Source organism: Urocampus carinirostris, chromosome 19 (assembly GCF_059441175.1).
Source record: "Urocampus carinirostris isolate Australia breed hairy pipefish chromosome 19, RoL_Ucar_1.0, whole genome shotgun sequence".
Lineage (NCBI taxonomy): Eukaryota > Metazoa > Chordata > Actinopteri > Syngnathiformes > Syngnathidae > Urocampus > Urocampus carinirostris.
In genome coordinates, this window is record NC_142367.1 from 25,328,551 (window position 1) to 25,387,476 (window position 58,926).

General features: G+C 42.5%; 2 protein-coding genes and 1 pseudogene across 2 annotated transcripts; 1 reads left to right on the forward strand and 2 right to left on the reverse strand.

The window, feature by feature from the left end:
• The first annotated feature begins 11,147 nt into the window (after positions 1-11,147).
• Positions 11,148-31,282, forward strand: cep55l (centrosomal protein 55 like). The gene is made up of 11 exons (XM_088323134.1): positions 11,148-11,267; positions 14,050-14,254; positions 14,340-14,451; positions 18,221-18,372; positions 24,357-24,410; positions 24,480-24,752; positions 26,917-27,110; positions 27,174-27,297; positions 28,231-28,302; positions 29,137-29,262; positions 30,767-31,282. Exons 2-11 carry the CDS (start codon positions 14,066-14,068, stop codon positions 30,965-30,967), a joined length of 1,497 nt encoding a protein of 498 aa, XP_088179260.1. The 5' UTR covers positions 11,148-11,267; positions 14,050-14,065; the 3' UTR covers positions 30,968-31,282.
• LOC148347837 (U2 spliceosomal RNA) lies at positions 23,501-23,660 on the reverse strand (annotated as a pseudogene).
• A 3,008-nt stretch (positions 31,283-34,290) lies between the features above and the next one.
• rbp4 (retinol binding protein 4, plasma) lies at positions 34,291-47,913 on the reverse strand. Its single transcript, XM_088323845.1, has 6 exons — positions 47,781-47,913; positions 45,909-46,011; positions 45,713-45,849; positions 45,536-45,642; positions 39,903-40,115; positions 34,291-34,624 (listed from the first exon to the last, which is right to left on the reverse strand). The coding sequence occupies exons 2-6, from the start codon at positions 46,008-46,010 to the stop codon at positions 34,602-34,604; spliced, it is 582 nt and encodes a 193-aa protein (XP_088179971.1). The 5' UTR covers position 46,011; positions 47,781-47,913; the 3' UTR covers positions 34,291-34,601.
• Between the last annotated feature and the right edge of the window lie 11,013 nt (positions 47,914-58,926).

Sequence of the window (58,926 nt, forward strand, 5' to 3'; positions counted from 1 at the left end):
AGTGATGTGACTCACCTGTGCCCACAGGTTCTGATTACCCCCCTGTCACTATGTAAACCCAGTCCTATCAGTCCCCTGTTGTCAGTCCGTCTGCGAACCTCATTGTATACTAGAAAAGCCTTTTTCCACCCTGACTACCACCTGTCCCGTTTTTTCTCCCGTCTGTCTTCGGCTATGACCTGTTTTTATCCTGACCACATCTGCTCTCCCGTCTCGGCCTATGACCACTTTTTGTCCCCGACTACGTCTGCTCTCCCGTTCTGGCTTACGACTCGTTGCCGACCCCGACCGGTGCGTCTGCGAACCTCAGTGTATACTAGGCAAGCCTTTTCCGACCCTGACTCCCACCTGTCCCGTTTTTTCTCCCGTCGGTCTTCGGCTACGACCTATTTTTGATCCTGACCACATCTGCTCTCCCGTCCCGGGTTATGACCTCTTTTTGTCCCCAACTATGTCTGCTCTCCCGTCTCGGCTTATGACCGTTTTTTGTCTCCGACTACGTCTGCTCTCCCGTCCCGGCTTACGACCTCTTTTTGTCCCCGAATACGTCTCCTCTCCCCTTCTGGCTTACGACTCATTTCCGACCCCGACCAGTCCGTCTGCGAACCTCAGTGAACTCGAGGCAAGCCTTTTTTGACCCTGACTCCCACCTGTCCCATTTTTTCTCCCGTCTGTCTTCGGCTACGACCTGTTTTTGATTGACCACATCTGCTCTCCCGTCCCGGCTTATGACCTATTTTTGTCCCAGACTACGTCTGCTCTCCCGTCCCAGCTCACGACCTCTTTTTGTCCCCCGAATACCTCTACTCTCCCGTTCTGGCTTACAACTCGTTTCCGACCCCGACCAGTCCGTCTGCGAACCTCAGTGAACTCGAGGCAAGCCTTTTTTGACCCTGACTCCCACCTTTCCCATTTCTTCTCCCATCTGTCTTCGGCTACGACCTGTTTTTGATCCTGACCACATCTGCTCTCCCGTCCCGGCTTATGACCTCTTTTCGTCCCCGACTACGTCTGCTCTCCCGTCCTGGCTTACGACCTCTTTTTGTCCCCGAATACGTCTACTCTCCCGTTCTGGCTTACAACTCGTTTCCGACCAGTCTGTCTGGCAACCTCAGTGTATACTAGTCAAGCCTTTTTCGACTCTGACTCCCACCTGTCCCGTTTTTTTGCTCCTGTCTGTCCCCCGGCTTCGACCCGTTTTGATCCTGACCACGTTTACTCTCCTGTCCCGGCTTTCGACCTTTTCTTGTCCATGACCACGTCTCCTTTCCTGGCTTCCGACTCGCTTCCGACCACGTTTTTCGCTCTCCTGTCCCGGTTACTGACCCGTTTTTCCGTTCCCGACACTGCCATCGCTCGCCACGGAAGATCCACTTCCTCGCTCAGAGCGACCCGCTTCCCGCGTCCAGCAACCCCCAGATCGTGGGCGCAACCGTTTCTCTCTCTTCCAATAAAACTTGTAAGAAACGCAACGCAAGTGGGTCCTGTCACCGTTCTGGTCTTGACCCCAACTCCTTGTGCCAATCCGCCAGATTAAAATTGTCAGCGGGTGTTTAAAGGTCAGCAGAAAGCCAACTACCTGAAACGGGAACACAGCCAGGCTGACTGTGACAATGGTACCTGCCGGTCAGCATGTGTTCTCCTGCCAAGAGCCGGTTTTCGGTTTGGGTGCTGACGCATCTCACCGTGACACTGATCTACCAGCCAAGACAAGCCGTCCCCCCGAATCCCCCCCTCCTCCAGCTCTCGTTAGGAGGCACAGATTCTGCCAACTTTGGTGAATCACTAAGAACCAGATGGTGAGAGTAAAGGGTGGAAAACAATCCCTAGAATGTCATATCTTCTCGTCGGTTTCTCCCGTTTTACACGCTTCCTTTCTAAATTCCTCGACGCGTGACTCGTCGTGCTGTTGTTTCGCCGCCGTACCTTTAATCAGCTCCACGCGACGGAGCCTCGAGGGAAGCGTTTCGCTGTCCCCGTCTGACAGAAGTGACTACGCCGGCTCCGCCGGTTCGTCTGTTCGGTCGGATGAGTTTTCTGCTTTTTGCTGGTCAGGAAACTAATTGGAAGGTCGGAGACAGCTTTCTGTAATCGCTTTTGAGCCTGGTAATTGCCTGGAAGTTTGGCTAAAAGGGTGCGGAGGACATACAGAACAGTAAATTCGCACCGGATTATAAGCCACACCCACCACATTTGAAGAGGAAAACTGATTTTGTACTTACACAAGCCGCATCTGTATATAAGCCGCATGCGAAAAATGTAACACAAACACAAAATTAACCCAAACCCGACTTCAAGTCCCACGATTGAAACTAGATGTCCTTCATTAAAGTTCACAGTCCAAAAATCCCAGCTGGCAAAATGAACGTAAAATGATACCGGTACTTAAGGTTTGATGCAGACCTGCAGAGTCCGGGTCCCGTTGATAGTAATCCAAGGAAAAAAGTGTATATTTCCAAAGGTAAGGGTGGGAAAAATATATATCCACTATTGTCCTCCGCGTCTGTTCCTCACCTTTAGCCGCACCTGTATATAAGCCGCATGTGCCCACATTAAAAAATGTAACAAAAAACACAAAATGAACCCAAACCCGACTTCAAGTCCCGCGATTGAAACTAAATGTCCTTCATTAAATTACACCTCCCTGAAATCACAGCTGGCAAAATGAACGTAAAATTATACCGGTACTTAAGGTTTGATGCAGACCTGCAGAGTCCGGGTCCCTTTGAAAGTAATCCAAGGAAAAAAGTGTATATTTCCAAAGGTCAGGATGGGAAAATATATATATCCACTATTGTCCTCCGCGTCTGTTCCTCACCTTTAGCCGCACCTGTATATAAGCCGCATGTGCCCACATTCAAAAATGTAACAAAAAACACAAAATGAACCCAAACCCGACTTCAAGTCCCGCGATTGAAACTAAATGTCCTTCATTAAAGTACACCTCCCAGAAATCACAGCTGGCAAAATGAACGTAAAATTATACCGGTACTTAAGGTTTGATGCAGACCTGCAGAGTCCGGGTCCCTTTGAAAGTAATCCAAGAACAAAAGTGTATATTTCCAAAGGTAAGGGTGGGAAAAATATATATCCACTATTGTCCTCCGCGTCTGTTCCTCACCTTTAGCCGCACCTGTACATAAGCCGCATGCGCCCACATTAAAAAATGTAACACAAACACAAAATTAACTCAAACCCGACTTTAAGTCCCACGATTGAAACTAAATGTCCTTCATTAAAGTTCACAGTCCAAAAATCACAGCCGGCAAAATGAACGGAAAATGATACCGTCCTTGACACCGCCATCGTTCGTATGTTTCCATAGGTACCTTTACCCCACTTCCCGACACCCCGCGTTTGTTCCGCCCCTCCTTTTTCATTCGCCCGTGCAAAACATATCAGAATAAGTGTCTTAAATAAATACATTACAAAAATATACAGTTGCAAATACATATTATACATGGGTTACACATATTTACAAAGGAAGACAGTACACCCAGTGAGTTTTCAAAGCTTTAATAATAATAATATAACTTTCATCCCAAACGGTGCCTGTGACAGGGCAGTTAATGGTAGCAACACGCTAGCAACACGCTCGCAACACAGTAAAGGGGTCTGGAAAAAAAAACTTACCATACTTGTAAAAATCACGGTAAACCGTGCTCGATTGCTTTTAGCTTGAAAGCTGCGTCATGAGCCTTTCTTTTTGCATTTTGCATGATGATGGTATGTTTACGCTAATTTAATTTATGCACAAGCCAAGAAGTTGCAGTCTTCCTCGCCGCATATATTCCACCGGTCTAAATCTTACCTTTTGTACTCGAGCGCCGCTGGCGGCCGTTAGAAAAATGACATCAATTGGCCGCATCACTGAATAAGCCGCAGGATTGAAAGTTTGGGAAAAAGGTAGCGGCTTTTAGTCCGGAATTTACGGTATATATATTTGAGTATTACACGCATCCGTTGTCGGGACCAGAACGGAGACAGGACCCACTTGCGTACGTTTCTCTTCGTTATATTGGGAAAAAGGGAAAGGATAGTACACACGATCCGTAGATCGCTGGTGGCGGGGAGCAGGTTCCCCAGACACTGAAGTGGTATTTCCGTCGCGGTGTCGAGAGCGGGAAAAAAAAACAGATCGGTAGCCGGGACGGGGGAGAAAAATCGTAGTCGAGATCAGAAAAGGGGTCGGAGCCGGGAAACAGACGGGAATCAGAACAGGAGAGAGGGTCGAAAAGCTTGCCTAGCGTAAGCTGAGGTTTGCAAACGGACTGACCACCGGTGACAGAAAGACGGGGGTTTAAAAAGTGACAGGGAGCCAATCAGTGTCCGAGGCAGTTAGCCTCTGATTTATAGTCAGATACAGCAAAGAGTTGTTTCCTTTTTAACTTATTTGATGACTTTCTGTTTTCTCAATTCCTAACATTTGCCTCTGGTACTGTGAACAGAAACGGTGTGATAATGAGATAACTGTCACGATGACTAATTAATTTCACCTGCGCCCGCTCGTTCGGCGCCAGCTGCTGCTGGTTACCTGATTGGTTTCCCGTCCTACTAAAGCTCAGTCCTTTCACTCGCCTGTTGTCAGTCCGTCAGTGAACCTCTGTTTTCACAAGGCAAGCATTTTTAACTCTGACGCCCGTCTGTCCCGTTTTGTCACCCGTTTGCCACTCGTCCATTCCTGATTTCCCCGTTTGTCTCCTGCTACGACCCGTTTTTTGACCCCGACCACGTTTTGATCTCCCGTCCCGGCTAACGACCCGTTTTCTGACCCCGATCACATTCTGATCTCCTGTCCACGACCTGTTTAACTACGCTACGCTGTGAACTCCTGTTTTAGAACCTGTTTTCAGTGGGACGAAGAAATAAATGGAGTCGATTATACTCCTTAACATAATGCCCGGCTCGCTCTCTTCTTCTTAATCAGTCAGTGTTTGATAGGGACCGCATCTCATTTTATTGTGATTTGTTGGTTTTATTTCCTTTTTTCAGCACATGATAATGGGCCTCAAGAAATTTAGCGAGAAGGGGAAGGATAAGTGGAAAATATTGACATCAAGATTGCGTTGAAGAATGAAATTATTGTGAAATGTGTCGCGGTATTTGCCATTGGCGCTGTAAAGTTTTAACATTTCTTAAACTGAAATCTGACTCCGAAGACACTTCACGTGTCTTGTCCAAACCCTTACAGTTGGAGCATGCCCAAAAGTCGGAGAAATTATTGAGCCGAGCGCCGAATGTAGTCCACATATAATATTTATTTAGCCGAAACAAAGAGTTGAACAATTCGGAAATCCGGAAAAAAACAAAAACACCCGCACCAAAAAAGACTGTTACACCTTATAGTTGTAAGCAGGCTCTCTGGATAGATTAAGCTGCTTTTTTCATGCGTTCCACTACGAAGTCCTCTCAAGGAAATCCTCCCCCATAGATGGATGATAATGATTTGTCGGACAGATATAGCTTCTTCCATGCACTCTAATGAATAGAGCGTATGCAACTTATTCTTCATTTAATGAGGCCGCAAACCTGTTCCCCGCTCGTGTTTTTTCTCAGGCTGGAGAAAAAAAAAAACCTTACAACGGAATCGAGCGGCATCCCAAGTGTGAGCATCATCTCTCTTGCATGCATTATTATTTTCAGTTCGACATAAATGTGTAATTTCAGGCAAAGCCGGGTTTGGGCAGTCACGCAATACATAGAGAAAAATATGTCATTGTATTCTGTTACGAAATCGAATTGAAGATTACTTTGCAGGATTACAATTTTATCTCATAGCATTTTCATGTTGCACACTACAGGGGAGAATAGAGTTAGTTTTAACTATTTTTAGCCTTTTCTTCTTTCGCAATAACTTTGTTTACATTCACCTGTCACGGTAACCAATGGGGCCCCCCTTTTTGGCGCCAGCTGCGGCTTGTTGACTTATTGGCTTGCCTCCTATTTGAGCTCAGAGCTCTCACTCACCCTTTGTCAGTCTGTCAACGAACCTCTGCACCCGCAAGACGTGTGTTTTGACTCTGTCCGGTATCCTGCTTGTGTATCCTGTACGGTATCAATCCCGTCTATCTCGCCCTGATTCCAGTCTCCAGTGTTTGGTATCGTTCCCGTCTATCTTGTCCTGTTTGATATTGGACTCCAGTCTCCAGTGTTTGGTATCAATCCCATCTGTCTAGTCCTGTCTGATACCGTGTTACAATCTCCAGTATCTGGTATCGTTCCCATCTATCTCATCCTGTTTGATATCGGTCTCTAGTGTCTGGTAATGTTCCCGTCTATCTCGTCCTGTTTAATATCGGACTCCAGGTCCAGTGTCTGGTATCGACACCGTCTGTCTTGTCCTGTCTGATACCTCGCTACAATCTCCAGTATCGGGTATCGTTCCCGTCTATCTCATCCTGTTTGATATCGGTCTCCAGTCTCGAGTGTCTGGTATCGTTCCCGTCTATCTTGTCCTGTTTTATATCTGACTCCAGTCTCCACTGTTTGGTATCGATCCCGTCTGTCTTGTCCTGTCTGATACCTTGCTACAATCTCCAATATTGGGTATCGTTCCCATTGATCTCATCCTGTTTGATATCGGTCTCCAGTCTCTATTGTCTGGTATCGTCCCCGTCTATCTTGTCCTGTTTGATATCGTACTGCAGTCTCCAGTGTCTGGTATCGATCCCGTCTTTCTCGCCTTGTCTTATTCCTTGCTAGAATCTCCAGTATAGGGTATCGTTCCCGTCTATCTCATCCTGTTTGATATCGGTCTCCAGTCTCTAGTGTCTGGTATCATTCCCGTCTATCTCGTCCTGTTTGATATCGGACTCCAGTCTCCAGTGTCTGGTATCGATCCAGTCTGTCTCGCCTTGTCTGATACCTTGCTACGATCTCCAGTATCGGGTATAGTTCCCGTCTATTTCATCCTGTTTGATATTGGTCTCCAGTCTCTAGTGTCTGGTATTGTTCTCGTCTATCTCGTGCTGTTTGATATCGGACTCCAGTGTCTGGTATCGATCCCGTCTGTCTTGTCCTTTCTGATACCTTGCTTCAATAACCAGTATCGGGTATCGTTCCCATTTATCTCATCCTGTTTGATATCGGTCTCTAGTGTCTAGTATCGTTCCCGTCTATCTCGTCCTGTTTTATATCTGACTCCAGTCTCCAGTGTTTGGTATCGATCCCGTCTGTCTTGTCCTGTCTGATACCTTGCTACAATCTCCCGTGTCGGGTGTCGTCCCCGTCTATCTTGTCCTGTTTGATATCAAACTCCAGTCTCTAGTGTCTGCTATCGATCCCGTCTGTCTCGTCCTTTTTGATATTGGACTCCAGTCTCCAGTGTCTGGTATCGATCCCATCTTTCTCGCCTTTCCTGATTCCTTGCTACAGTCTCCAGTATCGGGTATAGTTCACATCTATCTCATCCTGTTTGATATCGGTCTCCAGTCTCTAGTGTCTGGTATCGATCCCGTCTGTCTCTTCCTCTTTGATATCGGACTCCAGTCTCCAGTGTTTGGTATCGATCCCGTCTGTCTTGTCCTGTCTGATACCTTGCTACAATATCCAGTATTGCGTATCGTTCCCGTCTATCTCATCCTGTTTGATATCGGTCTCTAGTGTCTAGTATCGTTCCCGTCTATCTCGTCCTGTTTTATATCTGACTCCTGTCTCCAGTGTTTGGTATCAATCCCATCTGTCTTGTCCTGTCTGATACCTTGCTACAATCTCCAGTATCGGGTATCGTTTCCATCTATCGCATCCTGTTTGATATCGGTCTCCTGTCCCGAGTGTCTGGTATCGTTCCCGTCTATCTCGTCCTGTTTTATATCTGACTCCAGTCTCCAGTGTTTGGTATCGATCCCGTCTGTCTTGTCCTGTCTGATACCTTGCTACAATCTCCAGTATTGGGTATCGTTCCCATCTATCTCATCCTGTTTGATATCGGTCTCCAGTCTCTATTGTCTGGTATCATCCCCGTCTATCTTGTCCTGTTTGATATCGGACTGCAGTCTCCAGTGTCTGGTATCGATCCCGTCTTTCTCGCCTTGTCTTATTCCTTGCTACAATCTCCAGTATCGGGTATCGTTCCCGTCTATCTCATCCTGTCTGATACCTTGCTACAATCTCCAGTATCTGGTATCGTTCCCATCTGTCTCATCCTGTTTGATATCGGTCTCCAGTCTCTAGTGTCTGGTAATGTTCCCGTCTATCACGTCCTGTTTGATATCGGTCTCCAGTCTCTAGTGTCGGGTATCGTCCCCATCTATCTCGTCCTGTTTGATATCAAACTCCAGTCTCCAGTGTCTGTTATCGATTCTGTCTCGTCCTGTCTGATATCTGTCTCCAATCCCCTGTATCTGATATCAATCCTGTTTGTCCTGTCCTGTCCGGTTTCAAACCCATCTGTCCGGGATCTGCTCGTATAACTGGTATCGATCTCGTCGACTTCTGGCTTCCTGTTCTTCCACGCCAGACTTCTGCCTTACTTCTTCTGGTTCTGACATCACCATGTCCATTCGCACCTCTCTCTCTCTCTGCCGTCTCCTTCATTCCACACGCACGCAGCAGCGCGCTCACTCTCAGGACCCCACCTCCACCTGTGGAGCTAACCAAGGTGCCTGACTGCATCATTATATCAAGATGACGGTTGCACTCCAGTTGGCAAAAATATACAGGGTTGGGTAGGGTTACTTTAACTTGATTACTTTCAATTACTTTTGGATTACTCCAATGCCAAATATGCTAATAAAAGACAAAAGACACTAAATAGGAATAAAATTACTAAATTTTGGGGAGTAATGGATAACATGGAACGGCAAAAATGATGTTGGCAAGCTCATCTCTCATCTCATTAGCTGCACCGCTTATCCTCAGTAGGGTCGCGGGGGTGCTGGAGCCCATCCCAGCAATCATCGGGCAGTGGGGAGGGGACACCCTGAACTGGTTGGCAAGCTGTTTGGATTTATTTTCATTTTGTTTCTGTCGCATTCTATGTTCGTTTTGCCGGAGATCAAAGAGATCAAAGCCAGGAGAGAAAGCTTACCACGTGTTGTGAGTCATGATTTGATTCCTATTTAGTTTCTTTTGTCTTTAATTAGCATATTTGGTATTGGAGTAATCCAAAAGGAATTGAAAGTAATCCAGTTAAAATAACCCTACCCAACCCTGAAAATATACAATATGAATACTCATAAATACAAAAATTTCATTTCAAAAATATCTTATGTAAAGTATTTACACCCGAAATACAAACCGGAATATTGCACTTTGAACTGGGATATTGCACTTCGAATTGTAACAAGCCAACATGACAACTGAAAGAAACTTCGTTTTTTAACACTAATATAATCCCCAAATTGGGCGGCACGGCGGCGCAGTGGTTAGCGCGTATGCGGCACAGTTCTGAGGTCGTAGGAACCTCCTGCGTGGGTTCAAATCCAGCTCCCGACCTTACTGTGTGGAGTTTGTATGTTCTCCCCGTGCTTGCATGGGTTTCCTCCGGGCGCTTCGGTTTCCTCCCACATTCCAAAGACATGCATTTCAGGTGAATTGGCTGGTCCAAATTGTCCCTAGGTGTGACTGAGCGAGTGAGTTGTCTGTCCCTGTGTGCCCTGCAATTGGCTGGCAACCAGTTCAGGGTGTCCCCCGTCCCCTGCCCACTGCCCGATGATTGCTGGGATGGGCTCCAGCACCCCCGCGACCCTACTGAGGATAAGCGGTGCAGCTGATGAGATGAGAAAATCCCCAAATTCTGCGATTGGCTGGCAACCAGTTCAGGGTGTCCCCTGCCCACTGCCCAATGATTGCTGGGATGGGCTCCAGCACCCCCGCGACCCTACTGAGGATAAGCGGTGAAGCTGATGAGATGATGATAATAAAATCCCCCAATTTTAAAAAAAACTGTTTTTAATGTCAGGGGGAACGATGATGTCAAGCTTGATTTGTACTAATATTATATATATATATATATATATATATATATATATATATATAATATTGTATATATATATAATATTGTATAAATGTAACCGCAGTGTACCCGTCCCACCAAAGATCCACATTCACGCTGGACCGGATGATGAGGTTTTTATTATAGTTGCTGCAAATAAATGAGTCACAACACAACACGTGGTAAGCTTCTCTGCTTGCTTTGATCTCGTTGGCAGCTCGTTGTTGACTGCCAAAAACATATCAAAGAGATTTCTTTTCAGTTTACATAAAATATACTTTAGAATATCATCCATCACAATACATTTTTACATCCATTTTAACAAGATACTTTGAAGAAGACATCGAATAGTGTTTTTTTTAACGTTAACAATGAATTCAACATATATTTCTTTAGTCTGAATTTTTACCAAGATCATCCTTTTTATATATATATGAGAAAATAGAAATAATAACAATAACGAGTATAAAAACGGGTAAGATTTACCTGCAAATGAATGAGTCACAACACAACACGTGGTAAGCTTCTCTGCTGGCTTTGATCTCTATAAGGGGAATTAGCATTTTAGCACAACATGCAACGTCCGGCAAAACTAACATAAAAGGCGACAGAAACAAAACGAAAATAAATCCAAACAGCTTGACAGCATCAATCACATTAGTGTCCATGTTGAGAGATTTGTCAGCTGTGGTTTTAATGTTTAAATTTAACTTTTTGCGGAGCACCAAAAGATGGTGTCTTACCGTTGGCAGCTCGTTGTAGACTGCCAAAAAACCCCACCTTCCTGTCGCAAAGTCTAAAGCCAAACCAAACCTTACCACATACCAGCAGGTGGCACTGTTGGACTCATCATTGCAGGACACTTATACAGAAACTATACAACATATTTCAGCAGGAATTTCAATAAAACAAAAGTTACTATTACACCCGTTACATAAATATCGTTACAGCCAGAAAAACCAGACCGTCAAGTCACACGCTCTCACTTGGGTGCGCTTCATTCGTTGCAAAACCCGCCGCGGTGGCGTTACCAACCAATCACATTTCACATTGCTAGTACTAAATTAGACGACGATTTTATTTTATATCGAAAACGTTCCTAGAAATATTTTATCTTAAAATTCAAAATCAAACAAAGTGATGTAATAATTTCAGCATCGCATCGAACGTACTAAGGGAGGTTCGATTTGGGGAAGCAAACGTACCCAAAATTCCGGACGTGACGTCACGGCGCCGTAATTCAAACTTAAGGAAGTCAGAATCAGTTGAAGGAGATTTAAACAAAGAAGCGGCGACTAATTCGAACCCCAACAAAATCCTCTTTTACCCCACCGTAAGTATATTTCTTCATTTATAATCTAAAAAAATGTTTAAAATGTATATTTAAACTGAGTCCTAACTTGTTATATCAAAACATTAGGTTGTTTGTCTTATCGGAAGTGTCTTGTGAATTATGTCAAATGGCTAAATGCATGTTGGCATGTATAATGGAAATTTGCTGTTTATTTATTGTATTTAAGTGCTTATTTTGTATTCAAACGACTGAGAAATAAACACAAACAACTTAGAAAATAAATAAAGTATACAAAGACGTGTGTTAGTGATATAAGTGACGTCACTGAGCCCATGTTTCGAATTGGTGTTCATTTCCTGATGCAGAGTAATACGTTATGTGTGCAATCTATTGAGATATACATTTTGTATTATCTAGCGCCCCCTAATGGTAAAACAAACCTTGTTAAATAATAATAATCGTTTGAGTTGTCCATAAAAAGTTCATCTCATTAGCTACACCGTTTATCCTCAGTAGGGTCGCGGGGGTGCTGGAGCCCATCCCAGCAATCATCGGGCAGTGGGCAGGGGACACCCTGAAATGGTTGCCAGCCAATCGCAGGGCACACGGGGACAGAAAACTCACTCGCTCATTCATACCTAGGGACAATTTGGACCGGCCAATTCACCTGAAATGCATGTTTTTGGAATGTGGGAGGAAACCGTAGTGCCAGGAGGAAACCCACGCAAGCACGGGGAGAACATACAAACTCCGCACAGGAAGTCTGGAGCTGGATTTGAACCCACGCAGGAGGTTCCCAAGACATGAACTGTGCCGCACGTGCGCTAACCACTGCGCCGCCATGCTGCCCCCCATAAAAAGTTGTTAATATATAGTTTTTTCTCAATTAAGTATGTGCAAACAATGCCCATATTTTTTCCCAACGCACCTATCTGGTTTTATCTTACTTTTAGCAGAGCGGTTCGGGGTGGCAAAACATGTAAGGTAGCACAGGGGTGGTGGGTTTCTTTGAATGTGGGGCTTTGTGCTCATACAGCGGTATATTGTTAGGGTAACATGAAAATGGTGAAAGTAAGAAAAGGCCTGTTAAGAGGAAAGCCCAAAAACCAACCCAAACCTTAAAAAAAAGATTGAAAAATGAAATAAAAAGAGTTTATTCAAGCGCGTCTAGGAAATGCACGCTCTTGCACGTGCAACATTAGGAGCTTGACAGGCTATAATGATGAGACACGCCAGAAAATTACTGTAGTTGTATTTTTGTAGATTTTCTTTGGTAATATGACTGCAGTTTTATTTCGTATTTACGACCTTGTTTTAAGCACTAAATTTGATATTTAGTTTTGTAGTAATTTTATGGTATGTTTTGAGTGTTTTTGTTGTCTTGTTTTTGATGTAGAATTAGGGGCAAAGAAGACAGTTAGCACCAAAAAAATGTTCATTCGTAATTTTTTTTTTTAACCAGTATATAGATTGTCATTAGGGCGACACAGCGGCTGGGTGGTTAGCGCGCAGCCCCGCGGTGCAGAAGTTTAGGGTTCAAGTCCAGACCTTTCACGTGTGGAGTTTGCATGTTCTCCTTGTGCCTGCAAGGATTTCCTCCCACATTCCAAAAACATGTATGTCAGGTTAAATAGCTAGTTTAAATTTTCCTTGGGTGGAATGAGCAAGTGAGTTCTCTGTCTCTGTGTGCCCAGTTCTGAGGTCACGAGATCGAACCTCCTGTGTGGAGTTTGCATGTTCTCCCTGTGCTTGCATGGGTTTCCTCCCATAGCCCAAAAAACATGCATGTCAGGTTAATTGGTCGGTCCAAATTGTCCCTAGGTGGGAATTAGCGAGTGAGTTGTGAGCAGGCAACCAGTTCAGGGTGTCCCCTGCTCATTGCCCAGAAATAGCTGGGATGGGCTCCAGCACCCCCGTGACCCTACTCAGGATAAACAGTGCAGATAATTGATGGACGGATGCATATATTGTCATTATATTTTGAGCATTTTTATGTTTAGTGCAGCAGCCCTAGTTTGACCGGCCCCTTGCGGACCGGTGACTAGTCAAGTCAGAATACTTGTGATCAAATAAAACACACTGTCCCTTTATACAAAGCCTCTCAATGATACTTATCTATGTAAAGTTGGCTGTTTTTGGTTGTGTATTTCTCAGACTTCCATGCTATGAAATTAACTTTTTTAACCTGTTTTTATATTGCTAATATAAAAACCATCAACACACACACACACACGTAGTCACGTTAAAAAGTCGAAAGTCTATTTCGATACGTTTTTCAGTCTAATTTTCATTGTAACGTAAATATCACACCCATGTGTGACTTCATTTCCTCTTTATGTGTGACATCAATAAACCACGTCTACTGACCGGATGTTTTGATGATCTGCATTTATATAGCGCTTTTCAAGTCAATGACTTCCCAAAGCGCTTTACAATGTGCTCCACATTTCCCAATAGCGGCCTTGCAGCCATGTAAGGCGCTAACCTGCTTATTGGGGGTATAAGGGGTTCAGTGTCTTACCCAAGGACACTTCGACACGGACGAGCCGGGATTCGAACTGGGATCCCTTGATCCCAAGACGAGCGCTCTACCTCCTGAGCTACTGCCGCCCTCAGTTTTCAGTTTAGCCTCAAGATGGCCGGTCAGGCTGAGCTGAGGCATCCACGGAGTAGATTTAAAACTCAATAAGTGTTTTTATCGGAATGATTCCGCCAGCAAAGAGTTTATATCTTTAATATCTCTCACATTTTTGGAAAGTAGAATTCAACGTCTGTTGCCTGTGTTAACCACACATCCTCCCCAACGGCTCATTTCTCATAGGTAAGCAAAAGCCACCATGACATCCAAAGGGGCCAAAGACAGCATCGTCGCCAAACTGGGCTTCAAATCCTCCAGCTCGGCCTCCAAAGCCGAGGCGGAAGTGGAGAAAATCAAGAAGGAGAACGCCCATCTCCGGAGAAAGATGGACGAGATGGCAAAACGTCACACGAGACCGCCCGACGCCGACAAAAGCAAGCTGCTGGAAGTGAGGACGTCCGAGCAACCGACGCAAATCACTCGGCGGCGTGACACGATCGAACGCTTCGATCTCCAATGTGCTTTCGTTGCAGAGGATCGTTTCGCTGGAGACACTTCGCGAGAGGAACAATCAGCAGCTGCTGGTCAAGGAGCACGAGTTGGAAACTGTGAGGCAGCAGCTGGCGGCGAAAGGGGGAGAGGAAAGTATCTTTGGATGCTTAGATCGAAGTGGATACTGTACTAGAGGTTTGCCGATTATTGGCACCAATTTTTGGCTATTTGACCGAAATTCGTACCTGCGGTTTGATTATTAAAGTCTCAGTTGCAGCCAATGTTCCCTCTAAGCTGCGTGTGCGCAATTGTGCACTACTCAGCTTTTCCGCGCACAAGAAAATCTAGCCAGCTCACAAAAATTAGGGCTCGAAATTGCTAATTAAGAAGCCAATTAAGTCAAAGTTACATGAAGATAAAAATACACGGGTTCCCCTGACGCTGTTTTCTGATTGCGGTATTTGGAAGTGGAAGTCGAACGAAGTTGAGTAAAGTCAGTAGAGTTTCTAGAGAACCGGCTTCTTCAGCTCGGCTCACTAAAAGGAACCTGCTCTTTCGGGTCCTAAATGGCTCTTCAGGTTGTTTTTGCTTCTTTCATCCCTATATGACCAAATATGATGTAAAATTATGCACAAAATGATTTAAAGGAAGGGGGAATAGAACGAAAAGAAAAATATACTAAAATGAAAAAGTAGTGAAAAGCTGAGGAAAAAAACGAAACAAAATGAAGAGAAAAAAAGGAAAAGGGAAAAAGGTAAATAGAGATCAAAAAGAAAAAAGTAGCAGCTAGGAAAAAATAAACAATGAGTTTTTTTTTTAGAGGAATTTAAAAAAATAGAAAAAAACAGGGAAAAAGAAGAAAGTTTGTCACATTCAAATAATTTCCAATTATACCAAGTCAATCTTGTTGCCAACATTGTACTTCCACTAAAAATGTGATCAAAAACAGTTGTGTATCGTGCAACCGACGAAATAAGCCCCCAAAAATGTTAGTATTAGGCAACAAAAGATACCAGGAAAAAAAAGAAATGTAAATCTTGTGAAAGAATTGTAAAAACAAATGACGTTTGTAGGCAATCGTACATGAGTCAATTCCTTCAAAAGTGAAAAATAATTTTGCATTGCCGGAAACTCAGCAAAATGTCACTTGATGTCAAGTTTTGAACATGTTTGATAATTAATTATCTTGCCACACTTGGGATTGCCGTTGCTCACTGTTGTTTCAAACGTTGCTCACCGACTTTGTGTGAACGTTCAGGCCCCTGGAAAATTACAGGGAACATTGGTTGCAGCCAAGACTCCCTTGCTCCAATTTTCCTTTTTATTGTGCATAGAAAAATAAATGAATCATTTCATCTTCGTTTCGAGTGAGTTAGCTGGGAATTGTTATATGAAAGCCTTAATTTAGCTGTTTTCTCAAAAACGACTGTTCTAAGGATTCATTTAAATAGAAAGACTTCATTTATTGCAATTCAAGACAGATCAAAATAATTCAGTTATGTTTACGCACATTAAATTATTATAAGTAAGTTAAGTTTCATTAAATATAGTGATTTTAACACGCCAATTAAGTCTACATTATTTAGAAAGTAATGATTTGCTAGATTGTCTTTGATATAATAAGTAGATTTTTTTGTGGAATGTGGATACTAACTAATAGAATACAATAGAATTAATGATAAGTATGTAGGCATCTGGTGAAGGTTGTGGGATGACGTTGTTGCACGAGGTTACAAGCTGATCAGGTGAGGGAGCCGGGGCAAACGACCTTCACGGTATATCTTAACTTTATTTGAGAACACTATAAAAGCCAATGTTGAACGTCTGGAACTTGTAACATATCCCAATTGCAATAAAGCGAGTTCCCTTTTCGCCATATCTCCTCTCTGCGTATATTTTGGGGCAACGCCCAACGGCGATCTCTCCAAAATATTCTCCTTGAAATAACTGCACAATTATTAATATTGAGTTGAAATTATATAGGGTAAAAAGTAACTTTTGGAACTCTTGAATCAGGAAATGACTACCTGGACCTGATCTTTAAGGGTATAGCATCTCTTGTTCGGCCATTCATTCTGGGGGGTTCGTTTGATTTTATTTTGGTCCGTTCCAAATGGAGCATTACATTCGGTTGTTTGTATCAGTGAATACTTGCGCTGGTGGCACTCTCCTAAAAGTACCATTAAACAGATTAAGTAGCATTTTATATCCACTTGTGATTTTCTTATATATTTCCTATAAATGTAGCCCTTGTCTCGGCGTACTTCAGTTTTGCGGCGTCTCAGTTTGAAAACTTGGAGGTACTATGTAGGAGAAGTGCATGATATGGATAGGGCAAGGAGAAAAAATCTTCAGTAGATAAACTAAAGTATGAGTAATGATGTAATTTTGCCCACTAACACAAATAGAGTAGGCTGCATACACAGTTGCTGCATGAGCTGAATAATAACATTTCTGCAGAGGGCTGTTCTTGGATAAGGTGTTTCATCCTTATTTTTTAAGTGTCTGATTTCATGTCACAAAGTTGGTATAGTCGTAAATGTGCGTTCGTATCGGAGCATTTTTGTGAGAGCAAAAATCCATTATTCTATTTCTACGACGAATACTGAATAACTGTCAGACATACAGCCCGCGGGCTGGGTTCCGGTTCGCTGAATGATTTATTCCGGCCCGTCGTAAATTTCTGAGTTTGTCAAGGAGAGAGGCAAGCCTATGTTATTTCTATCAAGGGTTACGATTTATTTATTTATTTATTTATTTTTAAATAAATGCAACCCAAAACTAACCAAATGCTCAGTCCTGTCTCTAAAGGATAGTATTGGTGTAAAATAACACATCCAGTCAGGTTTTGGACAAAAAAATGCAGTACTTTCTCGGCTTCAGGTGGGCCAGCCTATTATTTTGACCGAGTTGCAATGGCTGTAGCAAAGGACAGCAACAAACAATGCAGAAACATCATCAACATGAAATATAAGTCTATTACACCGCTCTCTAGTGGTAATTAAAATATTCACTGTGCTTGATGAAAATAAGGGCTAAATGAAAAGGGCGGAAAAAAAAATCTGTAAACACCAATTCATTGTTTATTTCTGTAAAGTAGGCTTAAACGTATTTACTCAAGGTGTGTCTAATGTTATTGTTATTGCCTAATCGCTGCTAAATTTCTTATTTTGTATTTTTTGCTCTTATTTCAAAGCCCCATCACAATTGAGGCAAGCATATTTCTATTCGGGCAGCACGGCGGCGCAGTGGTTAGCGTGTGTGTGGCACAGTTCTAGGGTCTTGGGAACCTCCTGTGTGGGTTCAAATCCAGCTACCGGACTTCCTGTGCGGAGTTTGTATGTTCTCCCCGTGCTTGTGTGGGTTTCCTCCGGGCACTCCGGTTTCCTCCCACATTCCAAAGACATGCATTTCAGGTGGATTGGCCGGTCCGAATTGTCCCTAGGTGTGAATGAGCGAGCGAGTTGTCTGTCCCTGTGTGCCCTGCGATTGGCTGGCAACCAGTTGTGGGTGTCCCCTGCCCACTGCCCGATGATTGCTTGGATGGGCTCCAGCCCCACCCGCGACCCTACTGAGGATAAGCGGTGCAGCTAATGAGATGAGATATTTCTATTTATAGCTCCCTCTTTAGTTTCTTTGTTTAGTGTTGAGTTGGTTCAGATGTAAATCTGCATTTACTAAACCGTTAAACTTAAAAAAATATGGTTAAACAGCTAACATCAAATTTCCAATGTTCGTAAATAATTTGTAGGGTCGGCTGAACGATAAAGCAAAGTACTGGAAAACAAAGCTGAATATTTGGCATTGACTTTATTTAATTTCTTGACCGATTTTGCCCACCCGAGAACATCAAACCTGGAGTTTAACGTGCCTGGTAGAACTGTACTTAAAAAATAACTTCACTGTACTCCGTTTCAGGTAGTTGCGGCGCTGCAATCCCAGCTCGCCCAGCAGCGCAAAGACGGCGAGCAGAAGGACCTCCACGTCCAGAATCTGATGGAGGAAACCGAAAACCTGAAAAAGCAGCTGACCACGGTTTCCGCTCGCTGCCAGTCCCTGGAGACGCAAGTGGCGGTATGCCCGTAACAACACTCGGGATCATTTCGGGGGTTATCTGCTCGTTTTTCCCAGGACGGTGCATTTCAATTAATTACATGAAGATTAGTCGAGATTAGAGCAAATTCAATTTCGATGACTAATCAGGCAGCGCTTCAGCAAGAGTAGAGTGAAAATCTTAATTAGGCTCTCTGTTGCAAGAAGATATATTTAAATAAAATGCGGATATTGTACTTAAAATAGATACTGTACTTTTTACGGCTCTGCTATTTTGTAAAGCCCTACATAGAGGTTCTAACAATTGTATATTAGCGAAGGATTTATCTATTTTCTTGTGTAAAACTCCTGGCCCGTGGGTCAATTGTGGCCCGCGAGAGGATGCTGAACAAAGCACTCGGAGAAAAATGAGAAATTATCACTTGCAGTTTTGAATATGTCCACTGGAGGTCGCCAGTTCCAAGAAACTAGCTGTTTTTGCAGACTAACATTAATCAACCAGAGAATTTTGAGAAAAACCCACCCTGATGTTATTTCACTCACAATACAAAAATATAACCAATTTAAAATTACCAAATTTTGTGCAGGCTTGGAATACATGGACCAGCAAAAATGATGTTGGCAAGCTGTTTGGATTTATTTTCATTTTGTTTCCGTCGCATTTTGTGTTCGTTTTGCCGGGGATCAAAGAGATCAAAGCCAGGAGAGAAAGCGTACCGCGTGTTGTGAGTCATCATTTGATTCATATTTAGTTTCTTTTGTCTTTTATGGGCATATTTGGTATTGGAGTAATCCAAAATGAATTGAAACTAATCCAGTTCAAGTAACCCTACCCAACTCTGAGATGTCAACACTTAATGAAAAAAGGGAGGGAGAAAAATGTAGAGAAGTAGAGTAAGAGAAAAAGAGAGTGAATGAAGAAACAAATATAGAAATAGAGGAGAGAGAAAAAAAGAGATACAGAGAAAAGAGAGAGACATGGGACAAGGGTAAAAAAACGAGCAGGAAGAAAAAGACACAGGGCAAAAGAGAGATACGAGAGAATGCAGGAGAAAAGAGGGAGTGAAAATGAAAAAGACGAAGAGATGAGCTTTGAGCACTCAGCTAAAGGGGGCGCTGTAGCTCTTTATACAAGCACCTCCACATCTGAGAATTTTGAGACATGAGTTTTTTGTTTTTTTAATTTAAGAAAAATCTTACTCACTTTACGAGGCACATCGGGGGGTCTTCATTGACTTGAAAAGCGCTATAGAAATGCAGACCCTTTACTTAAGTGCGCAGTTATAGCTCCCGCCGCTAAGTGGTGCTGTTTGACCTGCACTGACGTCGACATCATCTCCCCTTGCGGCCTTGAAAGTGTCAAAACAACATCCTTCCCGAAAGACGCAACCCAGCATGGGTCCCAGCAACACCCCGACACACTCTTGTCTCCACTTTGTTCTCTTTGTCACGTTTGAGTTATGTCGAGTTAAATATAGGCATAAAGTCTACGCTTTCTGACTCATGTCACCATGTTAAACAACACAACCACCCAGTGTGTGGGAAGCATAGAATATTAAAATGTTGTTACCGTTTTATGCCAGACAGATTTTATTTGCTCAAGTGTTTTCACTATATTGTGATGCACATTTGTAAGACGTTTTTAATTCAAGTCATTTTTATTTGTATAGCCCTTAATCACAAAGCGTCTCAAAGGGCTTCACAGGTTATTACACAGACTATTTTTCTCAGACTATTATGACACCATCCCCTGATCTGGAACCAACATGAGGGCAAGGAAAAACTCAAAAACCTCAACATGAGGAAAATGAAGAAACCTTGAGAAGGGCCCGCACATGTGGCATCCCCCTTTCAGGATGACCAGACAGCAAAGGATGTTGCAATCACAAATAATAGAGATATTGTCCAAGAAAAATATAGTTTAAAAAAAAAAGTCTAATTAAAATGGATAGTATAATGCATTGGGGGGGGTGTTCCGCCCTGGTTTATTCCTGGACGCTGGCTATTTCAGCTGAAAATGAAAATCTCCATTCTGATCCCTGTATTTGTCAGTGTAGCATGAGAAAGGTGAAAGTAAGAAAAGGGCTGTTTCTAGTGGAGTCCAAACCCCAAGAAAGATGAGAAACGAAGGGTTTATTCGAGCGGGTCTAAGAAATGCACGCACGTGCAACATGAACACACCGGCTGTGGCTGCAATGACGACACAAGCCAGACGATGAAGGCAGAGAGCAAAAAAAGTTCAAAATTCTGTACAGCTCCTTAAAGAAAATTATAAAATTATAATTATAAACGTTTTGTTTTTCCTAAAATTATATGGTCACTTGGGTAATCTTATGAGATTATGTTGGGTCTAAAACGACCACTGAAGTGTGGGAGAGCTAAAAAAAAATTGGCTTACTCCAGAAGGAAATTCAGGAAAAAACTTTTTTTTTTTTTAACAACTGCAGCTGGAGAAGAAGCGATAGAGGAACAGATAATTTACTCATTCTCGTCTCGCTGGCCACGCTCCTTCTGACTTTTCCCCAGCCTGCCTTTGTGTTTTATTGAAATAAAGTCATGGAAAAGTACTGGTTTGTTGAGACAAAGACAATGCCCACCCCAGCCCCCCCCCCCCCCCCCCACCCAGAAAAGTACCAACACCTTTAAACAAAGACAGGAAGGCTAGGAGACGGCCAAAAGGAACATCAAACTGATTAGAAATACACACCTTGAGTAAATACGTTTAAGCCCACTTTACAGAAATAAACAATGAATTGGGGTTTACAGATTTTTTTGGCCCTTTTCATTTAGCCCCTTATTTTCATCAAGCACAGTGAATATTTTAATTACCACTAGAGAGAGGGTCGTGGTGTAATAGACCTATATTTCATGTTGACGATGTCTGTGTATTGTACTCTTCAGCCTCCTTTTGTCTCGAGAGACTCCAAATTTTGAACAAATGACATAACTGAATTTGCAAACACATCCGAGGTTGTTGCTACGCTAACACAGCTAGCGCTAATGTAGCACAGACTAATATCCTAGGAATTTGTCACCTTCCCTGGATTACCCCTTGAACTAATCTGCCCCGACGACCCAGGAACCCCCCCCCACACCACCATCCTTCCTGGTCGAACGAAAGCTATTAGTTGGCTTAGCGTGCTTGCCCTTTTTTTAATCCATGCAGGAAAAAGTTGACAAGCTCTCCGGAAGGGTCTCACGCAGCCTTAGTGTCGTAAGCGCAAAGATGATCATTTAGATGCCGCCTGTGGTGGCAGTGTGTTTGTTTTTTATGTTTGTGTATTCTAAGGCAGAGGGTCAGATGATAAAGATGGTTATTTGGGTTTCTGGCTGATATCATTATCAGACACAGGCTGGAAATATCCATATTCGGGGATCAGATGGTCAGCAATGAAACTCCTGCTGTGACGGCTAGCGAAGGAAGTAGAAGTTTGGAATCCGCTAGAAGCAGCCCTTTTCTTACTTTCACCGTTTTCATGCTACACTGACAAATAGTTGTGTCTGTCATGTCAGCAAAGAGTATTTTCACATTCTTGTCGGTATTGGATTATTACCACTTAGGGCCTTAAAAGAGAGATTGACTCAGTGGGAACCTCGCGATGGAAAAGTTTATTATTATTTTTTTTTTCCAACAATGGAAATTAAAAAAAAAAACTTAATTCCATAAAATGATAAAAACTACAATGCAAAAATGGTTTTGTTCATTTCAAGTATTATATTTATTTTTATTCTTCCTTCAGAATTTTTTTTATGTTTCCTATTTTACTGTATGTTCACTTTGTATTCAAAAAAAATGTGATATTAGATATATTATTCATCCCCGTAGGTTCGTTTTATGTGGCCTGGCAGTAAAACAGCTTGTGCCTTTAATTCTATAATAAAATTAAAGAAATAGAATACAAAAATACTCAATATAACGTGTTCATATAGAGTATTTAAATAGGGCTAATGAAAATACACACTGTAATAAGAATAGGGTAATATGCAAATGTGGGGGTGGGTTTAAATGTGTGCTTTTACTCACCCGGGTGGAGTTAAAGAGCCTCATGGCATGAGGAAGAAATGATTATCATATTTCATTATAGAATATGAATATTTTCTTGAAAATAAGACCAAAATACTTAATGATAAATTCTTAAGTTTTATTACAAATGGTAGTAAAACCATCATTTCAAAACGTTTGGTTCTACTTGTGTTTAATTTATTAATTCTCATTTACTACATACAAAATTATTTTATCTTAGTTAAATAAAAAAGAAACTATGATCTTATTACTTAATTTTATATTTTTAAACTAAAGCAAAATACGAAAAATAAAAGACTGATACGAGAATATTACTGTAATATGCAATGCTATTTAATAAGAACAAATTTATAAAATACACGTAAACATACCAATGGAGCCATTGGTAGACAATCCCATGTTAACTAGTGTCCTTGAATTGCTATTCTTTAAAATATCTACACTATCTCAATTTATTTCAGCTTTTTAAGTGCATATTTTGTACTCTTTACATTTTGAAATTTAATTCAAGAAAAAAAACGACAAAAAAGTCTTTTAAGATTATCAACTATAATTAAATTGAGGATTTTACATATATTTCCTTCTCATTATTTTAACAATTGTTCTTCGTGAAAGTGAATTCATAATTTGGCCTGTTTTAAAATAGGACCTAATGGATTATGAGTAAAATGGAAGATTGCTCTGCACTTGGAATCTGTTTTTTCACTTGTTTTGTTATTGGAGTTTTTACAGTGCACGTGGAAAAAAAAAAATCTTTTTCTCAAAAACTACCGTAAATTCCGGCCTATAGAGCGCACCTGATTATACGCCGCACCCACCACATTTTAGGAGGTAAACCGATTTTGTACATACACAAGCCGCACCTGTATATAAGTCGCATGCGCCCACATTCAAACATGTAACACAAAATGAACCCAAACCCGACTTCAAGTCCCACGATTGAAACTAAATATGGGGGGGGGGGGGTTTAGGGGTTTTAAGGGTTATTTAGCTTGTTCATAAATCATTATCCATTATCCGTTATCGGTCAGTTCATAATACGCTACAAAGCCTAGGAGCCGGGACACTTACTCTCAGCCAAAAGGCCAAGCTAAGGTCCTAGCCCTCAAGCCTTGCCGCGATCATTGCGAATGCACCGTTCCCGGAGGTAATGCAATACCGGGCCGTTGCGTGGAGTGGACAGAGCAAGCTCCTATGCCATCTCCGAGTTGCAAAAATCAAAGATCATTCAAAAGCAAAGATAAGGTCCATATCCTTCATTAAAGTCCACAGTCCAAAAATCACAGCCGGCAAGATGAATGGAAAATGATACCGGTACTTAAGGTTTGATGCAGACCTGCAGAGTCCGGGTCCCGTTGAAAGTAATCCAAGGAAAAAAGTGTATATTTCCAAAGGTAAGGGTGGGAAAAATATATCAGATGAACACATTTACTGACGCAACTCCTTTTTCTTTAACCAACTTTTTACCCCCTCTTCTTTCCTTGTCTGTCCCTCACCTTTAGCGGTCCCCACTTAAACTCGGCACCCCGCGTTTGTTCCGCCCCTCATTTTTTGTTCACACGTGCAAAACATATCAGAATAAGTGTCTTAAAATAAATACAAATAAATACATTACAAAAATATACAGTTGCAAATACATATTATACATGGGTTACACATGTTTACAAAGAAAGACGGTACACCGAGAAAGTTTTCAAAGCTTTAATAATAATAATATAACTTTCACCCCAAACGGTGTCTGTGACAGGGCAGTTAATGGTAGCAACACTCGAGCACCGCTGGCGGCCGTTAGAAAAATTACATAAATTGGCCGCATCACTGAATAAGCCGCAGGGTTGAAAGTTAGGGAAAAAAAGTAGCGGCTTATAGTCTGGAATTTACAGTATATAACCTCATGAAAATAACCACATCAATGTGAGTCAGATCACTTCTTTTCAATGCAGCTTCGTACTGATTTTCCGTTTTGTCCTTGCCTGTTTAGAACGGTCAAGCATCTTCTGCAGATCTGGCCTCAGTTCAAGATCAGTTGCGAGATGTGAGTATCACCAATTTCTCACATGTTTTCCGAAGGAACGTTACTAGAACTCTGGAGTCTCTCCATCAGGCCCTGGAGAAGAATCAGCAGTGGCTCGTCTACGACCAGCAGCGAGAAGGTTTCGTCCAGTCGGTCGTCGCTCGTACGCAGGAGCTGGAGCAGCAGCTGAGCCAAGCCAAGCAGCAGGAATCCACTCCCAGCACCCCCAAAGAGGGCGAGGAGAAGGAAGCCCAGCTCAAGAGGAAATACGAGCAGTCCTTGTCGGATCTACACATGCAACTGGACCAGGGGAAGGATGAACTGGCAAGGGTGCAGGAGGATCTTCTTGCACAGAAGGAGAAGGTAAAGATTTTTTTTTGTAAAATATAATTCATGTCATTTTCAGAATGAACACTGTGTTTCTACCACTAGTGGCAGGAGCACTGTATCCCTTTTCTATTTTTAAGGTTGTTAAGGAGAAATGTTTTTGATATTTCTTTACAATGGATAAATAAGAATGTGAATACAACCAGCACAATTTAAATTTACTTAAAACGCAAAGTACATCAACATTTAAATGAAGCTCGTGAATTAAAGTGTGGACACTCCCGTTTTAGGGCGAGATTGATGAACTCACGTTATGATAAAAGCTAATCCCTTTACTTTATTATGCTCTGTATGCTCTCCTAATCACAAATTCATACTGTTGATTCATGTAAGAGCAGAGCTAAGAGCTAATACCTTGCTTCCCTTAAACAAGTTTACTACACCTTTTATACTACATTGGGACCTCGCTACTTCGCGGTTCCACGTTCGCTGGTTCAGAGCTTCGCGGGTCTAAAAAATAATAATTATAAAATAATGTAATTTAATAATTAACTAATTTTTTGTTTTAAGCATTTTTTAAGGTGTCGCTACTTCCCGGATTTTCACTTTTCGCGGGTGGTTTTGGTCCCCATTAACCGCAATAACCGAGGGATTACTGTATCTTTATCACACACATGCTGTTCTTATCTCTTAATCACAAACTCATACTGTTGATTCGTGTTATGATAAGAGCTAATTCAGCAGTCTCCACTTGACCTTACTTCCTTTGAACACGTTTACTACACCTTTTATACTATCTTTATCACACACATGCTGTTCTTACTCAGACTCTAAATACCCAAAAATCTCTTATCAGAGGTCTTGGTTCACAGGCACATCAGGACTCCGGAGTTGGCAAGGAGTTAGCTGCCGTTGCTTACTCCACTCTAACGCTAATCTACCTGCTTTAGAGGCCCCGCCCCTGGCCGTTTATCGTATCAAAAGGCGCGGGGTGGGTCTTGTCCAAGACAGAGAGGGGAGAGAGGGAAGGAGAGGCTCGGCTGTATCTAAACTTAAATTCTACTATCTACCTTGGTCATATCCCTCAAGAGGGGTGACCGACAGCAAGACAAACCTATACGCTAAAAAGAAAATAAAAGGGGGAAAAAAAAGCAAAAAAACAACACACAAACATTTTTGCACCATGGCCAAGCCAATTGCCCAAACACCCAAACAAGTTAGGCACCTAAGTTGGTCATGCTTTCGTCCCTCCAGATGAAACAGGACACCAGAAAGCGGCCATGTCACTCAGGTCAGGGTGACACAACACACTCTTCTGTTCAACAGCAGGGCCCGACAGCTTTCACTGGTTTACCCCTGCCGCATCATACGGGTGCCGAGCCCATCCTTGAGAACGCGTCCACAATCCCACTATCCTTTCACAACACCTCTCCACTCCTTCCTATCACCAACAATATATTTAGACTTCTTTCCTGCAGTGCACTCATAACACCAAAAACTTAAATAATTTTAAAAAATACCAATACCGATATCTGTCAAATTCCCAAATATCGGTGCAAATAGTCGTCCGACTTCCAGTTGGCAGGTATGCATCGTTAGTGTTGGTTGGATCAATAATAAAAACGATATTGACAGTTCAATACAATGATATATATAATACAACAATCTAATATTGTCTCATCTCATTAGCTGCACCGCTTATCCTTAGTAGGGTCGCGGTGGTGCTGGAGCCCATCCCAGCAATCATCGGGCAGTGGGCAGGGGACACCCTGAACTGGTTGCCAGCCAATCGCAGGGCACACAGGGACAGACAACTCACTCGCTCATTCACACCTAGGGACAATTTGGACCGGCCAATTCACCTGAAATGCATGTTTTTTGGAATGTGGGAGGAAACCGGAGTGCCCGGAGGAAACCCACGCAAGCACGGGGAGAACATACAAACTCCACAACGGAAGTCTGGAGCTGGATTTGAACCCACTCAGGCGGTTCCCAAGACACGAACTGTGCCGCACATGCGCTAACCACTGCGCCGCCGTGCTGCCAATCTAATATTGTATGAATTATTATTTTAATTGGACTTGAGAAAGTGCTTGAATTTGGCCATTACCTGTGAACCCTGTGTTTGGTTTCATTGCTCATTGCGTCCAAGAGGCTTCCGACCCAGTCTGTTTCATAGCGTCCTTCTGCTTCGACACAGGGTATCAAGAGTGAGGCGGAGCTCCAGCGTCAGATCGAACGTGGCAGCAGGCTGCAGGAGAACATGGCGGCGCTCCAGCGACGCTTCGACGACAAGTGCGACGAGCTGGCGTCCTTGCAGAGGAAGTACAAGGAGAAGGTCAAAGAGCTGGAGGAGGCCAAGTTGCAGGTCCGGACGGAGAGGCTCACCAACAGGTACTGCGGTCGAGGCCGATGCAATGGAAAGACTGGAATATCGACGCGCTTTGTCGCCCGCAGAAACGTAGCGTCCGAGGAGAGGCAGGTTTCTTCAGAGCGAGCAGACAGGATGACGGCAGAACTGGAGAGCATGCACACAAGACTAGAAGAGGAGAGGAAGAGATCTGCAGACCTACTACTTCAAGTAATGGACACCCCATCGATGCTTATACAGTGGAACCTCGGTTTTCGAACGCCTCTCAGTTCGAACAAAAATTTTCGAGAAGTTCTTGCTTCGCTGTTCGGTCAAAAAAATCGGAGTTCGAACGCCGGTAATGCGTGAGTGCGTACGCTAGGGTGCGATGCTGAGCGGCGTACGGGTGTAGATAGCTCTTTTCCTGACCGACTGTTATCGCGTGCGGACGTGCTTCGTTTTGCTTTCGCTTTTAATATAGGTGTACCAAGTGTTTTAGCCCCTAATTATGCCTCCGAAGAAAGTCAGTGCAATCGGCAAAGTTGCTACAGGTGAAAAAAAGAAAAGTAGTGCGTACAACTATTGCATTTAAGAAATGAATAATAGCCAAATATGAAGGTGTGCGAGCGCCTTCTGCTGACCACCACAAAGGTTAGGGTATACACGTTCATGTTAGCGTAATCTTTCGAACGGAAGATTACGATAACGCAAACGTACGATTAGCCTGGGTTAGCATTATGTTTACGTTGAAGATTCAGGGTGTTGGAACGGAGCCCAACTTTCAGGGTGTTGGAACGGAGCCCCCTTTCCAATGAACCGCTCACCACTTGTTGTGGAGACCCGGGTGCTAAATGACTTGTAAAGGACCTGATTTTTTTATTTTTACACGTTCATGTTAGCGTCATCTTTCGTACGGAAGATTACGATAACGCGAACATACGATTAGCCTGGGTTAGCTTTAGGTTTACGTTAAACATTCAAGGTAAACATTCAGGATGTTGAAACGGATTAAAACGTATCACATTATTTTTAATGGGGAAAATTATTTCGGTGATGGAACAAATCGGTTTTCGAACGGGGTTCTGGAACGGATTATGGTCTAGAACCGAGGTTCCACTGTAGACACATCTTCTGCAAACCTGAGCTTAAATACAAACTCTACAGGTCAATCTGCTGCAGAAGTCTCTTCTCAGCCAAAGTGAAGAACAGAGGAGGATAGCGGCGCTAGAGCAGCAGGTAACAATGCCAAAAGTGACTATGTGCTGGCACCTTCTGTACCTTTTCTTATGGTTCATCAATAGAATAGAATAGAATATACCTTTATTGTCATTGTTACGAAATGGGTTGAACATATTGTGACAATGAAATTGGACGTGGCACTCCAGGTTCACATTTAACAGTGAGGGTAAAAGAAAACAAAGAAGATAAAGGAACGAAAAAGATAAAGGTTATAATTTACACAATATTTACACAAGAATTGTGGGCATGTAGGAGGTAACATACAGTTTTGAGATCGTATTAGTGCTAAAATATTGTGCAACGTGAGCATAGGCATGAATACAAAGTGTTTAAGTACAGTAATCCCTTGTTTTCCTTGGGGGTGACGTTCCACAATTAACTCGTGATGAAAGAAAGCCATTAAAGATTGTGTCCGGAATTTGAAAATATACTTTCTGACGCCCTCTTCTGGCTGAAATCATCACTGCAGCCTCCATCAAGCTGCTTGTGTGGCGTGTGCAAGTACGTCCCTTCTTAGATGCGCTTGAATAATCTTTGGTTTTGGTTGGGATTTGGACTGTATTTCAAACAATCCTTTTCTGACTTTCACCAATCTCAACCTAGAATAAAAGAACTGCAAGCACGAGCTTGAAATCACTCTTTTATGGCTCGTTTTATGTGGTTTGACAGTAAAACATGGTTGGGTTTGGCTACGTTTTAAAGAGATGGTCAAAGACCGCAACAAACGCAATAGTTTTTCTGACAAACGCAATCTTTACAGAGAAACTTGAGCATTTCGGGTTGCTTTATTGTCCAGAATAAAAAGGCTTCTTGTCCGTTCCGTCCTAAAAGATTCAGCACTCCGCGAAAGACTTTGAAAACGAGAAAATGGACCGCCAGAGCGTGCAGCACCAGCTTTCCAAAGTCCTCAAGGAGCTCCGCAAAGCCCGTGATCAAATTGCCAAGTTGGAGTCGGCAGTAAGTATCATCCATCTCTTTCCAGCCACGAAATGTGAAAGTACAGTAGACCCCCTGGATACAGCGACCCCGCCTTGCAACGTTTTCACTTAATAGACTGCAAAAGTATGTTTTTTCCATCTCTTATTTTCACCGCGACACAGCATAACCAATGTATTTGTGCGTAGGTAGACTTATCTTTAAAATGCCTGTGTGCTATCGGTCGACGTCATTTAAAATGCTGTGCTATTGGTTTGCATCGCGAAATGCCATTATGCAATTGTTGTGGAATGTCTAATAATAATAATAATAATAATAATGATATGTATGTAGGCATCTGGTGAAGGGACGACCTTCACAAGATAACGTAACTTTATTTGAGAACACTATAAGAGCCAATGTTGAACTTCTGGAACTTTGAACGTGTTTTGAATGCAATAAAGAGTGTTCCCTTTTTGCCATATCTCCTCTCTGCGTATATTTTGGGGCGCCGCCCAACGACTTCTCCAAATTAAGTGGCGCCCAACGTGAGGCTCGAACGCACGACTCTGAGTTTAAGAGTCCCATGCTCTACCGACTGAGCTAACCGAGCCCCACGTTGAGTGGCACCTATTTCGGAGAGATCGTCGTTGGGCACCGCCCTGAAAAATACAGAGAGGAGATGTGGCAGAAAGGGAACTGGCTTCATTGCATTCGGGACACGTTCCAAGTTCCAGACGTTCAACATTGGCTTTCATAGTGTTCTCAAATATAGTTAAGACATCTCATAAAGGTCATCCGCACAGGCTTCATCAGCATATCAGCTTGTGACTATCAAGTTATGTAAAGAAGGCACACGAATCACTACTTTTAAATGATGGAGACGATTATAAAAAGAATAAGAAGGCGATTAAAGCGGAGGATCTTCTAAGGGCACGACAATCCTCGTAAGTGGAGGTTTTAAAATCAGCAAGTCACGTCTGACAAAGGTAAATGAAATTTCATTTTTTCATGTATATTTTTCATCTGGGTTACTGGGGGTTTGGAACGCATTAGCTATGCATTACCATTGGTTTCTATCCTCCGCTTAAATGTTAATTTTGCCTTTTCAAGGTTTAAAAATTGTTTTAGGACAAGTGCTTGTAGATGCTTGAATTGTTGCCAGGTTTATTGCCATTCTGACTACGTATTGGATATAAAAGAACAGAAAAACTGCTTAAAAATGACGCCAACATGCTGGTGGTTTCACCCTAGTATTGAGTTTCTTTCCTCGTGAATAACGGCATCCGGCATTGATTTGTATTTGGCGTTGACTTGTGAAGCGTCACTTCCCCCTTCGAGTCCTGCCTAGGCGAGAGATGCCGGGAGGCTTCCATTAACGATGGCTAGACAATGGCTGAATGGCCATTAAAATGTAAGAATTTCACAACAATTTCATTCCTGGATCCCCACATCAGAACATATGAATGTCGTATTCAGGGGGTCTACTGTATCCCTAGGGGCCTTGACATATTTTTGAAACCGGTTGTATCGATCGTACTTCCAGAAGCAGCCCATCAGCCGTTTCTCGGAACCCACTTCTTACAACAAACTGGATATGGGGCGGCTCCACACAGACGACCCCCGCTCGCCTACGTCGCCATCCAAAATGGACGAGAGCTTCCTGGAGTGCCCCCAATGCCGAGCGCACTACCCCACCAGCAGGCACAGGGAGCTCTTGGCCCACATCGACATCTGCTTGGCCTAACGCGTAATTTTTCTCGATTTGCGGACACTCTGAGAGAATCGAAGCACTTTGAAAATCAAGGAAAGCCTTTCTTTGGTTTTTCAAATGCCAAAGATTGATCGGGTTTCAAAAAATGTCCGTTTGGAGCTTTTTATATTTTGTTTTCGGGGATATATTTATTCATTAGGGTGTGTTTACTGTGAGTTACTTACCGTGTTTTCCGCGTATGATGTGCACCGTATTATAGGGTACACCGCCCCTAAGTCATTTGCCATATATTTTTTTAAACATAAGGTGTACTGCACAGTAAGGCTCATTAAAATTGGGACAACAGTCGTTACGCATCGCTGATTAAAAGAGCAAAACGGGAATCGAACCCGGATCATTGCATCGGGGGCGCCGCCACTTTACCACTAGATCACCGGTGGTACACGTGATGTCCGCAAATGCATTAGATCTCATTGTGACTCACAGTGCCAGAAACGCTGATTTGCATAGTGCATTCTGACCGTCCTTGGGCGTCACAAACCTTTCGGTTTAATAAGTAAAGGCACGTGAAAGGGCTTGTAGAGGACTTTATAGGAAGACAGTCTGTTTTCTGTTTCTGTCAATGAGACACTGGTGGAGAGAGTGTTTAACCTATCTGAATGCACTATGCAAATTGGGTGTTTATGTCTTTGCCCTTTCATATGTCATCGTTGTAGTCAAGAAAATGTAGTTGTTTTTAAGGGGAATTTTTTGCTGTTTTTAAGCTACCAGGGCCTTTCATTTGTCCAAGTAACACGCGATCATGTATGTGTTTTTGTATCATGAAGGGACAGTGTTTATTTTAACAGAAGTCATCACTCCAGTCTGCTGGCTGCCATCTTTTTTTGTCCAGCTAACATGCACTGCTGATTTTTTTTTTTTTTTTTTGAATGGATCCATTAATGTTTTCCCAAGCTGACCTTCGCTTGAGGTAGGGAGACATTGCAGTCTTCTCTCCCTCTTCATTTATTTTCTTCGATCTGCCCACTTGTCACTCTCGCTCGCTCACTCTCTTTGTCTCCCGCACTCTCGCTCGTGCTCTTTTTCTCTTTCTCTTTTTGTCTTTTTCTCTTCTTTTTCTATTTCGCTTTCTCTCTCGTTCTCTCTCGCTCTCTTGTTCTCTCTTGCGTTCTCTTTTTCTCTCTCTTTCTTTCTTTCTTGCTCTCTTTCTCTTTTCTTTTTCTTTCTCTCTCTTGTTCTCTTCTCTTTCCTTCTCTCCTTCTCTCTCTCTTGTTCACTCATTCTTTTTCTCTCTTTCTCTTTCTCTCTTTTTCTTTTTCTTTCTCTCTCGTTCTCCCGTTCTATGTCTCGTTCGCTCTCTCTCTTTCTTTCTCTCTCTTTTGTTCACTCATTCTTGTTCTCTTTCTCTCTTTTTCCTTTCTCTCTATTGTTCTCTTTCTCTCTTTTTCTTTCTTGTTCACTCACTTGTTCTCTCTTTCTTTCTCTCTCTCTCTGTTTACTTATTCTTGTTCTCTTTCTCTCTTTCTTTTCTCTCTTTTGTTCTCTTTTTCTCTTTCTTTCTCTCTCGTTCACTCATTCTCGTTCTCTTTCTCTCCTTGTTCTCTTTTTCTCTACCTCTCCACCTCGGCTTGTCACGTCTGCAGCCTCACCACGCCGCAACGAGATGGCTTTGAGTTAATTCCCTGTACTAAACTATTTAAAGCAGCGGATTAGTCCTCTCCATAGAGAGGAAGGTGTCTCTGTTCCCGTCCCGCCCTGGCCAATGTGACTTTTTAGTCCGTCGGGATTTCTTTTTAGGACCGGGGTCATCCCCACCCCGTCGTCTTTTAAGCCGTCTAATCGTGTTCTTTGACTGTACTGTACAAAAAGCGTAAATAAAGGTGTGACCATTTTATAAGATCTCTGTAAATTTTCTTCACAAAGCAGTGATTCTATTCAGGGCATTGTGATTTACTTGTTTTTGTCCTGCTTGTTACCACGGTGACCGACCGCCTACTCTATGTCCAATTACCGAGTAGCTGTTGCCGCTCCGGCTTTATTCACTGTAGCTAGGATGAAAGTTTCAAACCGAAACTTTAGGATCAGGTCCGAAGGCGAAAGCATGAATTTCTTATTTGCAACCCGGATAAATATTTCAGAGCGATGAAAAGTGAATGAGTCAATGTTGTTGCATATACTTCTATTTAAGGGACCTTGTGTTATTTAGCACTTCATTGAAAGAAAAACTATTGGTTTGAATAATGAGGAAAACATGCATGATATAATACAAATTTTTTTTTTAATACTTCTGAGGTCAAGAAATGTGTATCCTTCATAACATGAGGCTCACCCAGAGGGAGAGACATCATTGTCTGCCATCTTGCTGCGACAGGTATCCAAAAGCTTCTTCCTTTTTTCGTTTATTTTTTTTTTTTTTTTAACCTTCTGTTTTTCTTGCTTCTTTTTCACTCTTTTCTTTATTTTTTTCTTCTGGTTTTCTTGCCTTTTTCCTTTTTTTCTCCTTTTCTCTTTACTTTTTATTATTGTTCTTGTTTTTCTTGCATTTCTTTTTTCACTCTTTTCCTTATTTTTTTGTTTTTTTTCCTTCTGGTTTTCTTGCCTCTTTCCGTTTTATCTCCTTTTCTCTACTTTTTATCATTGTTCTTGTTTTTCTTGCTTGTCTTTTTTCACTCTTTTCCTTATTTTTTTCACTCTGGTTTTCTTGCATTTTTCCTCCTTTCCTTTTTTTTTATTCTTGTTTTTCTTGCTTTTCTTTTTTCACTCTTATTTTTTCTTTCCTTCCTCTGGTTTTCTTGCCTTTTTCCTTTTTCTCCTTTTCTCTTCAATTTTTATTTTTTTATTGTTCTTTTTATTCTTGATTTTTTTCTTTTTTAATTCTCCTTTTCTTTATAAAGATCTTTTGTTTTTTCCTTACACGATCCAATTTTTTTCTTTTCAAAAGGCTATGGGAAAAAATAAGAAAACCATTGTCACTCTGAGTCTCCATCATTTGTATTCTTCCCTGTGTTTTTTTAGCACTTACAGCGACATCTTGTGGTCAGACAATACACATCGCCCCCTTAAGAAATTCTACAGAGGTATTTTTTTGTTACGATGTTATTACCAGGTTGTTATCAGATGTAGGATCAAAAAGACTCAGTCATCTACGAAAACATCTACCTCGTGTGTTTTACATAAATCGGTCATTTTTTAAAGAATTTTACACAAATTGATCACGTATTTAAAGACTTACTGTGCGGATGATTTCCCATGTCAGTGAGAAACGAAATTCCCTAGAAAATCACAATCACTCTTAGAGCTACTCTCATGAGCTACTCGGGGGGGGGGTTTCTTAAGGAGGAGACCAAAGCAAAAAATGACAGTGTTTTGGTTTTATTTAATGTAATGTCGGCTCAGCATCACTTGACAAAATGAATGGTATATTATTTTATTTTTAGTACATCCATTTTCTGAATGCACGACAGAAAGACGGTGTCTTCAACGGGGCTGGTCTTGAAAGACGTTTGTGAACTTGAGGTTTCAGTAAATACTTGTGACGTTTTTTTTTTCCTAGTTCTCGAAATCAAAACCGGGCTGTCTTGCGTTTAAACAGGGGGAGCTGCGGTGCGGGGGTGCCAAAATCCCTCCGGTGGATGCTTCAACCAGAAATTCCCCGAGCGGGAAGAGATCAACTGCTGCTGTCGCAGAAGCCTGTGAAGAAGCAAAAGAGGTAAAATAAACGGGAGTTCTCAAACACGCTCCATCTTTAAACGGCACCCGGGGAGTCATGGAAGCGGAGGCTCTTTTTTTTTTTTTTTTAAACAGACTCTTTTGACTCCCGAACGGCTCTTTGGATCTTTTGGTTTTTTAATGTGAGATAGATAGAGACGAGAAAGAGACATGAAAGGGAGAGACGAGAGAGAGACATTAAAGGGAGAGACGAGAGAGAGACATTAAAGGGAGAGACGAGAGAGAGACATGAAAGGGAGAGACATGAAAGGGAGAGAGACTAGAGAGGGACATGAAAGGGAGAGAGACTAGAGAGGGACATGAAAAGGAGAGAGACTAGAGAGGGACATGAAAAGGAGAGAGACGAGAGAGGGAGACATGAAAGCGGGAGACGAGAGAGAGAGACATGAAAGCGGGAGACGAGAGAGAGAGAGACATGAAAGCGGGAGACGAGAGAGAGAGAGACATGAAAGCGGGAGACGAGAGAGAGAGAGACATGAAAGCGGGAGACGAGAGAGAGAGACATGAAAGCGGGAGACGAGAGAGAGAGACATGAAAGCGGGAGACGAGAGAGAGAGGCATGAAAGCGGGAGACGAGAGAGAGAGGCGTGGAAGCGGGAGACGAGAGAGAGAGGCGTGAAAGCGGGAGACGAGAGAGAGAGGCGTGAAAGCGGGAGACGAGAGAGAGAGGCGTGAAAGCGGGAGACGAGAGAGAGAGGCGTGAAAGCGGGAGACGAGAGAGAGAGAGGCGTGAAAGCGGGAGACGAGAGAGAGAGGCGTGGAAGCGGGAGACGAGAGAGAGAGAGGCGTGGAAGCGGGAGACGAGAGAGAGAGAGGCGTGGAAGCGGGAGACGAGAGAGAGAGAGGCGTGGAAGCGGGAGACGAGAGAGAGAGAGGCGTGGAAGCGGGAGACGAGAGAGAGGCGTGAAAGCGGGAGACGAGAGAGAGAGGCGTGAAAGCGGGAGACGAGAGAGAGAGGCGTGAAAGCGGGAGACGAGAGAGAGAGGCGTGAAAGAGAGAGACGAGAGAGAGAGGCGTGAAAGAGAGAGGCATGAAAGCGGGAGACGAGAGAGAGAGGCATGAAAGCGGGAGACGAGAGAGAGAGGCATGAAAGCGGGAGACGAGAGAGAGAGGCATGAAAGCGGGAGACGAGAGAGAGAGGCATGAAAGCGGGAGACGAGAGAGAGAGGCATGAAAGCGGGAGACGAGAGAGAGAGGCATGAAAGCGGGAGACGAGGGAGAGAGGCGTGAAAGCGGGAGACGAGGGAGAGAGGCGTGAAAGCGGGAGACGAGGGAGAGAGGCGTGAAAGCGGGAGACGAGGGAGAGAGGCGTGAAAGCGGGAGACGAGGGAGAGAGGCGTGAAAGCGGGAGACGAGGGAGAGAGGCGTGAAAGCGGGAGACGAGGGAGAGAGGCGTGAAAGCGGGAGACGAGAGAGAGAGGCATGAAAGCGAGGGACGAGAGAGAGAGGCATGAAAGCGAGGGACGAGAGAGAGAGGCATGAAAGCGAGGGACGAGAGAGAGAGGCATGAAAGCGAGGGACGAGAGAGAGAGGCATGAAAGCGAGGGACGAGAGAGAGAGGCATGAAAGCGAGGGACGAGAGAGAGAGGCATGAAAGCGAGGGACGAGAGAGAGAGACATGAAAGCGAGGGACGAGAGAGAGAGACATGAAAGCGAGGGACGAGAGAGAGAGACATGAAAGAGAGGGACGAGAGAGAGACATGAAAGCGGGGGACGAGAGAGAGAGACATGAAAGCGGGGGACGAGAGAGAGAGACATGAAAGCGGGGGACGAGAGAGAGAGACATGAAAGCGGGGGACGAGAGAGAGAGAGAGACATGAAAGCGGGGGACGAGAGAGAGAGAGAGACATGAAAGCGAGGGACGAGAGAGAGAGACATGAAAGCGAGGGACGAGAGAGAGAGACGTGAAAGCGAGGGACGAGAGAGAGAGACGTGAAAGCGAGAGACGAGAGAGAGACGTGAAAGAGAGAGACGAGAGAGAGACGTGAAAGCGGGAGACGAGGGAGAGAGAGAGACGTGAAAGCGGGAGACGAGAGAGAGAGAGACGTGAAAGCGGGAGACGAGGGAGAGAGAGAGACGTGAAAGCGGGAGACGAGGGAGAGAGAGAGACGTGAAAGACATGAGAAATAGAGAGAGAGAATGATTAGGGAAAGTTTACCGAATTTCAAGACTTTCAAATAGTTTGTACTAAGAGAACAACCGAATTGACAACTACTCATGATGACCTGTGTTGAGTGCCTTTGAGAGAAAAAGGAAAAGACGGATAGGATAGGAAGAGAGGGAAAAAGATCAAGAGACAGAAATAGAATGGGAGAATGGAGAGTAAAAAAAATAGAGGGAGTAAGGAACGGATGAGGTGAAAAAAGAGGACAAAGAGTGAGGTAGGAAACTAAGAAAAGAAGGAGTGAGATAAATTGAGCAAAGGAAAAAAAGAGGGAGGGGGAGAATGAAAGAGTTAAAGATCAAGATGAGGGAAGGAAAGAAATAGAAAAAGAGAGAAAACTACAGAGTTCATGGGTGAGAGAGAGAAAAAGAAAATTTTAGAGACAGCAAGAGAGAAAGAAAGAGAAAGTGAGGATGCAAACAGGAGTGAGAGAGAGAGTAGGAAAGTAGAAGAAAGAGACCACAGGAGACAGTCAGAAATAAAACTGAAAGAGAGCAAATGAGAGAGAGAATAAAAGAGAGCAAAAGAGAAAGCGAGAGTGTGAGAGAAAGACAAATTAAGGGACGGCGGAAGAGAAAGAGAGTAACTGAAAAGGAGAGAGAATAGAATAGCAAAGGAGGAAGAAAGAAAGAAAAAGCGTCAGAGAAAGATAAAAATAAAGGGACAGTGGAAGAGAAAGATAGTAACTGAAAGGGAGAGAGAGAATAAAAGAGCAAAGGAGGAAGAGATAAAGAAATAACAAGCGTGAAAGATAAAAATAAAGGGACAGCGGAAGAGAAAGATAGTAACTGAAAGGGAGAGAAAATAGAAGAGCAAAGGAGGAAGAGGAAGAGAAAGAAAAAGAGTGAGAGAAAGCTAAAAATAAAGGGACAGCGGAAGAGAAAGATAGTAACTGAAAGGGAGAGAGAATAGAAGAGCAAAGGAGGAAGAGAGAAAGAAAAAGAGTGAGAGTAAGAAAAAAAACAGACAGCAGAAGAGAGAGATAGTAACTGAAAGGGAGAGAGAACAAAAGAGCAAAGGGGAAGAGAGAAAAAGAAAGAGTGAAAGATAAAAATGAAGGGACAGCGGAAGAGAAAGATAATAACTGAAAGGGAGAGAGAGAATAAAAGAGCAAAGGAGGAAGAGAGAAAGAAAGAAAAATAGAGCGAGTCAGAGATTAAAATAAAGGGACAGTGGAAGAGAAAGATGGTAACAGAGAGGGAGAGATATAATAAAAGAGCAAAGGAGGAAGAGAGAAAGAAAGAAAAAGAGTGAAAGATAAAAATAAAGGGACAGCAGAAGAGAAAGATAGTAACTGAAAGGGAGAGAGGAGGGAGCGGGAGAAAAGAGCAAAGAAGGAAGAGAGAAAGAAAGAAAAAGAGCGTGAGAGAAAGACAAAAATTAAGGGACAGCGGAAGAGAAACATAGTAACTGAAAGGGAGAGAGAGAATAAAAGAGCAAAGGAGAAAGAAGAGTGAGAGAAATATAAAAATGTAGGGACAGCGGAAGATAAAGAGAGTAACTGAAAGGGAGAGAGAATAGAAGAGCAAAGGAGGAAGAGAGAGAGAAAGAAATAGAGCGAGTGAGAGAAAGATGAAAATAAAGGGACAGTGGAAGAGAAAGATAGTAACAGAGAGGGAGAGAGAAAGAAAGAACAAGAGAGAGTGAAATACAAAAATAAAGGGACAGCAGAAAAGAAAGATAGTAACTGAAAGGGAGAGAGGAGGGAGAGAGAGAATAAAAGAGTAAAGGAGGAAGAGAGAAATGAAAGAGTGAAAGATAAAAAATTAAGGGACAACGGAAGAGAAAGATAGTAACTGAAAGGGGGAGAGAGAATAAAAGAGCAAAGGAGGAAGAGAGAAAAAGAGAGAGTGAAAGACAAAAATTAAGGGACAGCGGAAGAGAAAGATAGTAACTGAAAGGGAGAGAGAGAATAAAAGGGCAAAGAAGAAAGAGAAAAAAAAGAGTGAGAAAGATAAAAATCAAGGGACAGCGGAAGAGAAAGATGGTAACTGAAAGGGAGAGAGAATAAAAGAGCAAAGGAGGAAGAGAGAAAGAAAGAAAAATAGAGCAAGTGGCAGAAAGATGAAAATAAAGGGACAGTGGAAGGGAAAGATAGTAACAGAGAGGGAGAGATATAATAAAAGAGCAAAGGAGGAAGAGAGAAAGAAAAAGAGAGAGTGAAAGACAAAAATTAAGGGACAGCGGAAGAGAAAGATAGTAACTGAAAGGGAGAGAGAGAATAAAAGAGCAAAGGAGAAAGAGAGAAAAAAAAAGAGTGAGAAAGATAAAAATTAAGGGACAGCGGAAGAGAAAGATGGTAACTGAAAGGGAGAGAGAATAAAAGAGCAAAGGAGGAAGAGAGAAAGAAAGAAAAATAGAGCAAGTGGCAGAAAGATGAAAATAAAGGGACAGTGGAAGGGAAAGATAGTAACAGAGAGGGAGAGATATAATAAAAGAGCAAAGGAGGAAGAGAGAAAGAAAAAGAGAGAGTGAAAGACAAAAATTAAGGGACAGCGGAAGAGAAAGATAGTAACTGAAAGGGAGAGAGAGAATAAAAGAGCAAAGGAGAAAGAGAGAAAAAAAAAGAGTGAGAAAGATAAAAATTAAGGGACAGCGGAAGAGAAAGATGGTAACTGAAAGGGAGAGAGAGAGAATGAAAGAGCAAAGGAGGAAGAGAGAAAGAAAGAAAAAGAGAGCGTGAGAGAAAGATGAAAATAAAGGGACAGTGGAAGAGAAAGAGAGTAACTGAAAGGGAGAGAGAGAATAAAAGAGCAAAGGAGGAAGAAAGAAAGATAAAAATAAAGGGACATCGGAAGAGAGAGTAACTGAAAGGGAGAGAGAGAATAAAAGAGCAAAGGAGGAATAAAGAAATAAAGAGTGAGAGAAAGATAAAAATAAAGGGACAGCGAAAGAGAGTAACTGAAAGGGAAAGAGAACGAGAGAGTGTTTCGAAGGGAGCGGGCAGGAGAGAAAAAAGTAACATTTTGAAGTTGGCGAGGAAGAGAGAGAAGGAAAGATGAGGAGAACAATAGAGAGAAAAAAAAGAATAAAGGAGAGCGTTTTGAAGGGAGCCAGGGAGTGACCCCCACTCACCATTGTGGGGGACCCGTCTGTATTTGCCCAGCAGGCAAAGATCTTGCTTCTTCTGGGTGACCACGCGTTGGTCTTCGGGCCTCAAGCCGGTGATGTGGCGCGAAAAGACGAAAGAGTAGCTGTCCAGGCAAGTACCGTCCGCGTCCAGCAGGCGGCACGAGTAATGGATGGCGTAGTTGTCGTAATCCGTGTCGATCACCCAGTGGTCGTCGTCTAAAAGTGCAGACCAATATTTGTATATATATTTACCAGCAAAAAGACTTTTTGATGATTGGATTTGGCTGCTTGGTCTTTGTTGGGGAGATGCAGTACCCCACCAAAGCAGACCACACGCAAACACATGTTTATTGATTTTTTTTCGGTATTTATTGACGGTGCCTTGACCGGGGTTGGGTAGGGTTACTTGAACTGGATTACTTTCAATTACTTTTGGATTACTCCAATACCAAATATGCTGATAAAAGACAAAAGAAACGAAATATGAATAAAATGACTACGTTTTGGAACACATGGAACGGCAAAAAATGATGTTGGCAAGCTGTTTGGATTGATTTTCTGTTTGTTTCTGTCGCATTTGATGTTCGTTTTGCCGGAGATCACAGGTGTCAAACAGGCGGCCCGCGGGCCAGATCGGGCCCGCTAAGGGATTGAATCCGGCCCGCGAGACAACACTCAGAGAAGCGCAGGAGAAAAACAAGCTGCAGGTTGAAATATGTCAACTTGATGTTGCCAAAGAAAGGTGCCTCAAACAAAGACACTGAACTCTCTCTCTCTTTTTTCACATTCTCTCTCTCTCTCTACACCTCTCTCTCTCTCTTTTTCACATTCTCTCTCTCTCTCTCTTTTTTTTCCACATTCTCTCTCTCTCTCTCCCTCTTTTTTCACATTCTCTCTCTCCCCCCTCCCTCTCCCTCTTTTCCACCCCTTTTCTCCCACTCTGTATTTGTCTCTTTCACTCTGTGTCCCTCTTTTTCTCTTCCTTTGTTGCTCTTTGTCTCTTTCTCTCTCTGTGTCTTTTAACCTCTTTTGCTCTAACTTCCTTTTCTCTTTTCTTCCTCTCTTCCTACCCTTCCTGCTTTCCTTTCTCTTTTCTCTCCTTCTGTCTTTCTATTTCTCTTTGGATTTCTTTCTTCCTTTCCCCCTCTCTCACGACTTCTCTTTTTATCTCTTTTGTTTCTCACACTCTCTCCCTCTCTCTTTCTCTTTTTTTGTCCCGCCCTCTCTCCTTTTCCCTCCCTCTTTCTCTTATTTCTTGATCTCTCTTTTTCTTTCTCTTTAATCTACTCGTCCGGCCCCCGACAGAATGTTTGATCTACCGAGTTCAAATGAGTTTGACACCCCTGTCGTAGATCAAAGAGATCAAAGCCAGGAGAGAAGGCTTACCACATGTTGTGAGTCATCATTTGATTCAAATTTAGTTTCTTTTGTCTTTTCTTAGCATATTTGGTATTGGAGTCATCCAAAAGTCATTGAAAGTAATCCAGTTAAAGTAATCCTACCCAACCTTGACACAGAAACTAGTTAAAGACACTCGTGGAGGGTTAAAGTCCAATTGTGCGCATTTTTTACGAAAATTGGTTCAGCTTTTTCGGCACCTGTAAGTCACAAACAAACGCACACTTAAAAGTATTATCCATACACCTAATTTATATAATTTATATATGTATATACTGTTGGTTTCCTTCTCGTTTGTTGACTCTGGGACTATGTTTATACGCCACCAGGCTGTACTTGCCCAAGACTCACCACAGGAACATTATTATTGTGTCATATTTTTTGAAGTATTTGATTAGGAAATTATTGAATAAACCATGGAAGGCCGTTCTAGATAATAAACAAAAACAAATTTCTTGAATCTTGACCTCGGTCTTAAAGAAAAGCTAACAATCCTAGTACTAGCTCGGCTTCTCCTAATCAAACATCTGAGTAGGTTAAGAGAAAATGTTTGGAAGTATTGGAATCAATGTTCCCTCTAATATGCGCGCGTGCGCACTGCTCGCCCATTCTCAGCGCACAAGAAAATCTAGCCAGCGCACAAAAATCAGGGCTCGAAATTGCTAATTAAGAAGCGACTTAAGTCAAAGTTACAGTGCATGAAGGTCAAAATACATAGACGTTGTGTCCTAAATGCGGTATTTTGAAGTCGAGTCGAAGTAGAACGAAGTTGAGTAAAGTTAGTAGAGTTTGTCAGGAACCGGCTTTTTCGGCTCGGCTCACTAAAGAAAACCGGCTCTTTCGGGTCCCAAACGGCTCTTCAAGGTTGTTTTTGCTTCTTTAATCCCTACACGACCAAATATTACGTAAAATTGTGCACAAAATGAAGGAAGGGGGGGAAATCGAACAAAAAAGAAAAAAATACCAAAATGAAAAAGTAGTGAAAAGCTGAGAAAAAAAAAATCAAAATTCCAGACTGGTAGGAGTGATAGCTGCATGAACAATGAATGAATGAATGAATGAATGAATGAAAACTTGATTTGGAACATTGAACTAAAAACATAATAGTTGGACATTGTTTTGATTTCGGGCAGCACGGCAGCGCAGTGGTTAGCGCTTGTGCGGCACAGTTCATGTCATGGGAACCTGTCGTGGGTTCAAATCCAGCTCCAGACTTCCTGTGCGGAGTTTGTATGTTCTCCCCGTGCGTGCGTGGGTTTCCTCCGGGCACTCCGGTTTCCTCCCACGTTCCAAAAACATGCATTTCAGGTGAATTGGCCGGTCCAGATTGTCCCTAGGTGTGAATGAGCAAATGAGTTGTCTGTCCCTGTGTGCCCTGCGATTGGCTGGCAACCCGTTCAGGGTGTCCCCTGCCCACTGCCCGGAGATGTTTTGATCTCGTCTTGTAAATTGTTCCAAAGTTTGACTCCGCACACAGACACACACATACTTTTCCTGGTGGTTCTCACCTTTGGGATTTTGAATTTACGACCGCTTCCTTCTTTCCGAATGAATAATTTTTGGATTTTTTTCTGCCACGCTGTTTTTGTTGACCTTGAAAAATTTGACTAAATCATCCAATTTTAATCATTTGGACTGCTGGAGTTATTGACGTGAAGATATAACCCAATGGTACGTTCCATTTTACGTCATGTGATTTGCTCTTTAGTATTTGTCTAGGTCCAAAAGTCATCTCTGATTGTCCGTTCCAACACTGACTGACTATTTTGGGCTTCTTCAGTTCAAACTAGGGTTCATCAACCTTTTGAAGCTGAGAGACCATTTTTTTTGGTGGTGATTAGCATAAAATGCTACAAGTTTGATATGTATTTCAGTGTTTTACCTCAGAAAAGTGATGGGTCCCGGGGACTGGCATGCTCCAAAATCTAGGGGTCCCAACAGAGATCCATGGCTCCCCAAAATTTAGTCTTATCCAGGTTGACATTGTAAATCGGCGACAAATATATAATAGAAATCTATATATTCATTCAGTTTTAATCATCACAGTTAATTGGTAAGACAAAACCGTTATCACTTCAGATTTTTCAGTTCATATATTCTCGGTGGTTTGCTGTCCCGCCACAGTTGTAATGCCTTCTCAAGGTACAATCCATTATCATCCTCCTATTAGCGTCACCAGGAATATAATTGAGTCCATTTTGGCAGAAAAGTCCTTTTCTTTGCTAGGAGTATTCTTTAGTTTATTTTCTTTTGTCGAGTCGTTGGCTTCAACACGCGTGTTTTCCTTGCCTCCGCGATCTTCCGAAGAATTTCTCCGCCGTTTTTTCGTGCCGGAATTATTGCCTATCACTTTCTGCATTATGTTTCCACTTATTACTGACACTGAAGAAATGACCAATTTTGTGTTGATTTTCACTTTCCCTGGACGAGAACCACCACAACAATGACGTCATCTCGAAGCAACGAGATCTCATTGGCCGAGATCGGCGTGCAGACGAAAATTCGAACCACGAGACCAAAACAACAATGGCGGATCTGCCTGACGAAAAGTTTGGAGTGCGGTAAATCTTTGTTAAAAAAAAGTAATCGGGTAATAATGACAATTTGGTGTCAAAAAAAGTTGCGTCCTGGGGACGCACGTTGATTTGATACTATGCGTCGCCAGCAAAAAGGATGCGTCTAGGACGCAGGGACGCGGGCAAACCAAAACACTGGTATTTCGAAACTGACATGCTGTTACAGTGTTATTATTATGGTATTAGCAGGTTCTAGTTATTAGAACTAAAATTCTATAAGCTTAGAAACAAGTGATGTACCGCCCTTCTTCGGTGCAAGCTTCGTTTCCCTCTCGTTTGTTGACTCTGGGACTATGTTTACAGAGTCCGCCATGACACTCAATGAGCTCACACGGTGGGTGCGGCATAGTGTGCTGCTATCAAACTTTGAATCGTGTTTATTGGCTTGTGCTATTATGAAAACTTGCCTTTGATTGGTCGGCGCCTTTAGATTTCGAACATTAACAATTGGGGTTGGCCAAATCTCCATCACTTAAGAACCTGAAAACCTTGATGAGCAGGTAGTTGCCTTGTATGGCTGACCCTGCTATCGGTGTGTGTGTGAATGGGTGAGTGTGAAGCGCTTTGGAGATCCTCAGTGACCGGTAAAGTGCTATATAAATGCAGTCCATTTACCATTTAGCATCTTGATTATCCTCAAAGTGTTTGTAGGCTGACTCCCTATTGATGTATGAGTGTATGTGTGAATGGGTAATTGTGAAGCTCATTGTGAAGCGCTTTGGGAGGTCTTTTTTGACGTGAAAAGCGCTGTAGAAATGCAGAACATTTAACTTCATTAAATTGTAAACCAAATTTCCTGGAAAATCACTGGTCAGCTGTTTTCAGGACCAGTCCTCGGGATACTCTGGGTTTCGTTGGTGACACCCGGTTTAAAACCGTCCGAGCAATCATGCAATTAGTTTATTTGATGACATTTATGTCCAATCATCCATCCATTATCTGCACCACTTATCCTCAGTAGGGTCGCGGGGGTGCTGGAGCCCATCCCAGCTATCTTGGGGCAGTGGGCAGGGGACACCCTGAACCGGTCGCCAGCCAGTCGCAGGGCACACAGGGACAGACAACTCGCTCGCTCATTCACACCTAGGGACATTTACTCACTCGCTTTATTCACACCTAGGGACATTTACTCACTCGCTCATTCACACCCAGGGACATTTACTCACTCGCTCATTCACACCCAGGGACATTTACTCACTCGCTCATTCACAACTAGGGACATTTACTCGCTCGCTCATTCACACCGAGGGACATTTACTCGCTCGCTCATTCACACCGAGGGACATTTACTCGCTCGCTCATTCACACCGAGGGACATTTACTTGCTTGCTCATTCTCACCCAGGGACATTTACTCGCTCGCTCGTTCACACCCAGGGACATTTACTCACTCGCTCATTCACACCTAGGGACAATTTGGACCGGCTAATTCACCTAACGTGCATGTTTTTGGAATGTGGGGACAAACCGGAGAGCCTGGAGGAAACCCACGCAAGCACGGGGAGAACATGCAAACTCCGCACAGGAGGTTTGATCTCACGACCTCAGAATTCTGCCGCACACTCGCTAACCACTGTGCCACCGTGCTGACATTTATATCAGTCTTTGTTTCTCAAGACGAGGTTTAAAGAACCATCAGGGATAACAGAAATCGGTAACTCACTTCCAGTCTGGAGGTAGGCCGCCACTCCCCAATACTTCATCCTGAACTTAGCAGGTTGTCCGGTTTCCTCAAAGGTGGCGAGCATGTCGGCGCACATCTCCCAGTTGCTGGAATCCAGACAGAAACCTTAGACGGAGACACGGCAACACAGCTCGGGGGCTAAAAGGCGGAATTTACTTGAGGATGATGACCCTGCCCTTGGCCGTGGCGGTCATGGTCCCGTCCTCCGCCACTATGAACTGAGCCACGATATTGTCCAGGAGGAACAGACCTTCCGGGTCTTTCTTGGCCACGGCGTACCACGTCCCTGCGTACTACGTAGGGAGACCGGACGTCGGTCTGGGTTCTAGAACCCCGAGTGAGGACTACTTACCCTGTTCCTGTCGAAATTCTGCACCACCTGAAAGTTGGCCACTTGACAGTCCTGCGCCCAAGCCAGGGCCAGGAAACCCAAAGACACCAGGTACAGCAGCATTCTGTCCAAGGGATCACCGGTTAACTTTGTGACATTTCAATCAAAGAGCGCTAATACTAAAGATCAGGGTTGGGTAGGGTTACTTGAACTGGATTACTTTCAATTACTTTTGGATTACTCCAATACCAAATATGCTTATAAAAAGTTGCCATGGCGCCCAATTGGCCCCACCCATGTGTTGTGCCCAAAAAAAAAAGTAACCCTACCCAACCCTGAGATATAAGTGAACAGGGTTGGGTAGGGTTACTTTAACTGGATTACTTTCAATGACTTGGATGACTCCAATACCAAATATGCTAATAAAAGACAAAAGAAACTAAATATGAATAAAATGACTCAATTTTGTGCAGGCTTTGGGAGTAACGGAATACATGGAACGGCAAAAAGATGTTTGAATTTATTTTCATTTTGTTTCTGTCTCATTTTATGTTCGTTTTGACGGAGAACAAAGAGAGGCCAGGAGAGAAAGCTTACCACGTGTTGTGAGTCATCATTTGATTCATATTCAGTTTCTTTTGTCTCTTATTAGCATATTTGGTATTGGAGTCATCCAAAAGTCATTGAAAGTAATCCAGTGAAAGTAATCCTACCCAACCCTGATAATAATAACTGCTAAGAGTTCATTTTGCATTGATTCTAATCAGGGTTCGTATGGGTACTTGAAATCCTGGAAAAATTTGGTCGTTTAATGTGTTTTCACGGATTAAAAATGGCTTGAATTTGGGACAAAGTGCTTGTAAACGCTTGAAATTGTTGCCATGTTTCCCGGTAGTCTGACTTAATAGACCACGCATTGAATAAATATGTGTATTTGTTGCTGTATTATGCATCATGTATGGACATTTATTTTGGGTTATGCAAAAATGAAGGTAGCGTTTCCAAGTGGTATATTGTAATAGAAGAACTTCCTTCTATTTTCATTTTGTTTCTGTTGCATTTTATGTTCGTTTTGCCAGAGATCAAAGCCAGGAGAGAAAGCTTACCACGTGTTGTGAGTCATCATTTGATTTATATTTAGTTTCTTTTGTCTCTTATTAGCATATTTGGTATTGGAGTCATCCAAAAGTCATTGAAAGTAATCCAGTTCAAGTAACCCTACCCAACCCTGTATATCTTGTAATAGTTGAAATATAAGTGAACAGGGTTGGGTAGGGTTACTTTAACTGGATTACTTTCAATGACTTTTGGATTACTCCAATACCAAATATGCTGATAAAAGACAAAATAAACTAAATATGAATAAAATGAATCAATTTTGTGCAGGCTTGGTGAGTAACCGAACACATGAACGGCAAAAATGATGTTGGCAAGCTGTTTGGATTTTGTTTGTCGCATTTTATGTTGGTTTTGCCGCAGATCAAAGAGATCAAAGCCAGGAGAGAAAGCTTACCGCGTGTTGTGAGTCATCATTTGATTCATATTTAGTTTCTTTTGTCTTTTAGGCGGCAGTAGCTCAGGAGGTAGAGCGCTCGTCTTGGGATCAAGGGATCCCAGTTCGAATCCCGGCTCGTCCGTGTTACATGTCGAAGTGTCCTTGGGTAAGACACTGAACCCCTAATACCCCCAATAAGCAGGTTTAGCGCCTTACATGGCTGCAAGGCCGCTATTGGGAAATGTGGAGCATGTTGTAAAGCGCTATATAAATGCAGATCGTTTCATCTTATTAGCATATTTGGTATTGGAGTAATCCAAAAGTCATTGAAAGTAATCCAGTTCAAGTAACTCTACCCAACCCTGGTAAAGACCAGAACACCCGGATCGATACCTTACCTTGTTAGCAAACAGTCAGCTCCCGCGAAGGTGGAGCGGCCGGGGGGCTTTTTATACCGGAGGCTGCAGTTGCGTAATGACTCCCGGAGACCCGGACCTCCCCTACGCAGTGCGCCCGGAACGCCGGCCTCCCATTGGACCAAGATTTACATAACCGCAGGCCTCGGCTTTCTGCGTGTTCAGCCAAAAATGTGTTTTTCATGGAGTGGAAAGACCCGACGGCAGCTCCAAGACGTAACATGTAAAGAGATTCCACGCAATATTTTATCCCGCAAAACAAGCTGTCCTGGGAAGATTTTGAGGACAGATCCTGGCAATGTTCCCTCTAATTTTCCTTACGGGTCTGAGCGTTCACACAAAGTCGGTGAGCAACGCTTGAAACAACAGTGAGCAACCGTAATCCCAAGTGTGGCAAGATAATTCATTATCAAACATGTCCAAAACTTGACATTTTGCTGAGTTTCCGGCAATGCAAAATTATTTTTCTCTTTTGAATGAATTGACTCATGTACTATTGCCTACAAACGTCGTTTGTTCTTACAATTTTTTCACAAGATATCCATTTCTTTTTATTTCCTGATATATTTTGTGGCATAATATTAACATTTTTGGGGGCTTATTGAGTCGGTTGGAAGATACAGAACTGTACTTCATCACATTTTTAGTGGAAGTACAATGTTGGCAACAAGATTCACTTGATAGAATTGGAACTGATTTGAATGCAACACAAACTTTTTCTTTGTTTTTCCATGTTTTTTTCTACTTCTTTAAAAATTCCTTTAAAAAAAATCTCATTGTGTTCATTTTTTTCCCAGCTGTTACTTTTTTCTTTTTGTTCTCTATTTACTTTTTTCCTACATTTCTTTCTTTTCTTTTTTTCTGGCTTTTTTCTAAATTTTTCCTTCTTTTTTTTCCTCTTCCTTTTGTTTCTTTTTTTTCTCAGGTTTTCACTCCTTTTTCATTTTTGTATTTTTTTCTTTGTTGTTCTATTACCCCCTTCCTTTAAGTTATTTTGTGCATAATTTTACTTAATATTTGGTCATGTTGGGATGAAAGAAGCAAAAGCAACCCGAAGAGCCGTTTAGGACCCGAAAGAGCCGGTTCCTTTTAGTGAGCCGAGCCGAAGAAGCCGGTTCTCGACAAACTCTTCTAACTTTCCTCAACTTCGTTCCAGTTCGACTCGACTTCAAAATACCGCATTTAGGACGCAACGTCGGGGGAACCCGTGTATTTTTACCTTCATGCACTGTAACTTTGACTTAATTCGCTTAATTCGGGGCGGCAGTAGCTCAGGAGGTAGAGCGCTCGTTTTGGGATCAAGGGATCCCAGTTCGAATCCCGGCTCGTCCGTGTTACATGTCGAAGTGTCCTTGGGTAAGACACTGAACCCCTAATACCCCCAATAAGCAGGTTAGCGCCTTACATGGCTGCAAGGCCGCTATTGGGAAATGTGGAGCACATTGTAAAGCGCTTTGGGAAGTCATTGACTTGAAAAGCGCTAAATAAATGCAGATCATTTTTCATATTTGGTCGTGTAGGGATTAAAGAAGAAAAAACAACCCGAAGAGCCGTTTAGGACCCGAAAGAGCCGGTTCCTTTTAGTGAGCCGAGCCGAAGAAGCCGGTTCTCGACAAACTCTTCTAACTTTACTCAACTTCATTCCAGTTCGACTCGACTTCAAAATACCGCATTTAGGACACAACGTCAGGGGAACCCGTGTATTTTGACCTTCATGCACTGTAACTTTAACTTAATTCACTTCTTAACTAATTTTGAGCCCTGTTTTTTGTGCGTTGGCTCGATTTTCTTGTGCGCTGAGAATGGGCGAGCAGTGCGCAGCTTAGAGGGAACACTGGATTTAGGTTTTGATTGACTCAACTCACCCTGGCGACTTTGTCGACTTGATTAGATTAAAGCCATGTTTGCGTACTTGACGGCGTGTCGAAGTCCGCTTCACCTGAAGTATTTGTGAGGGAAAATAGTTGCTCAAGTCACAAAATCAAAGCGAGCTGCAGAATGGACGGGACAATGTCCAAAAAATTCATGAAAACGTTTTATATATATATACAAATAGTGAATACCGTAATTTCATTAGTACAGGGGTTTCAAACCTGTTATATGCTTTTCTAAAATAAGAACTATCTTTTGCTTTTGCTAACTTATTGAATTGTCCGGTCATTTATATCAACGTTGTGTAGCATTGTGTGGAACGAGATTGGACATGGCAAACTTGAGCGTAAAAAAAAAAAAAACAACGTGGTGCTTTGAAAACTGGCCTCAATTAAAATAAAAATGCAATGAAAAAGACTACTGGCAAGGCCGTTCGAGTATTTCAGCCTAAAATGAACTGCACTCGTGCGGCCGCGATCCATTATCCGCAATCACATATTGCTGCGAGCTGGTACGTAAACGGTCTGCATTTCTATTTTTTCAAGTCAATGAAGACCTCCCAAAGCGCTTAACAATGTGCTTCACACTTACCCATTCACACACACACACTCATACACCAACAGAGAGTCAGCCTCCAAACGTTTTGAGGATAATCAAGATGCTAAATGGTAAATGGTCTGCATTTCTTTAGCGCTTTTCAAGTCAATGAAGAGCTCCCAAAGCGCTTTACAATGTGCTTCGCACTTACCCATTCACACACACACACACACACCAATAGGGAGTCAGCCTACAAACGTTTTGAGGATAATCAAGATGCTAAATGGTAAATAGTCTGCATTTCCATAGCGCTTTTCAAGTCAATGTAGAGCTCCCAAAGCGCTTTACAATGTGCTTCACACTTACCCATTCACACACACACTCATATACCGATAGGGAGTCAGGCTCCAAACGTTTTGAGGATAATCAAGATGCTAAATGGTAAATGGTCTGCATTTCTTTAGCGCTTTTCAAGTCAATGAAGAGCTCCAAAAGCGCTTTACAATGTGCTTCACACTTACACATTCACACACACACTCATATACCGATAGGGAGTCAGGCTCCAAACGTTTTGAGGATAATCAAGATGCTAAATGGTAAATGTTCTGCATTTCCATAGCGCTTTTCAAGTCAATGTAGAGCTCCCAAAGCGCTTTACAATGTGCTTCACACTTACCCATCCACATACACATTCACACACCACTAGGGAGTCAGCCGTGCAAGACGCCTGCCTGCTCATTGGGGGCATTAGGCATTCAGTGTCTTGCCCAAGGACACTTGGATATATAACACGAAGGAGCCGGGAATCAAACCTGCGATCTCTTGATCCCAAGACGAGCGCTATACCTCCTGAGCTAATGCCCCACCGTCTAAAGGAAATGCATGGTTGTGATCCATTATCCCCGGTCGAATAATGCAAAGAGTAAGGGTTAGCAGGAGGCATTGCTTTTTTCAGTTCTCTCAGCTAAATCTTGCTATTGTGGCCCATCTAAAATGAACTGCACTGTTTAGGCTCCGATCATGATCTTTTCTTAAAGCAGGGCCCGAAGGAGGAAGTTTTTTTTGTTTATTTCCCGTTCTTTCTGCCTAAAATCCACAGCACCCATGCAACCACAATCTATTATCCCCAAACCCACATTGCTGTGAGCTTAGCCTGGCAGAAGATACTTTAACCCGAGGTGTGGCGTTCTAACCCGCCTAAAATGAAATGGCCGCAATCCATTATCCCTTATTTGTATGTTCTTTCAGTTTATTCACGCATTTCATTTAGTTTCTTATGTTTCCTTCCCCCAAAATGAGTTTTGATTATTTTATTTTTTACATGAAGATAAACAATTACCTTTTGAATGACTAACTAAGCAGCACGGCGGGGCAGTGGTCAGCGCGTGTGCGGCACAGTTCTGAAGTCATGAGATCGAACCTCCTGTGTGGAGTTTGCATGTTCTCCCCGTGCTTGCGTGATTTTCCTCCGGGCACTCCGGTTTCCTCCCACATTCCAAAAACATGCATGTCATGTTGACAGGGTTGGGTAGGGTTACTTAAACTGGATTACTTTCAATGACTTTTGGATTACTCCGATACCAAATTTGCTAATAAAAGACAAAAGAAACTAAATATGAATCAAATTAATGTTTCGTTTGCAACTTCGCGCTACAGTTATTGCTGGTTGACTGTTTCGCCAATTTTTAATTGAATTGTCTTTTTGTCATTGATATCAACTTATTGTGTATTGTGTTCTGAGCAGACAGCAGACAGAAAATGCCATCGCGAAGGCAGGTTAGAGAGGACTTTGTCAAGACCAGAACGGAGATGGGACCCACTTGTGTTATGTTTCTCTCAGTTTTATTGGAAGCAGAGTTGGGTAGGGTTACTTTAACTTGATTACTTTCAATGACTTTTGGATTACTCCAATACCAAATATGCTAATAAAAGACAAAAGAAACTGAATAGGAATCAAATGACTCCAATTTGTGCAGGCTTGGGGATTAACAGAAAACATGGAACGGCAAAAATGATGTCGGCAAGCTGTTTGGATTTATTTTCATTTTGTTTGTATTTTATGTTTGTTTTGCCGGAGATCAAAGCCAGGACAGGAAGCTTACCACGTGTTGTGAGTCATCATTTGACACCTTGAAAAGGGACTGCACACAAGATAATCCCCCTACCAAGATTTTTTCCATAAAAAAGTTTGAAAAACACATTGTGGCTATCCTAAAACAAAATGCACTGTTTTGGCCACAATCCATTATCCTCAATCGACTATTGCTGAAAGCGCCGCCTTCTCCTCTTTAAATTCCTCGCACGAACGCATCCTCGTTTAATTGGGTGTTTTGCAACCTGTTTTCTGACTGTTAAATAAGAACACGGCGGATTAAAAAAAAAAAAAAAAACATCTGGATTCTGCATCACCCGAGGGCGCTCTGCCTAGTTCCTCCAAAACGAATGTCTTCTGGAAGGAGTCCAAAAGCAAAGCTCTACATTTCACAATCGTGAGCCGCGGCCGAGGGAGTGATATACAGTATACTTCGTCGGGGGGGGGATCTTATGCAATCCCGTCTATCCACTCGGCCGTAAATCCTTTAGCCTGGTTAATCGTGCTTTGCGTCGGCGAGTAGCGCTCGTCGACAAAAAAAAACTCTAAAAATGAATAATGGAATCAATGTTCCCTGTAATTTTCCACGGCCCTGAGCGTTCACACAAAGTCGGTGAGCAACGCTTGAAACCACAGTGAGCAACGGCGATCCCAAGTGTGGCATCTAAATCATTATCAAATTTTGCTGAGTTACTGGCAATGCAAAATTATTTTTTGGTTTTGAATGAATTGTCTCATGTACTATTGCCTACAAACGTCATTTTATTTAAGACAATTCTTTCACAAAATATCCATTTCTTTTTATTTCCTGATATATTTTGTCGCATAATATTAACATTTTTGAGTCGCTTGTGAGATACAGAACTGTACTTAATTACATTTTTTAGTGGAAGTACAATGTTGGCAAAAGACTGACTCGGTATAATGGGAAATTATTTGAATGCGACACAAACTTTTTTTCTTACGTGTTTTTTTATACTTTTTAAAAAAAAAATTCAGAGTTGTTACTTTTTTCCTTTTGTTCTCTACTTACTTTTTTCCTACATTTCTTTCCTTTCTTCTTTTCTGTTTTTTTTCTAAAGTTTTCCTTCTTTTTTTCTCTTCCTTTTGTTTCTTTTTTTTCCTCAGCTTTATACTACTTTTTCATTTTGGTATATTTTTTCTATTTTGTTCTATTCCCCCCTTCCTTTAAGTCATTTTGTGCATATTTTACATTATATTTGGTCATATAGGGATGGAAGAAGCAAAAACAACCCGAAGAGCCGTTTAGGACCCGAAAGAGCCGGTTCCTTTTAGTGAGCCGAGCCGAAGAAGCCGGTTCTCAACAAACTCTACTAACTTTACTCAACTTGGTTCTACTTTGACTCGACTGCAAAATACCGCATTTAGGACACAACGTCAGGGGAAACCGTGTATTTTGACCTTCATGCACTGTAACTTTAACTTAATTCGCTTTAATATTTGGTCGTGTAGGGATGCAAGAAGCAAAAACAACCCGAAGAGCCGTTTAGGACCCGAAAGAGCCGGTTCCTTTTAGTGAGCCAAGCTGAAGAAGCCGGTTCCTGACAAACTCTTCTAACTTTACTCAACTTCGCTCCAGTTGTAAGACACAGAACTGTACTTCATCACATTTTTAGTGGAAGTACAATGTTGGCAACAAGATTGACTCGGTATCATTGGAAATGATTTGAATGCAACACAAACTTTTTCTTCTTTTTTCAGTGTTTTTTTTCTACTTTTTGTTTTTAAATTGCTTTAAAAAAAATCTCATTGTGTTTATTTTTTCCGAGCTGTCACTTTTTTTTTGTTCTCTATTTACTTTTTTCCTACATTTCTTTCTTTTCTTTTTTTCTGGCCTTTTTCTAAATGTTTCCTTCTTTTTTTTCTCTTCCTTTTGTTTCTTTATTTCTCAGCTTTTCACTACTTTTTCATTTTGGTATTTTTTTCTTTTTTGTTCTATTCCCCCTTCTTTTAAGTCATTTTGTGCACAATTTTACATCATATTTGGTTGTGTTTGTACTTAATCGCATTTTTAGTGGAAGTACAATCTTGGCAACAAGATTCACTTGACATAATTGGAAATTATTTGAATGCAACACAAACTTTTTCTTCTTTTTTTCTACTTTTTTTTAAAAATTCCTTTAAAAAAAATCTCATTGTGTTTATTTTTTCCGAGCTGTTACTTTTTTCTTTTTATTCTCTATTTACTTTTTTCCTGCATTTCTTTCTTTTCTTTCTGGCTTTTTTCTAAATTTTTTCCTTCTTTTTTTCTCTTCCTTTTGTTTCTTTTTTTCCCTCAGCTTTTCACTACTTTTTCATTTTGGTATTTTTTTTCTTTTTTGTTCTATTCCCCCTTTCTTTAAATCATTTTGTGCATCATTTTACATAATTTTTGGTCATGTTGGGGGCGGCAGTAGCTCAGGAGGCTCGTCTTGGGATCAAGGGATCCCAGTTCGACTCCCGGCTCGTCCGTGTTACATGTCGAAATGTCCTTGGGTAAGACACTGAACCCCTATGCCCCCAATAAGCAGGTTAGCGCCTTACATGGCTGCAAGGCCGCTATTGGGAAATGTGAAGCACATTGTAAAGCGCTTTGGGAAGTCATTGACTTGAAAAGCGCTATAGAAATGCAGATCATTTCATTTCATAAAGAATCAAAAACAACCTGAAGAGCCGGTTCCTTTTAGTGAGCCGAGCCGAAGAAGCCGGTTCTCGACAAACTCTACTAACTTTACTCAACTTCCTTCAACTTCGACTCGACTTCAAAATACCGCATTTAGGACGCAACGTCGGGGGAACCAGTGTGTTTTTACCTTCATGCACTGTAACTTTGACTTAAGTCCTTTCTTAATGAGTAATTTTGAGCCCTGATTTTTGTGCGCTGGCTAGATTTTCTTGTGCTCTAAAATGTGCGAGCATTGCGCACGCGCGCAGCTTAGAGGGAACACTGAATGGAACCCTTCGTTTAGCGCGACTCAGGGGATCAGAATCCCTCTCAAGATGCGAAAATCCGCGAAGCGGCCCCCCTCTACCAAATTTTGCAGCCCCCACTTGTACGTAATACTCTACCGGGGAAGATGGATCTCAGCCGCAAGCTGCTGTTCATTTTAGGAGGAAAGAACGGCCACATATGACACTTTCAGCAATAGTCGATTGAGGATAATGGATTGTGGCCAAAACAGTGCATTTTGTTTTAGGATAGCCACAATGTGTTTTTCAAACTTTTTTATGGAAAAAATCTTGGTAGGGGGATTATCTTGTCTGCAGTCCCTTTTCAAGGTGTCTTAATTTCCTCATGCTGAGGTTTTGAGTTTTTCCTTTCCCTCATGTAGGTCTTAGATCAGGGGATGGTGTCATAATAGTCTGTAGTTTGCAATAATCTGTGGTCTGTGACGCCCTTTGAGATTGTCCTTTCTCAAGGTTTCTTCATTTTCCTCATGTTGAGGTTTTTGAGTTTTTCCTTGCCCTCATGTAGGTCTTAGATCAGGGGATGGTGTCATAATAGTCTCTAGTCTGTACAGCCCTTTGAGACTTCTTGACTTGACTTGACAATGTCATGCTCTCAGCAATATTTGACCTAAGGATAATGGATCGTGGCCAAAACCGTGTATTTTTTCTTAGGTGGGGTAGTGCGACATGCCAGTACTATCTGCTGGTCCCCGCTTGTGGAAATATGGGACTGGCGAGAATGGATTCCAGCTGCTTGAGTGCAGTTCATTTCAGGCAGAAAATAAATCTAGAGAGAAAAAGAAAGTGAAAAAAGAGAAAGATAAAAAGAATAAGAGAAGTGAAACGACAAAGAAAAAGAGTCAGCGGGAGAAAACGAGACGAAATTAGGCAAGAGAGAGAGAGAGGTGGAAAAAGGGAAAGAGGGTGAGAAAGAAAGAGAATTAAAGTGTAAATTAGAGAGAGAAAATAGTGAAAGAGCAAGATGGAGTAAAAGAAAGAGTGAGAGAGAAAAAGAGAGAGAATTACATAAAAAAGAAGTGAGTCAGAGAGAGAATGGAGAAATACTACCACAATTGTTTTGCAAGTGTTCACTGGCTTGGGTGACATCCGCTGGAAATATTTCAAACTACAGCTCATTTTCCTCTTGCGCTTCTCTCACTGTTGTCTTTTGGGCCGGATTTACACCATTGCCGGGCCGGATCTGGCCCGCGGGCCGCCTTTTTGGCACCTGTCCCCCTAGTCCTATTAATTGTCCCATTTCAACTCAGGAGGGCCCACACTGATGACTCCATTACTGAGACGATTTTTTTCTCAATTGTTGATTTCTGACTGAAACGAAGTCTGCCTAGCAACAAGTCACAACACGACCTTGAACCCGTCGAATTCTTTAACATGACCTTCAGCAATTCATTTAAAAATGTCTTCCCTTGCAGTTGTTTTTACAAGCAAGAGAGATTGTCTTTCTGTGATCGTCTCAAAAATAAACACAGAAGCCTTGGAAAACATTTTTATTGATAGTTTGAAACCATTCTTTTGTAGACAGGTGTCAAAGAGGCGGCCCGCGGGACAGATGAGGCCCGCTAAGGGATCGAATCCGGCCAGCGAGACAACACTCGGAGAAGCGCAAGAGAAAAACAAGCTGCAGGTTGAAATAGGTCCACTTGATGTTGCCAAAGACAGGTGCCTCGAACAAAGACACTGTATTTGTATTTTTTTTCTCTCTCTCTCTCTCTCTGTCTCTGTCTGTCTCTCTCTGTCTCTCTATCTCTGTCTGTCTCTGTCTCTCTGCCTGTCTGTCTCTTTCACTCTGTCTCTTTCACTCTGTCTCTCTCTGTCTCTTTCACTCTGTCTCTCACTCTCTGTGTCTCCTTTTCTCTTCCTTTGTTGCTCTTTGTCTCTTTCTCTCTTCCTACCCTTTGCGCTTTCTTTTCTCTCCTTCTGTCTTTCTATTTCTCTTTGGATTTTTTTCTTCCTCTCCCTTTCTCTTGCCCCTTTCTCACGACTTTTTATCTCTTTTGTTTCTCACACTCTCCCCCCCCCCCTCTCTCTCTCTTTTCCACCCCTTTTCTCCCACTCTCTGTCTCTGTCTCTTTCACTCTCGGTGTCTCTTTTTCTCTTCCTTTGTTGCTCTTTGTCTCTTTCTCTATGTGTCTTTTAACCTCTTTTGCTCTAACTTCCTTTTTTCCTTTTTTCTCTTTCTCTCTTCCTACCCTTTGCGCTTTCTTTTCTCTTTTCTCTCCTTCCGTCTTTCTATTTCTCTTTTTGGATTTCTTTCTTCCTCTCCCTTTCTTTTCCCCCTCTCTCATGACTTTTATCTCTTTTGTTTCTCACACTCTCCCCCTCTCTCTTCTTTGTCCCGCCCTCTCTCCTTTTCCCTCCCTCTTTCTCTTATTTCTTTATCTCTCTTTTTCTTTCTCTTTAATCTACTCGTCCGGCCCCCGACAGACTGTTTGTTCTATCGTGTGGCCCCCCAGTTCAAATGAGTTTGACACCCCTGCCATAAACTGTAACGATATTTCCAGTCCCTGCTGAAAAAAAGCAATTCCCTAGCATGATGCTGCCACCACCATGTTTGACAGTAGGCACAGTGTTTACAGGGTGATGTGCGGTGTAATGACTCATTTTTGTGCAGGCTTGGTTTCTGTCGCATTTTATGTTCGTTATGCCAGAGATCAAAGAGATCAAAGCCAGGAGAGAAAGCTTACCACGTGTTGTGAGTCATCATTTTATTCCTATTTAGTTTCTTTTGCCTTTTATTAGCATCTTTGGTATCGGAGTCATCCAAAAGTCATTGAAAGTAATCCAGTTCAAGTAACCCTACCCAACCCTGGTAGTCAATAACTCTTGGTTGCTTCTCTTATTAGTTTTCTCCAGGTCTTGATAGATTTGGAGTGATTTTATTCTCTCTTCGTTTTGATAATATTGCTTGCACAGGGGGATGTATAGGTTGCAAAACCTACTCATATCTCATTGGAATTGGTGTGTTCTTTGGTTTTCGTCATGCTGTCTATTCTCCGGTGCCTTTTTTCACGGCCCATCACAGAGCAGGTCCATTTAAAACATTGCTAGTCATTTAGGTCGACATTGGATCATTCAGAAGTCGTCGGGAAACTCCTGGACTGGTTGAGCTAAGAAAACCGGGGGCCGATGATTTCGCAACTCCTACTTTTCTGTTTTCTCGTGGTCAATATAATACGTTGAAATCATTCTGTTCCACTCGGCACTTTTGTCTCCTCTGTTGCCGACTCTCGGAAAATACTTTCGTTTTTTTTTAGCTTGAGGTCGGAAACCCGAACGAATGCTAAACGACAAAAAAAAAGCCGCGGGGGCCAATCCTTTCGCTAGGCAGCGTATTTCATAATTGAACGACTTTGATAGCTATTGAACATTCTCCGAGCGAGCGGCGAATTCCCGGGGTTAGATTTGTTTTGGTAATTGCGCAACCTCCCGTGTTTTGGCACTCCGATGTTTTGTTCCCGTTTTTTTGGCTCCGGGAAAAAAACATTCTTTTGAATAATGGATCGACTTCTGCACGCTTGTAAAGCCTCTGGCAATGGCCGGGCTAAACGTACGCCGCGCTAATTCTCGTATTGCCTAAGTAGCCCGGGGTTAGCTAATGTGCGGCGTCGCCGATGCTAAAGACGAGTCGAGTTTTTTTCTCGTCCGTGGCGGGGCAAA

Excerpts from the sequence above, each read along its gene's own strand:
- cep55l (XM_088323134.1), top strand. The coding sequence starts at position 14,066 with ATGACATCCAAAGGGGCCAAAGACAGCATCGTCGCCAAACTGGGCTTC. Across the intron at positions 14,255-14,339 it reads ACAAAAGCAAGCTGCTGGAA|AGGATCGTTTCGCTGGAGAC; the intron begins GTGAGGACGTCC and ends CTTTCGTTGCAG. Across the intron at positions 24,753-26,916 it reads TTCTTGCACAGAAGGAGAAG|GGTATCAAGAGTGAGGCGGA; the intron begins GTAAAGATTTTT and ends GCTTCGACACAG.
- rbp4 (XM_088323845.1), bottom strand. The coding sequence starts at position 46,010 with ATGCTGCTGTACCTGGTGTCTTTGGGTTTCCTGGCCCTGGCTTGGGCG. Across the intron at positions 45,643-45,712 it reads GGCAGGGTCATCATCCTCAA|CAACTGGGAGATGTGCGCCG; the intron begins GTAAATTCCGCC and ends TCTGGATTCCAG. Across the intron at positions 40,116-45,535 it reads GGCCTACCTCCAGACTGGAA|ACGACGACCACTGGGTGATC; the intron begins GTGAGTTACCGA and ends CTGCACTTTTAG.